General features: G+C 37.8%; 7 protein-coding genes and 1 pseudogene across 12 annotated transcripts in view; 5 read left to right on the top strand and 3 right to left on the bottom strand.

Moving 5' to 3' along the window:
* The window catches only part of LOC133709825 (isoamylase 1, chloroplastic), a 9,585-nt gene extending 8,789 nt beyond the window's left edge, over positions 1–796 (top strand). The window contains exon 18 of the mRNA XM_062135723.1: positions 91–796. Coding sequence (XP_061991707.1) covers positions 91–354 — 264 coding nt within the window. The 3' untranslated portion in view covers positions 355–796. The remainder of the gene's footprint in view (positions 1–90) is intronic.
* A 22,997-nt stretch (positions 797–23,793) lies between these two features.
* On the top strand, positions 23,794–25,178 carry LOC133713135 (uncharacterized). Its single transcript, XM_062139254.1, has 3 exons — positions 23,794–24,225; positions 24,309–24,510; positions 24,618–25,178. Exons 1-3 carry the CDS (start codon positions 24,085–24,087, stop codon positions 24,974–24,976), a joined length of 702 nt encoding a protein of 233 aa, XP_061995238.1. The 5' UTR covers positions 23,794–24,084; the 3' UTR covers positions 24,977–25,178.
* Positions 25,179–25,486: 308 nt separating this feature from the next.
* Positions 25,487–30,933, bottom strand: LOC133709809 (ethanolamine-phosphate cytidylyltransferase-like). 5 transcript variants are annotated; one of them, XM_062135696.1, is made up of 10 exons: positions 30,792–30,933; positions 29,818–30,214; positions 29,180–29,415; positions 28,744–28,883; positions 28,391–28,462; positions 27,687–27,754; positions 27,435–27,552; positions 26,503–26,568; positions 26,293–26,415; positions 25,487–25,920 (listed from the first exon to the last, which is right to left on the bottom strand). In XM_062135696.1, exons 2-10 carry the CDS (start codon positions 30,168–30,170, stop codon positions 25,849–25,851), a joined length of 1,248 nt encoding a protein of 415 aa, XP_061991680.1. In that variant the 5' UTR covers positions 30,171–30,214; positions 30,792–30,933; the 3' UTR covers positions 25,487–25,848. The 5 variants fall into 5 exon arrangements, with proteins under 5 accessions (XP_061991680.1, XP_061991681.1, XP_061991677.1 ...); XM_062135697.1 differs by having other exon boundaries at positions 29,818–30,229; positions 30,792–30,932; XM_062135693.1 differs by having other exon boundaries at positions 29,818–30,229; positions 30,673–30,928.
* Positions 30,934–31,774: 841 nt separating this feature from the next.
* On the bottom strand, positions 31,775–40,236 carry LOC133709424 (uncharacterized). The gene is made up of 11 exons (XM_062135157.1): positions 39,791–40,236; positions 37,349–37,659; positions 35,765–35,842; positions 35,505–35,607; positions 35,158–35,246; positions 34,226–34,337; positions 33,655–33,708; positions 33,526–33,574; positions 32,945–33,045; positions 32,449–32,564; positions 31,775–32,370 (listed from the first exon to the last, which is right to left on the bottom strand). Exons 1-11 carry the CDS (start codon positions 40,175–40,177, stop codon positions 32,028–32,030), a joined length of 1,743 nt encoding a protein of 580 aa, XP_061991141.1. The 5' UTR covers positions 40,178–40,236; the 3' UTR covers positions 31,775–32,027.
* A 1,298-nt stretch (positions 40,237–41,534) lies between these two features.
* Positions 41,535–45,874, top strand: LOC133710705 (serine carboxypeptidase-like 13). The gene is made up of 14 exons (XM_062136840.1): positions 41,535–41,817; positions 42,234–42,379; positions 42,928–43,004; positions 43,101–43,223; positions 43,330–43,432; positions 43,610–43,647; positions 43,815–43,916; positions 44,022–44,108; positions 44,200–44,331; positions 44,567–44,638; positions 44,728–44,846; positions 45,082–45,195; positions 45,270–45,324; positions 45,424–45,874. The coding sequence occupies exons 1-14, from the start codon at positions 41,645–41,647 to the stop codon at positions 45,508–45,510; spliced, it is 1,428 nt and encodes a 475-aa protein (XP_061992824.1). The 5' UTR covers positions 41,535–41,644; the 3' UTR covers positions 45,511–45,874.
* Positions 45,875–49,120: 3,246 nt separating this feature from the next.
* LOC133712683 (serine carboxypeptidase-like 13) lies at positions 49,121–54,363 on the top strand. Its single transcript, XM_062138789.1, has 14 exons — positions 49,121–49,455; positions 49,563–49,708; positions 50,732–50,808; positions 51,141–51,263; positions 51,501–51,603; positions 51,902–51,939; positions 52,055–52,156; positions 52,650–52,736; positions 52,826–52,981; positions 53,090–53,161; positions 53,257–53,378; positions 53,482–53,595; positions 53,744–53,798; positions 53,962–54,363. Exons 1-14 carry the CDS (start codon positions 49,301–49,303, stop codon positions 54,043–54,045), a joined length of 1,434 nt encoding a protein of 477 aa, XP_061994773.1. The 5' UTR covers positions 49,121–49,300; the 3' UTR covers positions 54,046–54,363.
* Positions 54,364–56,356: 1,993 nt separating this feature from the next.
* On the bottom strand, positions 56,357–57,502 carry LOC133711724 (fasciclin-like arabinogalactan protein 21; annotated as a pseudogene).
* A 5,906-nt stretch (positions 57,503–63,408) lies between these two features.
* Positions 63,409–67,190, top strand: LOC133711047 (serine carboxypeptidase-like 13). Of its 2 annotated transcripts, XM_062137219.1 has the most exons (15): positions 63,409–63,870; positions 64,346–64,491; positions 64,696–64,772; positions 64,885–65,007; positions 65,085–65,187; positions 65,340–65,377; positions 65,492–65,593; positions 65,701–65,787; positions 65,878–66,033; positions 66,137–66,208; positions 66,320–66,444; positions 66,549–66,662; positions 66,786–66,840; positions 66,961–67,062; positions 67,099–67,190. In XM_062137219.1, the coding sequence occupies exons 1-14, from the start codon at positions 63,719–63,721 to the stop codon at positions 67,042–67,044; spliced, it is 1,434 nt and encodes a 477-aa protein (XP_061993203.1). In that variant the 5' UTR covers positions 63,409–63,718; the 3' UTR covers positions 67,045–67,062; positions 67,099–67,190. The 2 variants fall into 2 exon arrangements, with proteins under 2 accessions (XP_061993203.1, XP_061993202.1); XM_062137218.1 differs by having other exon boundaries at positions 66,961–67,190.
* Positions 67,191–70,414: the final 3,224 nt, after the last annotated feature.

Genomic DNA, 70,414 nt, shown 5'->3' with positions numbered 1-70,414 from the left:
ACAGGAGTATGTGCATTATATAACAAAATGAGGTTTATTCACAAACTTGCTACTGTCCCAATTGGTTTGTGACTGTGCGTGTTAATCCAGGTTGACTCAGTGAAGAGAGAGATCTACATTGCCTTCAATGCCAGTCATTTACCAGTGAACATTTCACTGCCAGAGAGGCCTGGGTACAGATGGGAACCCTTGGTAGACACCAGCAAGGCTTCACCCTTTGACTTCCTATCTAGTGACCTCCCACAAAGAGATATTGCAGTTAAACAGTATGCTCACTTTCTTGACGCCAATTTATACCCGATGCTAAGTTATTCTTCAATCATCCTATTGCTCGCTCCAGTCGAAGATGGTTAGCTCAGCACAGGTACCACTGTCTGATATCACCGCAAAATAAATTACTCCACCCCCCTCTAAAAGAATTAGTGCGTCTTTGTATTTTTGACTCGGAGTCTGAATAAAATTACATTTTTGACTCGGAGTCTGAATAAAATTACAAAGAGGCGGTACATAATAGAGTTGCAGGTAACAGAGATTTTATGGAAATAGGTCAGACCATTGTTGAAAAAGGGAAACGGAAATCATCTTCAGGTTCTGCACTCTAGAACAATAAAGATGAATAAATCTTGTTCACATCTTGTAAATTCTCATGTAGAAGCTCAAGTAGCAAGACAATGTATACTCTTCTTACAATCCATCCTTATTCTAGTTGCCTCCACTATATATGTTCCAGTTTGTACTCTCCTTCATTTTACTTTCTGAATAAATATATTAGAAATTCGGCTGATATTTGCTGTTATGAGTGGATGTCTCAAGACATGAAAGTTAACGGAAATGCCAGATGCGTTTTTTCCCCATGTGATTGTAATCAGGCTGCGCATTTAATGGCCAACACATTCGCTTGGATTTCTAAGGATGTGTATTGTGGTTTGTTGATGTACTTTCTTCCCAGGGTTAACCTTTAGTATAAAAAGTTGAAAAGAAGTGTTCAGAGGGATGGAAGAGAGTGGGGATCAGCGGCATTTCTTCGTCTGATATCTCGAGATCTCCTATGCATCCCTACATTTTCTTATCATTTTGTTTCTTTAGCTCCCACAGACTGAAACTAGTAAAGACTAACGAGTATCTTTTATTTTGTTTGCGCTATTGGCCTCTGGGCTTGCTTCGGTCCGTTTTCTGTGCCATCCAAAAGCCCCTAGGCCCATAATACAAAACATGAACACTGAGACATGAGTTAATTTGTTTTTATTTTATTTATTTATTTATTTTTTATGGAAAAAGAAAATTATAAACGAAACTACTAAAGCCCTTGATACAACATACTCCTTGAAAATCAAAATTAAAGGCATTGAGAGCATGAAGAGGACGACCCTGATTCCAGCTTGCAATATCAATTGAGTGGCCCAAATTGGCTAGAACATCCGCCACAAAATTCGCTTATCTCTAGATGTGTTTGAACTCAATATCCTGGAACTGAAGAGCCAGATGTTTGATATCATGGACAAGAAAACATATACGCCAAGGAATATCAATCTTATTATTAATACAGTCAATAAGCAATTTTGAATCACCTTCCACTTTGATTCTAGAAAAACAATGAAGCACAACAGCTTGTAGTCTAGCTCTGAGAGCTAATGCCTCCAAAACTAAAACATTTGATTAGCCTAACCTTTTTGAGGAAGCTAAGATGGGTAGACCCTAGTCATTACGAAGAACAAAACTTGCAGCACCTTGATTATTTATATAAACTGAACCATCAAAATTCAATTTAATAAAATCTTGAGGGGGAATCCATTTAATCAGATTTGTTCGAATAGTTTTCCATTGCGTTATTAATTTGTTATTAATTAAGACGTTTTCCACTGCCTATTTAACTCTTTCCGAATCCCTTCTTAGGGTTTGCACCTATTGTGATCAAGGCTTGTACATACCTCCTCTAGTATTCCTATGTCACCAAGCATAAGTAACACCTTCTTAGTGGGCCCACAAGATATGGTAGGATCTGACCATAACATGCATCTCATAGACCGACACCTGAGCTACCTCATCATGGTTGAAGCTGGCCAAGACCTCGCCAGGACGCCACCCTCACCAATATGCTTCATAATATCCATTTCTAGAGAATAACCCTTTTGCATCCCACATTGGAAAACATGTTAAGAAAAAAGCTTCCCTTACCTATAAAAGGGAATTTATTCCCTCTTAGACATCATCCCATACCTTTGTAATCTATTTGGGCTGCAAGGCCCAAACCCATATAGTGAAAGATTAAAGTGGATGTAGTCTCCCAAAATGGGAGGTGAACTGCTATACATCGTGTGTCCGCACTCACTTGCTATTTACCACGCTTCTATCTAGATCCATCCCCCCCCCCCCCCAAAAAAAATCTAGGTAGAAAGAAGGCTCAAAGAATATGTTTCTCCCGTAGGAAGGTTTGCTGCAGTTAAATCCTTGTGCCGCTTCCGGTGCATATCAAAGTTATCATGGCACTCCCTTATCTCTGATAAAAATATGAGTCCAAGATAAACTTTGATACTCACTTGGATCGGCATAAGGATTAACTCCAACAAAAGTTATATAATTCCCAAAGACAAAGAGTCATATGTACAATAGGCCGATCTAGATGACCTGTTAAGATATAATATAAGCCTTGATGCTGATGCTGATGACGATGACGATGTTGCGGCCAATGAGCTAGACTATCTTTACAGCCACAATTTAGTATTTGTTTTTCCTTTGTCTGTTTCTGCAGTAGGTTTCAGAGTGGTAGCAAATTGCTATCCTAAATTCAAAATAGCTAATTTGTTATCCCACATGTTCTCATTTATTTGGATGAGGAATAGAATGAAAGTTAATTTTATAGAGTGGTAGCAAATTGACTAATTTTGAAAACTTGTGATAACAAATTGGCTAAAATAGAAAATTAGGTAGCAGATTGACCATTAAGCTTAAAATAGATATTTATATATTTGGTTAATCTCACAATTCAAAATTATGTACAGCTGCTATTTCCACTCTCTATGAATCACATCTAGCACTTCAATCTAAATTAAATTACTAACTAGGACTAAAAAATGACTTGTCTCCTCTCTCTCGTCTTTGCCCTAACCCTCATCTTTTCTTTGGATGGCGGCGGTGGGATTGGGCCCGGCCCGTGTAAAATTTATAGAGCCCGGACCCGGACCGGAATTTTCGGGCTTTTCGGGCCCAAAAGGCTAAAAAAAAAAAAACAGATCTTGCTCCAAACCCATTCCTCCGCCCTCCAAAGCCACAACTCAGATTTGTCCTCCAATCGGCATAGCTACAGAAAAAGTGAAAAACTAGAGAGAGACCGAGAGAGAGAGAAATTTTGGGGATGAGTAAAGACAATTATCTACAATTGATCTGATGGGGAAGGAGGACTAGGGACTAGGGAGAGAAGGGAAAAGAAAAGAAAAGAAAAAAGGACAATGGACTGAATGGAGGCGTTTGGGGAGAACAATAAGAAGATAAGAAGAGAGAAGACAAAAAAAATAGAGGGGAGGGAGGAACAAGAAGAGACGGGAAAAGAAAGAAGAAAGAAGAAAGAAGAGAAAGAAGAAGAGAGAGTCCAGATTCTAAGAGAGAAGAAATGAAGAATAGAAAACTAAAAAAACATGAGTAATTGAAGAGAAAGAAGAGAGAGAAGAAGAGAGTCTAGAAAAAGAGGAAGAGAGGAGAATAAAAAACTAAAGAGAAAGAAGAGAGAGAAGAGGAGAGTCCAGAAAAACTGAAAAAGAGGAAGAGAGGAGAATAAAAAACTAAAGAGAAAAAAGAGAGAGAAGAAGAGAGTCCAGAAAAAGAGGAAGAGAGAATAAAAACTAAACAAATATGAGTTAGTTATACATCAGTTCGGGCCTTCGGCCTTTTTTTTTTTTTTTTTTTTTTTGTTACTTTTAAGGACCGAGCCCGGCCCGTTATATAATATTTTAGGGCCGAGCCTTATAAAACTGTCAAATTTTTTTAAAGGGCCTGGACCGTTCGGGCCTGTCCCAAGCCGTGTTTCGGGTTTTCGGGCTAAATGCCCAGCCCTAGGTTTCAGAGTGGTAGCAAATTGCTATCCTAAATTCAAAATAGCTAATTTGTTATCCCACATGTTCTCGTTTGTTTGGATGAGGAATAGAATGAAAGTTAATTTGATAGAGTGGTAGAAAATTGACTAATTTTGAAAACTTGTGATAACAAATTGGCTAAAATAGAAAATTAGGTAGCAGATTGACCATTAAGCTTAAAATAGATATTTATATAGGGGGCGGATCCGTGGCATCATAAATTATAGTTAAAATTATACTTCAATTACCAATCATTAGATTAAAAGATTATCAATGGATGAGATTAGTCATAAAGAATATTTCATTACCTATTATTTTTCTTTATTATGATTTAATAAAAATCATTACCTATTATTTATTATGATTTAATAAAAATCAATAATTGATATTCTGATTTGGAATACAATTAAGGAATCAAATCTTTCAATTGTTTTCCTATTGAAACTCATCTACTCCTCAAAAAAGAAAAAGAAATCGATCAGATGAGGCCTTTGACGAACTAAATGAAAACTTTAACAATCTAAATGAACATGAAAGAATTTTACACAACGTCAACTAGATATCATGAGACCTGATGTTTATCATCAACAAATGGCATGAATAAAAGCAAACAGAAAGAAAAAGAAAAGAATTAAGGGTAACCTACTGGAGATATGCAATGAAAATATGATGAATCTTGATTTTGCTCTGTCATCTTGATGAGGAAAAGGTGAGAAAGAGGTAGAGAATTGAATCAGTTTTCATCATGCTTCGTCAAAGGCCTCATCTGATTGATTTCTTTTTCTTTTCTGAGCAGTAGATGAGTTTCAATAGGAAAACAATTGAAAGATTTGATTCCTTAATTGTATTCCAAATCAGAATAGCAATTATTGATTTTTATTAAGTCATAATAAATAGATTTGATTAATTAATTAAAAAGAAAAGAAAAGAAAAGAAAAATAATAGGTAATGATATATTCTTTATGACTAATCTCATCCATTGATAATCTTTTAATCTAATGGTTGGTAATTGAAGTATAATTTTAACTATAATTTGTGATGCCACGGATCCGCCCCCATTTATATATTTGGTTAATCTCACAATTCAAAATTATGTACAGCTAGGGCTGTCAATGGGTCGTGTCGGGTTGGGTTCGTGTCGGGTCAAGGTATTTGTCGTGTCGCAAGATACAAACCCAAACCCAACCCATTTAATAATTGTGTCAAAAATTTAAACCCAAACCCAACCTGTTTATTAAACGGGTTACCCGTTTGGCCGTTTCCAACCCGCTTAACCTATTTAACAAATAGGTCATGTCGTGTTAGACAAAATGACCCATTTAAGGGTTAACAATGCGGCCCATTTAACTAAAAAAAATGCAAAAATTGATTAAATTCACTAAAAACTCCACAAGACGAAGAATATAAATAATTATATATATTCATAAATAATTAAATCCAATAATTATAAAGCAAAATATTTCAAATTGTCTAATCCTATGATCAAATACTCCTAACGTCCAAAATTTCAAGAAGTACAACATAATCGGGTTATACGGGTTCACTTCGTGTTGGCGGGTTGACCCATGGCCGACCCATTTAGTAAATGGGTCATGGCGACCCACAGCCGACCCGCTTTTTAATCGTGCGGGTTCAACCCGCTTTATTTCGTGTGGGTTTCGAGTCGTGTCGGAATTGACAGCCCTATGTACAGCTAATATTTCCACTCTCTATGAATCACATCTAGCACTTCAATCTAAATTAAATTACTAACTAGGACTAAAAAATGACTTGTCTCCTCTCTCTCGTCTTTGCCCTAACCCTCATCTTTTCTTCGGATGACGGCAGTGGGTATTGGGATGGTGGCGGCGGTGGGCTTTGTGACGGCAGCCCCGGCTGGCTTCAAGCATCGGGGTGGCCGCGGCTAATCCCCTTTTCTCCTAGCGGTTCTGGAGGCGAGGATCGGTATACTATGGAATTGGAACTCTCGACTATTTATGCCGGTAGAGAGACGATTTGGATGTTTTTGCGGCTATGCTTTTGACTGGTTTGGTGAAGGGCTTGGTGGCATCGGATCAGGTGTGGTGTCCGGGACTACAGGTTGGAGAGGTTCAGACGATTCTTGGGGTGCAGTAGTGGTGGCTAGCAGAGCTGTCATGCCTTTTGTCGCTGACGAGGTGCAGCTAGGTGGCGCAACTGCCATTGGTGGCCTTGGCGCTGAGATTCGAGGCGTAGGCTCGGGTTTGAAGCAACAGAGGTGGTCTGGAGGCCTCGTGAGCTGCTCTAGGATTCCGGCGACGTCGAGAGGTACAGCCACTAACGTCAATTTGGCTTATGTGGGTCAAGGGCTGGATCTGGATCATGGGCTTGTTGTAGCTTGGGCTAGTAGATTAGTTCAGTATTGGTCTTTTGGGCCTCAAGTTTTTATTTTTATTTTTTACCTGTTCATTGAGCCTAGAGAAGCCCCCCCCCCCCTATGTGTAGGGTTTATCTTTGGGAACATGAATAAAATTAGGGAAGGATCTTGGCCGCGTTCGGAGTCTTCCCCGTAGTGTCAAGGTTACTTGAATCATTGGAGCTTAATCCTATGGTTACATTATGTTTGAGTATTCTAGGGCTTGCTTTAGATTATTCATTCATGGCTCTCTTCTATCGTTGGCCGGAGTCCGGGTGAGTCATATTTGTAATGTTTCCTACTTTACTGTTGGTATGCATATACCTCCTAGGCACAAGTATTGGAAGCACAAGACTCGTATCGCCAATACAGAAGTAAGGAAAGCCTCAGCTGAGGGTCCCGATACCCCTCGGGGCGATATCGGCAACCCGATCATCCCACACCGAAAGAAACGGAACCAAGCTCCTACAAATCTGCTACATTAAGGTCATCTCCATCAACCCAAAGAGGTAACTGTTTACTATCGCTTTCCATTATCATTATCTTATATCGATACTGACTTAGGCATCAGAGAGTTGAAGGCCGGCACATCCGGTCTTCCCTTTGACCTTCGTTTGTTTTACAGATAAGTGAGACCGATATCGATAGTGGCAGACCAGAGCTTCCCGTGATTCCCATTCTAGAAATGTATCATGCGTCTCAAACGAACATTCTAGCCAAAAGTTGATCCAATCTGATTCACAATCAAAGACCTGACTTTTTGCACGAGAAACCCGAAAAGTCCAAAACTAAATTTTCTGGAATATTGCAGCGGCTAGTAACTTCATTACGCGTGAATTGCCTATTTTCCAATCACTCTTCTTGATTCTACACCGTTTCTTTATTTTTCTAGTTTTCCGGCTAAACTAGACCCATTCTCGTCCGACATCATATTCTCTTATTAAACCACCAGCTCCAATAAACCTAGATTGGTTAGACCTTGTTTCATCAATTTCATAACACCAACAAGGGCTTCAACCAAGAAAACATATTAATGAATGAATATCTTTTCATCTCTGAAAAGTTGGATAACTTTTTGTTTTGTTTTGGTTTCGAACAAAAAAGTTCATAATCTAAAGAATGATTTTATTGGCTTATGAATTGCACTAAAACATTATTATTGTGTCAATTATAATTCTCAATATTTTAGTTTTATGTGCCAGTGAATTTTTTTTTAAAGTAGAAGTTGAATGCATTAGATCAACAGCCAAAAAGTTAGGGCTGATTAAGAACTTTGTGATATGACTTGGAGAGACAGATCTCTCTCTGTAGATAGATAAGTAAATAGTTTTAAGCTATACTAACAGAGGAATTTATTACTATCCCCCGAGAAAGCCCTTAGGGTGTTACACCACATATCCGATTTAACCTCTTTTACTGTGTGTATGTGAATTACGGTACGTTTTACCGTTCGCAGTTATCATTTTACAGTTTAGGGGGGGTTAGAATATGACTTTTTGTTCGGGTCAAAATCTGAGAAAATTTTCTTCACGAAAGTTGTAGAGGATGTTAAACCGAGCACGTGCATATGTGGTTCGTAAAAATCGGAGTTCGTATGCGAAAGTTATACGCGAAAATGTGAAGTTACTGTTCATGGTAAAAATTTTATATATATATGGAAAATTACCGAGGTAGGTTTCCATTTCCGGAAACTCACCCCAGCTCTCTCTCTTCCCCGCGCTCTCCCCCTTCCTCTTCGGGCAGCAGCTTCCTTGCTGCAATTCGACGCCGTCCGGCCGTCCCCCGGCGTGTTCCAAGCCACCACAAACTCACCTCCTTCCCACCTTCACGCTGGTGCCCTTGATTTTCAACGATTTGGCCGGAAAAGCTCAAATCGACGTGAAGTTCCTTCCGGGTCCGATTTCGATCCTTCCGGCGATTCCATCATTTCCGACCACCTCCGACCGCCAAAAGTGGACAGCAGGGACTCCTCGAGCTGGTGAACGTTTTCCCCAACCCCTCTTGCTGCAATTTCCGGTGTAGAGGTCGAATCGAAGAGGGGATCCGAAACCCATTTCTGGATTTTCTTCACGGGCTTAATCCGGACGTTTAAAGGTAAAATTGAGAGAAGTTGTAGTTGAGAATGTTGTTGGGTCTGTGGTTTTGCAGCTACTGTTGATTTCTGGTGGCCATCGGAGGTGGTGGCCGCCGGCGCGTGAGCCCCACGCGCCACCACTGCGGGTGGCGCATGGAGGTGTGTAGGGCAGTGTTTTAATTCCAGTTTTTAGGCCATTAAATTCTATAAATGTTGTAGAGCTTGTATGTGAAGTTTGGTGATTTTTGGAGAAACTTGGAATTAATTATGAATTTTTGAAGTTTAGGGTTTCGATTATCGAATTACGAGAATCCGACCGTCGTATATCTCTCGGTTCTGCCTTGGAACCTTTAAATTAACGAATTGGTATTAGTGGTATAATTTGGGTTGAATCCGAGAAGAATTAGATAGATGTTATATGAGGATTCGATTTTGAGAATCGTATTTAATTAGAATAGTTATTCACGAAATATAATTGTGTACAGGGCGACGTACCGAGCTATTGCTCGATGAAGGAACTCGTATGCGTGATCGTCGGAATAGTACTGTGAGTGGACTTTTATTTTTAAGTAAATGATGCATGCATTTATTTCCTTGAATATGCTCTATTTATTTATCAATTGACATTTCGAGTATGTGATTTAATCTCGGAGTTTGTTTTCGCTTTATCTCACATAATTACTTTCGATAATGATTCGTTTCCGAAGTTGCTTATGATTTATAATTTTAAGTGATGAATTATTTTTATTTCCGAGGTGATTTCCGGAATTATACTTTTAATTATATTCTATTTCGATTTGAGACTTTTAAAGGATTTTCGAAATGGGATTTCGATGGAGTTGTTTTTCCTCATTTATTTATCGACTTTCAGATTTGGCATTGGGAATGCCTTAATGATGATTTTGGAATTGGTTTTGTTTCGGTTTACGGATATCATGTTTTTTTTTATTATTATTTCTTCCTATTTATTTGAACTTGAGATTATCTTGGCGTGTGGGACACATCGTTAGAAATTCATTTGCGAGAGATGGGGAAGCCTTATGTATTTATGGATTTACTTGGTTTTCGGATTTCTTTTGCTATACTTTGGGTGACTATTATCATTGCTAGCATTGATCTTCCGCCTTTGTGGCAAGGTGATGGGATCACCGAAGCCCTCCGCCTTTGTGGCGCTGGTTACTGTCTCTGTGACAGTAATTCTCAAGCTCAGTATCCTGTCGCTACACATAGTGGCGTAAGGGTATATTACGGGAGTAATGGGAGTACTTTAGCCTGGGAGGCTATCACCCGAGCCTGTGAGGCTCACTCGTATGGCTATCATCTTCCCCTACTCATTATATTCTTGACTAGCGGGGCTAGTCCGATTTTCCGTTTAACCAGCGGGGCTGGTCTTATTTCCTGAGTATCGGAGTTTCAATATTTTCTTATCGTTGCTTGACTAGCGGGGCTAGTCCGATTTTCACTATAGCCAACGGGGCTAGTCTTATCTTCTTGAGAAATGAGATTTCGGTTTTACGATACATCTTTTCGAATGTTGTGACTAGCGAGGCTAGTCGGTTTATTGTTTGAAATCCTCGGATTTATAGCTAATTGTGTTTTCTAATTGTTGCATGCATCGGTTTTTAATGAAATAAATGTGGGAAAGTATGAAATTCTTTTCCTTTAAATTATTTATTTTTGTCCACTCACGCTAACGTTTTTATGTACTTTCCCCTGGGCCCTTCGGTTTCAAATGCCCAGTTTGCAGGCGAAATTAGTTAAGGTCGGGCATACATGGAGTTGAGGCATAGCCAACAGAATTGCTTCCGCGTACACATTCTATTTCTGTTTTCTTTGTTACCTAGTGGATTAGTATTGCTCTGATAATCTATGGGATTAATATTGTTTTTGGTTTGAGACTGATATTTGTGAAATTGGAGTTGTGATTTGGGGAGCAGATGGCTCCAGGAGATTAAGGATGGATGATTTAGAAGTGTAAATGTTTTCCTACAGGTTTTGGGTAGCCAACTTTTAGGGGAAGTTCCGCTAAATTTTTTTGATAGAATTTCTTCTAAAGAAGGCCCCGCAGGGCCACTTCGGATTTCGGGGTGAAATCCGGGGCGGGTCCTGTCATAGGGTTTCAGAGAACGCCTCCCATAGGTAGGCGATTCTGCACCTTCCTCCATCTCCGATGAAGTAAATTTCCAGCGCTTCCCCTGGTGTCGCAGTTGTCGAGTACGGCCCTAGCCGCCTCTTCCTTTTTTCCATCTTTCTCCAAGAAGTCGAGGTCCTTGACCCGTCTTGAGGCGATGGATTTCTCTTCTACCCAGACTGCTTCGCACTGGCGTTTGGAATTGTTTTCGGATTGGCGCCCAGGATTGGTGGCTGCGGGCGACTGGAAGGTTTGGGATCCAGGGACCCCGATGTCGTCTTGGAGGTCAGGATTCGGATTAGGAGTGGCTCCAGCAGGTCTGCAGTCGGATCGATGGTGACACTATGGTTTGGGGGACCCGAACCAAATCTGGGATCCCGGACCTACTGCTTGGTGGCTGAAGGTTGCGGCGTGCCAAGCGTTTGGACGGAAGATCCCATCTTGGGTTCAGGTTGTGTCGAGGATCAGGGTGCTACGGCTGGTGGTGTATTGGAATTCCTGCAAGTATACAGGGTGGATGTAGTATAGCAATGGAAGAAAAAGTGGTTGTCGTTCCCACGAGGATATTAGTTCAATTCACAATATGAAAACCTAAGTTAACTAAACTAAAAGAACACACAAAACAATAAGCACAAATCGACTAAGACACACACAATGACTCAAACTAAGACTTATGATTTTCACGGTTTTGAAAGAGTTTTTGATAATGAGAGAATTTCTTAAAAAACAGAAACTTAAAAAGTGAATCTAAATAAATTGAAATTGAAAAGAGTCTATAATGATTAAAAGTAAGAAAATGATGATGATGAGCCTAGGGTGTCGGAATCAACCACAAGCAATCTTATCTACTTTTTGAACCAACCAATGGATTCTTTCGTTTCTTTTAGATAACAATTCCCGTATCTAAGTTCAGGTACGACACTTAGACCATAGTTTTCCTTAAGTGTATGATTCTCTCCATGTATGGCAGAGGTCGTATATCCTAGCATGCAGTCTATCCAGGTACGGCATAAATTTAACATATAGGACTCATTACATTCTAGAAAACAAGGGAATCATGCAAACCATTACTTCCGGTACGACAATAATGTAATTCACAATCCTTTATCTCATGAAGCTAATTTGAATTATATTGCTGGTACGCCCCAAATTCATCTTCTGATAACTAGATGCAAAGCCCTAAAGGTCGCGAATCAATAGAACTTTAACATAAGCAACAATTCAAGTAGAGATTAAGAATTTATCAAAAAGAAACTATTAATCCATCAATTGAATATCAAAACATGTAAACAATCATGCTAGAGCCTCATCCTAGCCCTAGAAAAGAGGTTTAGCTATTCATGTTTGAAGAAAACATGGTAGAAATTCTTAAAAACATAAAAGAACTTATTAAATGGAGATGGAAGGTGAACAGGGCGATGGCAGCAGCTTTCTTTGATGAAAATCTGATATTGAATGGTACTTCTCTATCTTGACACATTCTCCTTTTATAGGATGTAACTTTTCCTTCTTGCTTTAGGCCTCTGGAATTCCTTAATCACTTAGCACCAAACAAAGGTGATGTGGAACTTCTAAAATTCCAAGGAAACATATTTTGGGCTCTTAGACGGTCCATAGTGCTATATCAATCTTCCCAGAATTTTGCTAAGTCATTCAAGCCTTGAAAACTCGAGCTCTTGGAAACACAACACAGATTCGCGTATCAACTGAACTGCTTGTACTTAAACTGCCATATCTCCCTCTAGAAATATCGAAATCACGAACCGTAAAATTCTCCAGAAACTAGACATTCGGGGATTTTCATGCATATTAGGCTCATTTTCTGATTATCTCTGGATCAGTACAGTTTAATCCTCAAAGTTAGCTGTTCTGCAGAGGCTGCTTCAGTTGTTAGGATTGCAAACCACCCTTCAATCCTTTTCCTCTCGTTTTTGCTTCTTTTTCTCATCCTTGCTCTTCATCCTATAAAACACTAAAATAAGTAAATGAACCATAAACAAGGAGAACTAGACATAAATATGAAGGCTAAGAGGCACAAAAATATAGGAAAATATGAGCACATCACGGTGGTGCTGGGTCCTCCCAGCGAGGGGTTTTCCTATCTGTGGCCTGGCGATACGACTGGACGAGGAGCGCTGAGGCTGGTTGTGATTGGTAAGGGTGGCGCCATGGGTTCTTCCACCGGTGACATTCGCCGGCTGTAGGTTGGGGTGCACAGACTTTCGGGTGTCCAGAGAGGAGCTAATCCTAGGGTGCCCTTGTGCTTGGGTGCCCAAATCAGATTCAAATGGGCTTGGGCTCTTGTCAAGTCTGCTTTGGCAGACTTGATTTGGCTCTCGGGCTAGATTTGGATCCGTATTTGGGATCCGGGTCGCTTACAAATTTGGATCTTGGATCCGAGACAGCTGCTCATATTGATCTGGTATTGGTTCTGGTTCTTAGGAGTTCGTTTGCTAATTTTCGAGTTTCTGACACCCTCGGTTACTTTCGGACTCCTGGTGAGTGAATCACCTCTTCTAGGTGATCATCTCACCGGTTACGGTTACGGTTACCATTATAATTACACTGCTCTCGTGACATATATATGCAGTGCAGTGATGTCGTTCGGCATCAAGTCGCATCTTGGTTACCTTTCATTCTAGATGCGTCTGTGCATCTTATTATCCTTTATTATTTTTTTCTTCATTATAGATGTGTTTGTGCATCTTTTTATTCTTTATTGTTTTCTTTCGATGTTTTTGCATCGCTCCATGTAACCCTTAGTTATCACTTAATATAGTTTGTCATCTCTCCTTTCAAAAAAAAAAAACAGCCAAAAAGTTAGAGACTACAAACACTTAAAAAATAGAAAAGTTGACGGGGAAACAATCAAATTCCTATCTAAGCATTGCACCTCATTACAAACCATTTGAGCTTGCTTTTAGAGTGAACCTATATACAAAGAACAACTCCGTGCCTTATAGGAAAACATCATAAACTAACCCTCCATTCGCCTTCACGCAATTGTGGTACAAACAAAAAGCTACTTCCCAACAAACAAATATGAGCCAATTCCTCATCCATAAGCCGCTTGAGATACACTAGTCCAACTCAAGATAATTAACCATTTCACCGGAATCATGATTTGAATTAAACTGGCACTTTAGAGACCATAAAAAGCTCAAACCATCGAAGTAGGTAACATTCTCAGGCCAGGCCAGCCCAAAACACTAAGTAATGGATGAGGGTGTCAAGGCACCCTCCAACCTGTCCCAATTCTGAATAGAATCAGACCTACTCAAATGGGCTCAGAAACTGAACCGGCATGGCCCAGGAGACCCAAAGGCCCAAACCCAAACAACAAGGCTGGTAGGAGCACCCTCACGCCGTCGTTGCCAACCTACTGTCAATGGCATCACCGTACCGTCATCTCTACTAGCCGCTCTTTCCAACACGACATGATTCAACAACCCAAGACGGAAACCAGGAACAGATTCACCCGGAAGGTCACCCTTACGGTCTGACCCGGATGCATTGACGAGAAACAACACCAATAAACTCCCCGATGACCCTACCCGCCTCTCCTCGCCTTTGCCTTCACTGCATATCGTTGCTCACTCAAGCCATCATCGCAGCCCGCCGACAAAAATCTGCTCAGCTCGTTTCTGCCACCACCGATCAACCCAACCAGCCGACTAGTGTTTTCCACGACGAGGTTCTTTGCCATACTAGGACATACAACAAATAGTAAAAAAAAATCTGTTACCGCACTGCTCTCAAAAACCTAGAGACCGGCTTTGCTCTTCTCCTACCTCATTTTTTATGTGCTCTCAATTGTTGTTTCTTCAGTAGTAATAATATGGAAAAAACTTCGCTAACCAGCCCTATTCAGCAAGGGCTGCCCATGATTCCCTAGTAACCAATCAGGACTTTACACATAGGATACCTCTTGTCTCTTCCTCTACCAAAAAATTCCCTATTACTTTCATATTTTACTTACAGTAAATTGAAAATTGACGGAGCGTAGTGGGCCCATATTTATGAATTTGTTTATTCATTACATATTATAACTATAAATCTATCATCTATACCCGAAGGTGAACAGTTAATTTTCACTATTCATAATTTCGATCATTTTCAGATTAGATTTAATTGCTATTTGTAAAAGAACTAGTGAAGAATTAGCAGAAGAAAGAGAAAAGTTGAGAAAATTAAAAGATTTTAGATCCAGACTTAAAAGAGAGACTCCCGACTACTGGGATATTATCTTTATAGTCCAGACAAGAATTTATAAAGTTGAGAAAAATAGTCGAGATATAAAATATACTCTTAAAGAGGAACAAAAACCTCTTGATTATTTGAGCATCGGTTAGATCCGCATTTCACTGTTATTAGAGCTTGCTAAAAAAGCTCAAAAGGGAATCCCCAATGGGGACAATGTCTGAATTGATATTAGAGAAGTTGAATTCTCTATTAAAATCCTCTGATGAGAAACATCAGAATCTGATAAAAGAATTATCTAAATGTCAAGATCATCTAGAAAAAGTACCAGATATAATCTTTCAATTGGAAAAATTGGAATACAAACTAAATTATATCAAAGAACTTCCAAAAATAGAAGAAGAATAGCTAACAAGTGTCATCAGAAAAATCAGTGAGCAGCAAGAAATGCTGGATTCTATGAAAAATTTACTGAAGGATAAGAAAAAGCCTCCAGTCAAACCCAAGAAATCTAGTGGATTTAAACCATTAGAAAAATCTGAGAAAAATCCTACTCCAAGCATGATTTTTCTAGAACCCTCTACTAGTCTGACTAGTATCATGTATGAAAAACCAAAACACTTGGTAGCAAGAGATGTCAAGATGATGAGCATCTTTGGGAAAAACAAAGGAGTACAACTCCTAAATGTTGAAGAATTTGAATACAATGAAATAGAACAGGAGGTAAAAAACTTCTCAATTCCAAAATTAGATTTCAAAGAAATCTATAAAAGAGGAAAGTTTGAATTGATGGACAGCCATCATTTCAAATTATTGGAATTTACAACTCCATCTACAACAGGAGAAACAGATCTCTTAATGATCACTCCTTAAGAAGTTGCCGGAGCAAAGACAAAAAATTATCAATTTATGCACATTGGAGCAATCCAAGTAGGCATAAAACTTCTTGCCCGAGAAGACATAAACTGTTCAGTTCTATGTGTCCTACAAGACAATAGACTAACAGATTTTCAAGCTAGTCTGTTGGGAACACTTGAAGCATCTTTATGTAATCAAGTGGCATATTTCAACTGTTTCCCAAACTTCTCAACAAGCTTGAAAGATGCAGCTCACTGTCTGAGACTGAGAGTCAAAACATATGGCATAACCATGAAAGAATATTTTCTAACTTGCAATTGTATACAGAATATACTATAAACTGATGAGTACCACAGTAGAACCTAAGACAAACATATCAAATATCTCAGGTCTTACTACTGGATTTCTCACCAGTCAGAAGAACCATTCACAACAAATTCACAAAGTTACGTGGAACAAAGTAACTTTTCCTATTAAATGGAAATTATCTGGTCCAAAGAAACCACCAGAAAGTGCTAAAGCGGCAATTTATGAAAGTAGAAAGACTGGAGATATCAGTATAAAATTCGATGATCACAAAAAAAGTGATGTCGGTCCTGAGAATATCAGGATAAACAGAAATTTCAGAAGAGGCAACAGTACTATAGAAGCAAGTACTAGTGGTATTAAATTTGTTGAAGAAGAACCAACAGATCCCATCACTGAAGAAGAAGTAGAAGCTGATCAAAATAGACCAGTAAACATGCTTAGAACAAAAAAAGCTCTATGAACTCTATGATGAAGCAGAATCCTGCAAATATACTGAACGATTAGAACAACTAATCGAAAAAATGAAAAATTTCAAAATAGGAAAGGCAAGAAAAGTCCTTCCTTATCATGATATAGAAATGGAAGACGGAGAAAGTTCTAAATCCAAAACTTTTATCATAAGAGAAAATGGAAAACTGAAACTCCCTGTACAGAAAGCCCTTACAGGCAAAAAGGAAGAAAGAAATTCTCAAAGATTTGTCTCAGAGGACAATATGCCTAGGGTGCCAATCACAAATTATGGTATATGGCTAAATCTAGATAAAGCTCTAGATAAAAGAAAAGCTATTGACCAATGGGTAGATAGCCTCATGATGGCTGCTACTCTCACCCTTGGAAAATTTGAAGCACCAGATCTTTAAGTATATTTTGAAACTACCCTCACTGGAGTAGCCAAGAAATATTACTTGTCTTTCAAAGAAACTGCCAGAGGAAGAGACTGGTCAGAAGAAATAAAAAACTTGAAATCACCATATGATTTTGCAGTACCCTTGTACGATCAATTCTGTGGAGATCTCTCAAATCTGAGTGAAAAGGCCAAAGAAGAGGCCAAATCAAATATTTATGCTCTCAAAATCTGTGACATCAGATATTTTGAAGAATATCTAAATGAATTCCAAGAATACAATATGTGAACTAGAAAACACTAATCTAGTAACCCTGGTACATTCATTTGTGACTACTGCCTATGTCATGAAAGGGATGGACTTCCTATGTTCTGTGAAGAATCGAAAAAGACTTATCACAAAGAATGCTTTATAGCTGAAGCAAGAAGAAAAACAAAAGATGGCAATATAAGCCAACTAGTGGAACAAGAATATGAAGAATACTTCTGTGAACAAAAAGAGAAAAAAGTAGAAGCTTTGTTTCAAGAAATTACTAAATCTTCCTCAGAAATAAAGGAAGAAAAAATCGATGAAAATATAGAACTGGTTGAACCAAAAAACATTCCAGAAGAATGAAAACCATTTGTACCACAAGAACAAGCTCAAGACGAGCATCAACAATCGAAAGTCATCTCTACTAGTAGATATAGCAACTACATAGAGATTGGATTGAAATTCCCTTATCACAGAAAGTATCATCTACATGCATTTGTAGATAATAGATCAGGATTCACAGTTGCAAAAAGATTTGCAATTCCAGAAGCACTCTGGAAAGAAGATAATAAAAGAATAGCTACTGGTGTCTAGTTTGATGGAAGCCATTTAACCATGAAAAATGTAGCTAGAGATGTTCATATCACCATTGGTGGAGGAGCATTTATCATCAACACTTTTTGGCAATCAGAAGGCCAAGGGTCAGATTTCTTGTTGGGAAATGATTTCCTTCTCCAACAGAGATTTGTTCAAGATGAACAAGCTATGGGCTTCAGAAAAGGATACAGAATGTTTTGGGCCGATAGACTTACCCAAGCCAAAAGTGTAGTAGGTCCAAACTTTACTACTCAATATCAGAAATCGCAACAAAATAGTGGTGATCACAAGCCATATAAGCCCAAATTTGAACCTGTGCATCAAATTAAGCAACAAAAAGAATTGCTTATAGAAGATTCTTTTGAAGAAGAAGAAGAAGAAGAAGAAGAAACTAGCGAAAATGAAGAAGCTAGCTTCATCCATGAGCATAACCTCAAGCATTTTCAAAATAAGCTTGAATCTCAGAAAATCCTTACTCTTGATAAAATCAAGAAAATGCTCGAACAGAATATAGATTGACACCCTCAGAAATTTTGGGAAAAAGACCCAGTGGTCTGTGAATTAAGATTACATGATATGAATGCTATATGTCATGTCAAAGCCATTCCTCAATACAAAGAAGAAGATCAAAAAGAATTCAGAAAAGATATAGAAGATCTCCTAAAAAAGAGATTAGTTCGACCATCTACTAGCCCTCATCATGCTCCAGCTTTCTACATGAGAAACCATGCATAAAATGTTAGAGGAAAAGTGATACGCTCAAAGCAAGCGCATAATTTAACCCTGAAAACATCGTTAGTAGTATAAGCAAATAGGGATCGTTCTATTCCGGGGATTGAGGGTACACCTGTCATTGTCAAAAACAAATAAAGAATTAAAATAATAAAGTAAAAAGTATTATGTACAAAAATAAAATAAAGAATAAAAATATATACAAGTTAATATAAAAAGGGGGGTTTTGAGATTATAGAATTGGAATTAAAATTAAATGAAATAAAGAAAGTGTAAAAACACATATACAAGGGTGGAACACAAGAAACAAAGATCAAAACTACAATCATATGAATGAAATCCAATTACAATTCCTATAGTTGATTATCTATGTCATGAGAAATAAGTTGACCATGTGAAACATTCGAAGCAAATGATTTCCCATATTTTACTTTCCTTGAATATTTAATCTAAGTGAAAGCACCTAAATTAAACCTATTGAACATGCAATCATAGTCTAGAAAACTAGCTAATCAAGAACACATTCAATGCATGAAGAACAAAGAAAGGATGTCAACCAAAGTGCACAACCTAGTATGAAAAAGTCCATCTATTTGCAATCCTCCTTAATTGATTTCGACTTTTGTCCAAAGCCTTTACTACTTAAATCTAGCACCAATTACATGCATATATCCTAAGTTGGCCATCAAAGAACACATACATATAAAAGTTTTCCATAATCCAAAATCAATTAAGCAATCTCACATAAGCAACATAAAAATCAACATAAAGAAATCACAATTTTTATTCAAACATAGAAATTGGGCTTAAACTTTGCCCTTAATGTTATTGTTAACTAGAAACAAATTCCTACGAAATTAAATAAGGAAAAAGAATGAATTACACCGTGAGTTGGAGATGGAGATGGAGTGCTTGAAACGTTGAAATCTTGAATCTTGGAAGCAAGCCTTCAAGGTGGACGATGGAGGATATGATATTCCCGGCTCCTTCTTCTTCTTATTCTTCTTACTTGAAAACGCAGAATTTTGCAACTAGAGAATGGAGAGAAAAATGGAATGGAAATGGAGAGACAAAGAAGATGAAATGGATGAAGGAGTGTACTTAGAGTGAGAGGAGAAGGTGTTTATATAGGGAAGAAAAAGAAGAGTGAAATGATAAATGGAAGAAAAATAATGAAAGTGGTTTGTAAAATATGGAAAAGATGGAGTAATGATGAAATGAAAGCAAGGCATGAAGGTGCAGAAGTATGGAAGTGATGATGATCTATTGGAGCAGAAAAATATATCCAAGGAAAAAGAGAAAAGCATCTAGCTTTCTTCATGTGGGTAGGAAACTTGAACATGTGGTGTTGAGCTGTTTTAGGTCAGTTTCTGCCCTTTTATTCCTTCAATTATTTCTCAAACAGGAATTCAGTTTTGGCTCGTGACTTCTTCATATGAAATGATCTACCATGAGTGTAGATCATTTTGGTAAAATTTCAGAATTTATTTCCATGCCTTTGGGCTGGAAATGCTGCTGGACCTCTTACAGGTCCAGTTTTCCAGTTTTGCTTCTGCAGGAAATTGGGCTGACTGTTTGAAGGCCTTCCACTCAATTATAGCTCTGGCACTCTTCATAAGAAATGATCCTTAGGATGTGTAGAATGGATCTGGAAAGTTTCAGCTCATTTGAAGTTCATTTGGTCCGGCGGCCGCTCCTTCTTCCTTGCTTGGCTTGGTTTCTCCTAGCCGGAGTAGGAAAATGTGTAAAATTGACATTTTAGTACATTTCCATTTTTCTCCACCATTTATAGGTAAGTGTGGACCTAATGCTCATTTCACCATCATTTACTCCAATGTACCTAAGAAAATAGAAATTGAGTTAAAAATCGATTCGTTAAGGAATTAACTAAGCAAAATGTGAGGAATTAACTATTAAAATACCACTTTAAAATGCTCCTATCAAAAAGCTAGATTGGTGATTGACTACAGAGATGTCAATAAAAAGACCGTTAAAGACGGTTATCAAATAGCTCAAGCAAGAGTCTTGATCAATCAACTCAAAGGAGCTAAAGTCTTTTCAAAATTCAATGCAAAGTCGGGTTTTTGGCAAGTTAAGATGCATCCAGAAAGTGTTCCTCTCACTGCATTTGGAACACCGCAAGGTCATTACGAATGGTTAGTAATGCCCTTTGGCCTAAAACAAGCCCCTTCAATATTCCAGAGAAAGATGGATGACATCTTCAAACATGTTGCTGAATTCTGTTTATATCGATGACATTCTTGTCTTCTCCAAAAACAGAGAAAAACACATAAAACACCTTTACGAGGTTGTTAAGTTGATAATTCAGCATGGAATCATCCTAGGAGAAAAGAAGGTTTTTTTTATCCTAGATGAAGTTGATTTTCTTGGTATAAATATCAAGAATGGAGTAATGAAGCTTCAACCTCACATCCTTGAGAAAATCTGGAAATTCTCAGATAAAATACATGATGCTAAGAGTCTAGAAAGATTCTTAGGAGTCATCAACTATGAAAGGGATTTTATTCCCAAAATCTCAGGTCTAACATCAATGTTATCTCCTAAAACAAGTTCCAAAAGAAAATGGAACTTCACAGAAGATGATAAAAAAATTGTGAAGCAGATAAAATCCCTCTGCAAGAATCTCCCTCCTCTACAACAACCAGAAGAGAATGATGAAATCATACTCCAAACTGATGCAAGTGATAATTACTGGTCCGGTGTTGTTCTGGTAAAACACCTGGAATTAACATTGAAAATATCTGTAAATTTTGTAGTGGCAAGTTCAGCCCTGCAGAACAAAATTATCCTACAGGAGAAAAAGAAATCTTGGCTGTCGAGAAAACAATATTAAATTTTCCAGCTTTTCTAGGAAAACCCTTTACTGTACGCACCGATTGTGCTAGAGTAAAAAATTTTAAAAATTTTAAACTTGATAAAGTTGCTGATAAAGGAAGATTAGCAAATTGGCAATTATTTCTTAACCAATATGATTATAATGTTGAATTAATTGCAAGAAACAATAACTATATTCCAGACGCTCTAACCAGAGAAATGGCGATGTTCAGCCGAAGAGAAGGTGATGAAGGTCGCAATCCTAGAAACAGAAGAACAGGAAAAGAGCCTGAAAATGCTGAGGAATCCAAAGAAAAAATCCTCAAAAGATTTTTGGTAAGTCGAAAAGGACTAGCCACAATTGATCAATCCCAAGGTAAATGATTGGCTAGCCCGTCTCAAACGGCAGACGGTAAAAGCTCATCAAGAACGTATAAGGTTGTTGCTTTGCCAAAAAGCAAAATAGCTCCATCTGGAGTTATAAATGTCTTTAATTATGAATTAAAAACCTTTGAATAACTTGTGTTTAGAACTGGCAGAAGATTAGCATACTACCAAAAGACTATTTTAGATAATCTTTTATATGCCTTTCAGGAAGAAACAGTGGACTCATGTTCCCAGCTTTGTTTGCCCTAGCTGAAAAACTCCATGAAAATGTCAGACCACAGTTTGAAGAACTTTATGAAAATACACAGCAGAGTGCTGTCCATAACGAAAAAAATCCAGTATCTTGAAGATCCTGAAAGTGCTAAAGTTCCTGTTTTAGCACTAAAAGAATCAGATTGGTTCGACTTTCATAATCTTATTAGAAGTCATAATTCAGATTCCTGTCTTCCTCCAACCATCTTCATTGTCCCTGGACCTTATGTTGGAAGATATGTGGTCAATGTTCAGAGTGAACATCCTCAAGAACACAAGCTTTGGCTTGTTGAAAATGGTTTCGTCCATAACCTCTGGACTAAAACCAATGATGATCTCAAAGGACTACCACCCATCATTGTCAACACAGTCAAGAATGTTAGAAAAAATGACTGCATTCTTAGGTTGAAGCTCAGATCCACTCCACCAGAATGGATTCAAAAGAAAAATGGTGAGGTTGAGTACATTTCTCCATATCATTATGTGAGGATTATTCAAGGAAGATATCTTCAGCCTGCATGTGTAGGATATAATGGCCAACCAAATTCCAGCATTCCTTGGATGAAGGCTATGTCCTTAGAATATATCAAAAAGATCATCGAATAAGACCCTGGAAATACATTCCTGGCAGCAGGAGAGAAAATCATAATCATTGCCTATGATCACCCTGAAGTTGTAAGTAGTGACCTTTTTTTATCCCTCAAAAGAAAGGAAATCAACTCCACGTTGGCATGTTTACAGTGGATCGAGAAGCTTGAAACTGACAACCACTATAAAATGTATGCAGATACAAATGTAAAGGAAAATGGAATCAAAGCCAGGATGGAAAGCAACTCTTTTGTCCTTGGCCATAATTCTGAAACAGATGAAAACATGTGAAGCAGCAGGTGTAGAAAGCACCGAAAGCAACTTTGGCTTTTTCTAAAGATGCTTTTGCTTTTCAAAAAAAAACAGACGAAAGTGAAAAATATTTCACCTAAAGGAATCAGCTTTTCGTCAATCGACCTCAATCATCAAGAGCACTCACGAGAGCAGAAAATAATAGAGTTGTTCTGTACATTTTGATGTTTTGAATTCCAGTTTGAGTTCCGCTCTCTATATAAAGAGCCTTAGTTTCAGTTTGTAAGACATCAGAAAATGGAGAAGAAGAATTTTCTCTCAAGAAGTAAGACAGCCATAGTAGCAGTGTGTTCTTTCTTTCTGGAAAATCTATGTGGGTAGTGGTGTATCCAAGTAAGTACCTGTATTTCAGTTATGAGTAACTAAAACAGCTTTTAGCTATTTACCTGAGAGTGAGGCTCTGGGTTTTTAGTTTGTATTCATGTTTGCATAAATAAATTCTATTGTGAGCCTAGTACACTGTCACAAAAAATTGTTTGTTTTAAATTTCTGCTAAAATATCTGTTTATCCTACCCTTTATCAAGCTAAGATTAACATCCTAAGCTTAGAACAGCAGTGATTCCGCTCTTTTAAGTAACCATTTAGACAGTATGTCGTTAGGTGAATTTGTGGCATGTTGAAGGCTAGATCTTTGTTATAGGAAATTAATGTTTGCTTGATATCGAAATAAAGATAAAAGTAGAAAAAGAAGAAGGGACACGTGTAAACTTTCTAGAGGAACATCCCAAAACCTGGTCAGGAAGTGCTAACCACATCAGCCAAGTACTATCCTAATAATATTTATTTATGTGAGTATAATTCTCAACCTGTATTATTTATGCGAGTATGATTCTTAGCCTGTCTTTCCTTTCCGACCAAAAAATTAATAATTTCTATATACAAAGCAAAAGAATTGGGAGATGAGTTCCCTCTTTTTTGGAAGGAAAAAACTAGGCAAAAGAACTATAAAATCTCATTGAACAATGAACCCCCCCCCCTAATTATGGGCCAAGTATTTCATCCTAGCCCACAGACTAATACCTAAAGTAGAAATTCCTGCACATGGATTCTGGTTTGCCTTCTTGAGACGTCTAGAGGCACACAGAAACCTCTTTCTTTCTTTCTTTCTTTCCCAATTTGCCTCTTCCTTATTACACAGACTCTCACACCCACCAGCTATTAACCCCTCCCCAGTTTCACTCTGAAGTCTTGTCTCCACCACCACCCAACCTTCACAAACTGTCAACACCCCCATCTGAAGTTCTTCACAGTTTGAGCAACTCAGTCAACAATGGCAGGCTACTTCGTCTCCGAAGCAATGCAAAGGAACATGACCACCAAGAAGCGTAAGGAAGTGGGGCAGCTCGACCAAGTCAACGACCACTTCTCCGACTTCTCCCTCTCTTCTCCGGCCAGAAAGATTCGCCGTCTGGTATGTAACCCCCCATCATCCTTTGCTTTCTCTTTGGATTTCAGCTCATTGTTCTCATCCAATGTCGGAAATTAAACTTACAGGATGCGCAATTACCACCCATCTTGGAGGAAGAGGAGGTTGAATTCGACCCGGGTCAGATGAACTGTAATGGTCTAGTGATTGAGGAGCTCGAAAATCAAGAAAGGGCCATTGTGCCCTTCAACCCTGTAAATAACCCAATTCTCCATAACCCTTCTAATGTCTCCGTCTCTCTTAGTCCTGACTTAATCTCTGGATTCAAGGGTAAGTGTTCAAACCCAAATACCCTTTTGGATTTTCTTATGATTTTTTGGGTGTTTGGTTTTATTGAGAATTTTTGGTGTTTTGTGTTTGTGTTGTGTTTTTGACAGACCAATTTGTTCGGTCCAGCTATCATTATGGCATGAAATCCGACAAGAGTGAGGAGGAAGAGCAAGTGAACAAGGACCAATGTAAAGCGGTTGTTCCGTGGGTGCCATCTCAGCAGCTCCCACCTATGCCAGCTGTGGAGGTTTCGCAATCCGAGGATCGAGGAGAGCCAATGGAGGATGAGGAGATGGGCGCAGCGGCAATGGAGATCGAAGAGAGCAGCACATCAGGAGCAGCAGGAGGAGCACAAGGAACAAGCAATGGCTATGGTGGAGGGATTTGGGCGCAGTGGCAGCAACAGCACTGTATGATACCACAGCCTCCACAGAACACATCTACTCCTATCACATGGCTTCAATGAGACCCAACAAGTGCGTGATAGGGTTTACTAGGTTTCGCATTTGAAGAAATGAGACCTCCATCTCTTACTAGGAGTCTGTGTTGCTAACACTAGTCTTTTAAGAAATGTAGTTAGTATGTAAAGTTAATAGCGGTGTATGAATTTTCCCCAAGAATGATTTGCTTGTTTGGTATGGCTATAATGAACAAGTCTTAATCTGAACTACTCCCAAAAGGTTGGGATGCAGATTCTCTGCAGTGCTATATTTTCGCCAGAATGGTATTTGATGCCAACCAACTGACATCGCACTAAATTTATTTGATGTAGACTGTATCGCACTAAATTTATTTGATGTATTAGTACATTGAAACTTCCGGTGGAACTTGAGCAAACCAAGGAGCTTTAAAAGTCAACAAAGAATCCGGAAAAGGTTTTGGCTTTTCTTTGGTAGAGCCGTAGAGGCATCATTTTCCTCTTTAGGCTTTCAATGGTCCAATAAAGGACGTGGACAAGTTTTGGCTTTTAGTATAGTTGAGAGAGCAAAGAGGAACAAAATTTTGATTAATCCAAACCATGAAAATTGACAATAATTGGGAGAAGTGTAAGCACCCAAATACTTTTGATTACAAAAATATGCACAGGGAGCCTGACTGAGGTTAATACATTATTAAGATTCTCATCTATAGATACTGTTACAGAGAGACCGCAACGGGAAAAAGAAGAGCTACATAGAAGTCTAATGAGCAATCTTCCATGCCGTTCCTTCTATACTCTTCCAGACCTTTTAGCAAACACAAATGGCATTTTCAATAGCCTCAACAATGTGCACCTCTTCTATGGGTGCTGTGGATGGACGAACTTCACTATTTTAACCCATGAGAACTATACAAAAGCTAGTCCCCTGAAACATATTTCTTCTGTTCGTAGTATTTCTTTTCACTTGCTGTTTTCCTGGCGTTGCGTTTCTGCATCAAAGGGAAACGGGATCAATACTCCCCAAAGAAGAAATGCAGAGGTCATACATATGCAATGATCATGAGAAGATAACGAACCACCAGAGGGTGAAATGAAATTAAGACATGAGAAGACAGATCAAATTGAAAAAGACAACCATACCTAAAAGCAATTTTAAAATAAGCTATTCAGGTGTAACTACTCGGTCTAAATAAATATTATGCCAGAACTAAATTTCTACAAACAATCATGGTATAGTATATTCCAGATGAAAAGAAAAAGATATCCAAATTTTCATCTATAAAAGTCATTAGACTTGATTTTGTATCCATTCGCATTTGTAGTGCATCAATTAAACAGACAGACAAGGACTTGATGGATACCAAGTAAGCATCATGATTTGCAATTATCCTCTGAGATACTGATGTTGTTGTTATATCTTTTGGGCTTTCAAGTACTTGGAAAATCCCCATGCTCTTGGGAACAGAATAAGGATCACTTTCACCCTGCACAACATGAATCATCACATTAATTTACCCACTCCTCAGCTGTATACAATTAGTGATCAACTCTGATGAAATCCATCAACTTACAGTAAACGAGGAGTTGTACTCAGAAACTGTCCCACGCACTACCAATGAAATGTTGAAAGTTGTTATCTGTACATGCAAGAACACAGATCTCAGACGCAATGATTAACAGATCTAAATCAGACAGCACATTCAGAATGATTATCCTTATTCCTACCAAGATGCAATGAATGAAATATGTGCAAGACAATCGAGCAAGGGAGGGAGTGAAGGTAAAGTTAGAGAGAGGGGTACCTGGATGCAATGAATGACACCATTAGCAATTGAAACAAATAACAATTTGTATGGTTAAGTTCCTTACTCTATCAAGGACTCATCACAAGAATAACATTATTTCTGATTAGACACCTATTGACTGGTGCATTATGCCTATATCATTAATCCACCAACTCCGACATTGGATTCAAACCAACTAGGCCACTTTCCTCAATATCTGTGTGAAGTTAAGTGTTCTAATGCAAATAGAAATAATATTCTGGTTCAGAAATTGGCATACATGTGAGATTGTCTGAATCGTGTATATCTAGAACAATATTTGGTTGGTTGCTGTTCCAATTACTCGGCTTGTGCAAGTATGGAAGAGGAAATCCTTGCGTATAACATATGTCATACACATGCTTAGTGGAGAAAATCCAGTATTCCATCACACTTCTTAGGTATGCTTATCTAAGGGAAACAAGTAGAGTGGAAAGCATGTGATGAGGTGTAGCAGCAATACTAGACATGTATGGTTCAAGATAGAATCACCATTAAGCTATCATGAAACGACATGGGAAAAAAACTTGCAAAATATGTGAATGAAGAAATAGTAGCTCAAAATGAAGACGAAGACAAGCACTACTATGAATAGTGCAAAACAGGTAGCTAATGGTTGTACATGCAATGAAATGATGAGACACAAAATACAATAAAAACATATATTGATAATCTCTCACCATATCCATGGTAATTTCCCAAGGAGCACCAATGATGACCTCATCAACATAGCGGCAACCCAACACACCAAGACTACGTTCATGTAAATGCATTATTGGATGCTTGCCTCTGTGTTCACTGCAAGTAACAACATGTTAATACTTTTGGTCTGTCTACCTTCAAAGTTCACAATTAGAAAGAGTAGGAAACGCTTTAAGGGGTAAACACAACAATGCTTTATTAATGATGTCAACTCAAGAAAACTAAAATACCTCACAGTGTGATCATTGTGGATGCCAACTAGTAAAAAGTCTCCAAGCTGCCTAGCATTCTTCAGAATCTAGCAAGCACCCACAGAAACAAAAAGGCCATCAGATATGAGTCTAATACAATAAAGTAATGAAAAAGCAGAGTAGACATGTCCTACAAAAAGGGGAGATGCTGCAAAAAATCTCCCCAGTATGGATTACCAAAAAGCAGTGGTCATGCAGGCCACCTGACAACATGCACCTGTTTGCATTCAGCATGGCTCTGTTGTGTTGCCCAAAAGGCCAATCTTGAGTTAAAAAGGGTACCCATAGAAGGGGTACCCTTTTCTCAACAAATTGTCAGCAGACCTTTTTTTATCATTAACAGTCACAGGCTCACACTTCATATATTTATGAAGCGGTTGGAATATATGTCTCTTAAAACGATAGACTAAGTCATGAAAGACTGTGGGTACGAGAGCAATACTGTATTGAGAATAAGACTGTTTCATGTTGACATGCACCATGACAAAAGACCATCATGAAGGTTAACTAGGAAGTAGATCAAGTTGACAGGTAGAAAATTGCCACCTCTTTATATAGAACAAAACTGGAATATGGACTACAACAATCCAATTTTAATTAGATGGTCTAGAAGACAAATTTTAGGCAGAGAATCAGTTAAAGAAATAATAGGTTTGCAGGAGTACTCAGAGTTATAGTTGTACCTCAACATGTCCAGCATGGAAGAGATCAAATGCCCCATCAATGTACACAATACGAGCATTTGGTCCAGGAGCCTAAAAAAAAAAATTGTTACTTTGTTAGGAAGGACTGTGATATCTATGAAATGCGAATTACTTCTCTTTCCCTGATTTTTCCTTGTCAGTGTTTCATTATAGTATGAAAATTTCCACAGTATCTGTTAGGAAGTGATATATATTCATTTCAAAGAAACTATTCTCTTATCTCACTGATGATTTAGGAGTTAAAGTTGGTCTAAATTAAGCAAGACATGACTGCAAAAAAAGTGTTATTCGAGTCTCCCCTAACAATATTGAGAACATAAAAGAAGACATACCTTTCCATTGGAGAATTGCACAATTCGTCGGGATGTTGGCAGAAATTGAGATAATTGGGCGCTCTTGGATTGACTTTCTTCACAAGGGTCTCCATGTGAAGATGTATTATTTGTCTCCTTTAAAGAAGAAAGTATCCTCCCTACATTAATATGATTATTATTATTAGAGCAATTAAAACAAAAGATATTTTAGTAATCACATTTAGCTATGTAGCTTTTATCAAAAAAGCTCACGTCTTCCAAGCTTCACAAAGTCACAAGATCAGCATACAACAGAATCAGTTTTGGTTGGGGGGAAATCTAAATACAAAATGAATCTTACTTTTACCTGTCCTAATACTTGCATAACTTTAAACTAAATTTATCGATTGCATAAAAGTACTTAGAAATTTTAACGAAGCAAGAACTCTGAGGTAGATCAAGAGAATTATAGTACCTACAATATCGGTGCTGGAGACACCTTCAGTGCGTTTGATCTGTTTGTAGCGGCCAGCTTTCTTTGCCAAGGCATAGGCATCAGTTCCATCTGGAAGCAGGCAAGGATCATCGCCATGTATGATATAGTCAATTCTATGCTCATTGAAGAGTCTGTTCATGAATTGTTCAGTGATTTCATAAGGAGCGCTGGCTATGACTTCATCCACCCACTTCAACCCGCTAACAAGAGCCAGTCTGGAAAGAACTTCAAATTAGATGATAATAATAATAAATAATAATCAATAAAAAAAACTATTTGCACATACTGCAAAATAATCTGAACACCTATTGAAGACCAGCTAAACCATACAACAAGACATTATAGAACAGCTGCAAGAGCTTCTGACTTAAACAATAAAGGTGGCAAAATACCACAATCCATTCCCAAATATTGCTGAATACCTACTGGGAAACGTAACTCTACAAGCTCTGTGCATAGGAATTTTATATGAATGTATATCATGATACTATTTATGATAGTAAAGGAATATCAAATGATTAAACCGAAAATCATATAGGCATGTTTTGGCATTAGAACAGAAACCTTCTTGAGAAAGGAATGTTTGTATGTCTGCATGAACATTAAGTGACACTAACCTCTCTTCCATGGATAAAACAGGGGGACCTTTATTGGCAATGATCTCTTCGTCACTAACAACCCCAACCACTAACTCATCCCCCAGAGCCTTGGCTTGCCTCAGAGCATTGGCATGGCCGTAGTGCATGAGATCAAAGCACCCATCCATGTACACCCGAATGCGCTTCTTCTCAGATTTCTTCTTATGGAAAATCCCCGAATCAGACCATAGGTAAGGCAACTGAGGAACCGAAATTCCACCAAAATAGCTCGTGGACAAGCCGAGCAAGGCAGCCGTGAGCATTAGACCACCAAAGACATGTGGGTGGTTATACACTCCATCCCAAATCCAGTTGTTAGTCTCATACTCCATGTTGCCTACTTTATCAAATAACTTACTCAGAGGAGACACAAAACCTGAAAATATAAAGGCTGAAATCAAATCAGTAACAACATAACACAAGAACATATTTTCTACTGCTTCTTCCTTCAGATTGAGATTCAAGCATTATAGACACAACAACAGAATAAAAATACAAAAACGAATCAAGAGCTTGAAAAAAAAAAAAAAAAAAAAAAAACCAAAAAAATTACAAAACATACACAACAAACAAGATTTCCAACCATTGAAAATTGACTTGACTTCATTCAACAACAAAGCACAATCCTTTGAAATCAACACAATTTCAAATCCCATCTACAATTCCAAAGTTGTTTGTTCAACAAATTCAAAATGCAAAATTCAACCTTGAATCCAGAAACCAAAAACCCACCTGCAATTCACAACCAAAAACGCAATTCCAAACAGAAAGGAACAATTGTGCAATGAAAAAAAAAAAAACACAAGATGGGGGGGGGGGGGGGGGGAAGAAAACCTGGGCAAAATGGAATCAAAATCAGAAAGATTTTTGAGGATGGAATGAATGAATGAATGTGGTGAGCCAGATCTAAGAAAGATTTGATTTTTGAGATGATAACAATAAAAAGGTTATACCTTTGTGTAATAGAAGCTTTGTGCCTCCTCTTCTCTCTTCTCTCTTCTCTCCTCTTTTTGTGGTGTGTGAAACAACCCGAAGGTTCTTGCAAAGCTTTGCTTCGTCCTCTAATACATCTCATATTTTTTGTTTATTAATGAATTTCATGCTACATAGTGGGCCCTGGGCCTACGCTCTTCTGCTATTTCGTCCTACCATGTGTACACCCAGAGACGAAGGTGCTGAAGTGTGTGTGCGCTTGGCCACCAATTCTTGGAGAGTTGTATTTCTCTATTTCTTTTTTTTTTTTTGGGTTTTATGTCACTATTAGATGTTGCTGTCTTCCAAGATTTTTGGTTCCTCTTTTGTTTCAAAGTTTCAGATACCTTGGTTCATTTGTTGTTTTAAATTTCAGATACTTACTCATAAAAAATATATATTAAAAGAATATTAATCTCTTAACGCATGCTCACCCACGAGCGCGAATAATTATTACTTCATATCATTTTATTTGATGACTTTTAGCGTTGAATATGAATTAAATAATTTTTGTAATACTCAAGCTTTCCTTTCATGAAACACGTTATGTGGTGTTTGTTGACATTTCTATAGGCCTTGAGAATGCTCTCATCACTTTTAGAAAGTTGTATCGCATCTTTTAAATTTAAGCATCTAGGCATTTCCTTATTCACCTAAGGTCCAACCACCAATTGGGAGAGGATCAATAGATTCATTCTAAAGAGTTCTACAATCTTCAATCTCCATCCTAATGAGGAGAAAATATTGGCTTAAATTTTTAGTTATAAAGAATTATTAAATTTTTGGTTTTACATTCCCAATTGCTTCATTTCTTTGAGCGTTCTGGGTAGCTCTCTCTTCACCTTCAAAGCATCATTCCATTCCCACAACAGCATCAAATTGCAATGGAATCAGAGTTATATTTTATCGAGAACAAAAGTCTTTTCTTTTGAGATAGATGTTGTACGCATTTTGTACTCAAAAGTTTCAACAGAGGACCAATATACCTGCACAGGCACAGTTAAATCGAATTACTGGTTTACATATGCTCATCATTTTTTCTCTACCCAAAACTCATCACCCTGTTGTGGAGGGAACTAAAGTTCTCTAATTGTGCGTTAACAAGAAAATTTACACAAGAATACAAATATACAATCATGCATGTACAATACAACTCAAGGTATTCATGTATAAAGAAAGTTTTGATATGCCCGGAAGAGCCCTAGATTCATTCATGGCTAAAGGAAGTTTCTCTGAAAGGAGCCCGCAGAAAACCGAGACGTTAAACCTTGAGCCATGTTTTCTGAATCCAATTTTACACTTTGCCTACCGCCTGTCAAATCCTTTTCACGGTCCCAAGGCTTCCAAGGATGTTTTCCCACCCATTCTTCCTTCTTCTCCTTCTCCAACGGTTGCTTGGATTTTCTCTTCGGGCGGCTTGCAGTCTCTTGGTGTTTTTGTACCAATGATTTTGATCGTTTTTCTTTGTTGTATCTGTCCACCAAATCTGCATCTGAACTATTCATTTTCTTCTCCTCATTTGAAGCAAGTGATGCAGCCTCATTATATGCTTCTAAGTAACTGCCATGGGAATAAAATGGATTAGAAATCATATATCGAGAAATGTACAATAAAAGAAATCATATTACGAGTGCATACTCCATCTTAGCTTTCTGGGCTCTGTCAGAAGGGGTATCAGTCCATGCACTAGTATCACCACGTCCTTCTTTAACGGTGCTGCTAAACTTTGTTGACTGTGTAGGCATACCACCAGGCTGAGAAAAATTAAAGGATAACCATTATTTTGTTTTGTTTTTACAGCATTTATTGATAGAAAAAAGTACAAAGTTTGTAATTCAAAGTACAGCACAACAGGCAGTTCGAACCACAGATAATATATCATCTATGATTTAACTCGAGTACTTCGTTTAAAATGAGCATCTCAGGTGTTAAAATGGTACACTTTAAAATCCCCTCATACTTGCCATATTGGTAGGTCAAAGGATAGATTAGCCCAGAGGTAGCTATCAACCTAGAGTAGCCACAAATATCATCAAGAACATGTGTAATAGACAGACAATAGATTTTATCATAAGGTTAGCTCCAATCCAGAGGTCAAAGAATTATAACAAAACCAAAAAAATGAAGGACTTACTCTCCTCTCAGGAGGAAGCGTTGTCATCCACTCATCTCTTTGTGGTGCCACTTTAACATCCATGTCTGCCAATAGCTCATCATCACCCTCCATGGATATTCCTGCCAACAAGCTTTCTCAATTAAAGAAAATAAACTCCAGATACATGAGAAGATTCAAAGATGTAGAATTCATGTTAAACCACTAATCTGCATAAATCAAAGAGTTAATTACCAAAAAGGCCAACACAGGATGCTCAAAACAAAAAAGCTACAGGCAGATTTGCGAAAAGCTACTGCCAACATTTGAAAGCTACTCTAAATCAACCAATAATTTTAATTAGATAGACAAAGTCATGGTAATATAACTGACTTCATTTGGCAGAGACATACAGTTGTTCGAGAAGTCAAAGTAATAGGAGCTATGCTAAGTGCACAAACAAGTGGTAGAAACATTCTGGGTGCTGATAGAAGAAGAAAAGAGAAGGCAATCACAAATCTTAAACCACATAACAGAACGCTACTTTCACCCACTTTTATAAAGTCATGATTGAGAGACAGAGCAGTTTGAGACAAAAACCAAAGCAGCAAAAATTAGCTAACCTTGTAACTTTCTCCATTGTGCAGCCTCCCGCATTGCTCGCAACTCCACCTGCAGAAGCAAAATGAAATCAAGTTTTGAACTGCATTATTCATTATAAGGAAGATTCAACTGAAAGTCAAAATACATACCTTAAATTTCTCATGCTCCTCCTTGAGTTTAATCTTCTCATCTAGCACTTTCCGCTGCAACAAACAAACAAGGCAGAGTAAGCCAACCGGGATCAAAGAGTGAACTGAAACCTACAGCAAGACTCAATATACTACACTTCCAGCTTCAGAGGAATTGCACCTTGTACTACCTAGAAACCACCTAATGAGGCAGCTGATAATGCTTTGCCACATTATTTGATGATTGTTTCTTATTTTCTGATTGTTAAAGTGGGTATGCTACGTTAGCTGCCACATAAGGTGGTTTCTAAGTGGTGCCTAAATTGGCGATTCACCTAGCATTACTCATGCATTCAATATAACGATAACTTATCCAAGAAGAGTTTCTATGTGGTTCAGGAGTAGATGTATAATAAAGCATGGATGCGCCAACAGACTTTGCATGCTGTATCAGCGCTATATATATTAGATACAGCTTGGATAAGGCACGGATACATGTCAGATACACAAAATGGAGTATCGATCAACTTATCAGTAACTCTCATTGATGTCATGCCACTGTTAATTCAAAAAATAAAGAATAAACCCTTACCTTTTCTGGATCTTGTAAATCTTTAAAAGCTTTGTTCAACTTGACAAATGCTTGTTGAGCTTGAGGATGTGAGCATTTATCAGGGTGCACCAAAAGAGACATCTTCCAGTACCTGAGGGAAGGATAAGATGAGATCGTTTATTAGACAAAGAAGAATCACAGACGAAAGAATCTAGTATAAACTCAACTATACACAATCATGTAAATAGCTCAGCACCAACTTGGAGATCATATTTATGTATTTTCTCCCTCTGACCAGCTTTGGAAAAAAATTAATAAATAAATTGTATTCCCATCTCCATCTCTTGCAAATTCAGTTTTCATCCTTTGTAGTTTGTACCGATATACTTGCCTTCTCCTTTCTGCCCTCCTCCAACAGCCTCACTCCTACATTCCCCACTACACCACCTTAGGCCAGAAAGACCATATTAACCCACCAATTCTTCCCAATCCTCTCCCTGGGCCTATTCAGCCTATATACTCCTGACATCCACCAATGCATACATAGCCCCAAATTTTTTGTCGAAGATGAAATCACTCAAAACTGATTCTACTATTGTAAAACATTTTGTGTCTGATTCCTCTAGATCTCAGACACCAAATCCTTAGCTTAGGTTTCAGACTTAACATATGCAAGTGCAACTTCCAGGTTCTTTCTCATCTATATCTTCACTATGACAAGAACAAACCTGGAAGGGGAACAGATTTGACCTGCTCTATTGTGAATGACAATTGATGCTAAACAAATATACTCCTAGTCTTAGTTTCCTCAGACTATTTCGTCTCATTTTGTTTACAAGATGCCAAACATATGAAAGTCACATGTAGACCAAGTTCTGGATAAGTTGTTCAGAACATGGTTCAGTGTAGTATCTTGAAACATAATTTACTAGTCATTACATCCACATATACACAAGCACTATCAATCATACCTTTTCTTTATGTTCTCAGGAGCCATATTTTGGTTTGCTCCTAGAACATCATATGGACTATTCTCCTCAGCATCTATGATCCTCGTGACCTGTGACGCATGTCAGTGAGTGAGTAACAAAACATGAAAAGAGAATCACCCACAAGGCCACAATACGTATGCCTCTCATTCATAATCAATATATGCATGATGTGTTATGAATTTGTGAGTAAAAGCACAAGAAATGAAGAACAACGAAGGAAGAGAAATGACATTTGATGATTGAACAAGAACTCTCACTCAACCAAAAGCTAATACAAGCTCAATATTTTTGATTCATACAAGTAAATGATAAGAAAAGCACAATACCTCTTCAAACCGTTCAGCTTCATTAGCTGATTCAACTTCAGCAACAACAGCAGGTGGTGGAGGCCCTATAAACATTCCAGCATCCTCTTCCAACTCCACTTCCCTATAATAAATGTATTAAAAATTAACACATTTTCAGGTCATTTCTATCAGCAAATCCATAATTCATAGTCATGTCAACATGTACCACAATATTATAAGTGCAAATAAACAAGACTTGAATGAACAAAGCATCTACTCAATAAATTGTTTAAGCTAACCTGAGCTCGGCATGTGCCTCTGTCAGTTTGGCTGCAGCAGCAAGTAGCTCGGCCGATGGCATTGCAGGGCCAATTACCCTGCAATGCAAACAATAAATAAATCTAATCACACCTCTTTGCATGTCTTAAGAATTTGGACTTCTGAAGGGGAAAAAATAAATCTAAATCCAATGAGAACTGTATCACTGATGTATGGACTAAAGCAATACTCCTTGAACCTTGGAGACTCTAAACTTATTACAATCAGAACTCAAGTAAATATAATAAACAAAACATATCATGCAGGAGACCAGATAAAAATTTGTTTTGAAAATTGTCCAAATGTGTGATCTCTTCTACACAGATTTCCCTTCAGCACGATATCATTGAAAATATTATGGGGTGCAAGACAATGCATGACACTCCAATATTGTGGTTTTAAGTCAATAGTCATGGAACTATATCTCTCAAGGCCTGATTTGTTTGCTTGATATTGCCAGTTTGGTGTGGAAAATGAGGAAAGGGTGAGGATTTGAGAAGAGGGCAAGCAGCTTTTTGCTCTCTTATCCTCGTTTGTTTATCACAGTACCACAGTAACCCTTCTTTTCCAGAGTGTTTGGATTATGGGTTACAATGAAATATAAATGATCATGAAGTGGGAGAGCTGAAAGTATTGTAATGTGGACAATGTAATTCTTGATTCACCTAGGATATATAGGACAATTTGGAAGTTCGAACCATCCCAGGTTATCTCTTGTAAATCCTACTCAAGGCATCTATGTAGTAAGTGAGCTTTGACTTATACATTTCAAATATGAGAGAACTGAATTTCTATATAATTGTACAATTAATTTTTTTTTTGAGAGAAATTGTACAATTAATTGAACACCAGAAGATCTTCAATGTAGTTATGGACCATCTTTCTCTTTCTCCTTTCATTCCCCTCATGCCATATGAAATGCTCAACTAAAGAGAATGGCACGAGTATTGCTGAATAACTGCCCCATGAGGGTAGATACTTGTAATATGTGTATAATGTGCTATAAAGACTAAGTGTGGAACTTGTGCTGCTTCGCATTTCTATTGTCAATACAAAATAAAAGATACACAAAGCACCTCTTTTTTGTTCATTATGAGATAAATAGATCGCCTCACTAAAGATTTCCAGAGGAACAGATGTCAAAACACAGTGAGTTTAATAGGAACAAACTATTCACAAGTGACAGGAAATTTGGGCACTTCATACAAAATGTTTACTTCATATAATTTATCACAAAATCTACACACACAAAAAAATAAAAATAAAAACAAAAGGGAATGACAGAAAGAACGAATACTAACTATTGATGAACATCATGTAAAATCTTTTATGAAGTTATCAGTAAGAGAACCCGTATTCATTTGAGGCATTCAAAAGTACTAGCAGAAAGTAGAAATTAGTTCAAAACTTGGTTTTCTATGATGCTTCCAATTCATAAGCAAACAAAGATAAAGAGAGTATGAGTTGGTTACTACTGATTAGCAGGGAAAGGGAAAATGAATCACTTGCCAAATTCAACGAGCAAGAAACTATAGAGCTGGGTAAAGTGAAAACAGAGTTATTACCTTCTGTTAGGACCAGCAACATTATCCTCCGGACATGGCGATGCCATATTATCATCACCAACCACTTGTTTGTATTCCTGATCCCATTGTTCTGAATGCATCTCATTTAATGAAGATTTAAGATCTACAGACACTGGAATCATGACCCCAACAACCTCCAAGGTGGGACGAACATTTGAAGGCAGTACAAAAACTCCATCACTTTCCTTGAGTTCTAATGAAAGGAATAACTTCTTTAGATGCTTAATCAAAGATCTTTCAGATATTCCCTTTATATCAACTGCTTGCCCACTATCAATCATTTGCAAAAGCTACACCAAATAAATGGTAACAAGTATCAATAATGCATCGCAAAAAGAAGACGTGAAGAGAATCAAATGAGTGCTTCACATGTACTGTTCAAGGTAAGCTTACAAAGATTTTAAAAAAAAAAAAATAACAAAAAAACCAACATATAAGAATTTGTCAAGTAACCATATGCTAACGAGACTAATAGGAAATAAACAAACACAAAATAGGTTCATATGTCAAACTGGTCATAAGTCCAATAAAGTAAAAACAAACAATAGTGACAAGATTATATGCATACCATATCACTGGTCAAGGTTTGTGATTAGCAGTGATACAGTGTCCTCTAATGTATGTTGATGAAATTAGAATACGTTTTTCTAAAAAATATTACCGAAAGACTATGTTAAAAGACCAACTGATAAACATAAACTAGTTTTGAATAACAGTTAAGGTAGTGAAGATAAGTAAACACCAACTTAATTTCATGGCTGCATAATATTGGTAGTTTCAATTTTTTTTTTCTTTATGTGAAGCGCAACTTTCACTAATAAAGAGATAGGATACAACAAGAGTGGACGAAGAGTCCACCAAAAGCGAGCGACAAACAAAAACAGAGACAAAGTAGTTCAGCATAACAAGTAACCAATACAAAAGTAAAATGACAAAACAGATGCTACAGACACCAAAAAACTATAGCAGCTGGCCCCATAAGGAAGCCCACATACTAACCGGTCTCATATAAATAATATACAAGTTAATGTACGCACAAAGCTCATAAGGTTATTCTCTAATTAATATTCCAAAGAGATTACAATACCCTAATTTCTATAAAGAACAAGATAATGGTCCGGTTTTGCAAGCAAGTTGCAACCACCAACCATCTCAAACTAGTAGGTTATGATTTGGCATACCCCAAACCACTCAATTAGTGAGGTTTATAACCGGTGCGTCTGAAATTCCGAGAAAATAGTTCATAAAATTTCCGACTAACCCCAAAATTACAATTTATATGCCCAGACATTTACAAGGCCCACAGAATCACGCCACCTGAAGAAGCAGAAATCCTTTAGAGCTTCAAGGCCAAGAATGCACTTTTAGAAGAGAAAGATACTTGTGCAATTGTTGGTATTGTAAAAACAAAAGTATAATAAACATTTTTTGCAAGAATCTATTTTTGGACAACTATACCCAAAACCTTAAGCTTTTCTGGAAATGTCTAACAATATAAGCTTACATACTCCTCAAATACAAATCTATCATGCACATGAGGCAAAAAATTGGAGGGTATTGAAACATCCCAACCCTGCACCTTGCAAAACAAAAATGAAGTGTGAAATTGGGAATTGGAGGATTCGGACCAATACGAAAGACACTTTTATTAAGAGCATTCAAAAAGTACGATGCAGGGGACAAGAAGTCCACTATATTTGCTAACTGTTTGCTATAATCTTCATTTTGAACAGCAAAAGACATTGAAACAATAAACAATCAATCCAAGACATAGAAGCATTCCAATGGTAAAAATAATTAACCATTTTGATCTCGGAAGCAACCGATGCCAATCAATCAAGACACCCAAAATGACACTAAAGGAAAGAGATTTCAATCAACCGAATTGTGTCTATATCCTTAACTCAAGTGAACATAATAACACCCCCTCCGACAAGAAAACCCACTTAACACCCTAATCTACCTTTCCAGACTCTTACTATGCTGCATGTCATTACGCTGATATTAGCAAGTATGTAGCCGAATTACCTTCAGTTGTATCAATCATAACAAACGCCAAATCTTCCTATACACCATTAGCACATTCGCAACACCTAATGTCAATGTTCCTAGATTCCAATTCTCAGAAACAATGCCTTCCAATTCATTTCCATTTTCTACTATTTCCAACTCTCACAGTTGGGCACGTCGGAATCATACAGCTCACTAACCTAACCCACCTCCCAAGCAAATAACATGAAACTAAAATAAATCAATAACACTATATTAAATCATGCTTAAACAATCTTAAGATTTCCTAATGAGAATTATCAAGCCATTGATGTCAAATTCATTAGCCAAATCCTACTAGTTTCAACCATAATATCTACTCCCAAATTTTCAACACCAAAATTCTAAGTAAAAAAAAAAAAAAAACTTTACCTGCTTCAAATCGTCGCCAACATTAGGAAATTCACTGAACAAGTCTCGCAAAACCTCTTGCGGCTCAATCCGGCTCCTCTCCGGCTCAGAATCACCGCCACCACTCGAAGACCCCGAACCGGAGTCATAGTCCCTCTTCTTCTTCTTCTTCGTCTTCGTCTTGGTCTTCGATTTGCTCCGCCTCGCCTCTCTCTTACTTCGCCGTTTCTCTCTCTTCTCCCTTCTCCTTTCTTTCTCTCTTCTGGAGCCGTCGTCGCTTCTGTGACGGTGGCGACGACGCCGTTTCGAGGAGCGGTCGGAATCGTCAGAGCTTGAAGGAGACGACGACGGTGAATCATCGTCGCTCGATTCCGGCAATTGCTTCTTCCTCTTGCTTTTACTCCCCATTTTACAATCAAATTCAGAGCACCGTTGAAACCACACCTCTAATAAATCCAAGTTTTGGGTTTTGGTACACCCCCAACATCATGAATATAGGACAATTTGAGGCCCACTTCTAGGGTCCAACCAGCCCATTCACATTTCATGATCTGAGGCCCAATATCGTCATTTTCATAGGATTCCGAAAATTAGGTCAAATTTTCATACGCGCCGCAAAAAACCAAACACTGCCTTAAAGTTGCCGAAAGCTGACTGAGGTAGTCAGGGCAAACCTACGACCTCAACCCAACATGACTTACGAAACTGGTCAGTGTCCCAGCCCAGCCCATTGGTATGGAATTATGCAGGACATTTTCTAGATTGCCCACCAAATGAGAGATTGTTAATTAGTAGCGGGGATCGAACTTGTGTGGGTTTACACCTCAAGTCCACCCTTGCCAACTGAACCAACTCTCATTGGCCCAATATCGTCATTTTCATACGATTTCGAAAATTAGGTCAAATTTTCATACACGACCCAAAAAACCAAACTCTGCCTTAAAGTTGCCGAAAGCTGACTGCTGCACAAGTGTACAGACGGCTGCTAATCACATTGAATAGTAGCAAAACCTTGGAAAGCGTGTATGGAGGCTAAGTGCACAGACGGCTGCTAAGAACATTGTACAGTAGCAAACGTTGGAAAACGTGTATCAGTTCATATCTTTCTAATTATTTGGAGGCTAGGTCTTACCTAAGTGTCATACGCATTTCTAAAGTTGTGGATAGTGGATACAACTAATTTTTTTTATTTTTTTTTTGGTAATAAGATACAACTAATTTCTTAGATATGTAGAGAGTAACCAATTATCTCAGGTTTGCACAAAAAGGGCTAGACCTCATCTCTAAGTCTAGCTCAAAGAGACCAAAAAATAAAAACTATAGGTGTTGTTCAACAGGCATTTGATGTCTATCCTATTATAGGTAATCACCGTATAAAATATTGTATGAGAATCTAAGTCTTAAGCTTAATTAAAACAAGTTCTGAAATGTGTCTAGATACCTATCCTTGAAGAATTGAAGAGATGAATTAGATTATGGTGATCATGAAATCATATATATGATATATATAATTGGAGGGCAGCAGTCTGCAGGTGGAGGGAAGCGGCGGTTTGAAGCAGTCTGTATTTATATTTTGACTTACAGCTATTATCAGTGACCCTCGTTTGTTTTTGACTTGATACCTACTCACAGCTACTATTTCATCCAAATCTCCTTGTTGACTTACTGGTACCAACCTAGGAAAGTTTGCTGACAATTTATCTCTCGGCTACTGTGCTCTAAATGGCAATTTATGCACTAGCTCCCATGAATTCAAGCAAAGTTATGTATAACAAAACACCTCTGGCTCTTTATATATGAACGTGATTAATTAAAGTACAAAGAATTTGGTGACATATATGTCTCTTCTGCAGCTATAAATAAACCGATGTATAGATGGATTTTGTTCTTCATTTGGTACCCACAATGAAAATGATGGATTTTCTTCTATTGTTAATGTTGGCTTTCACTTCGATACTCACTTCAACTTCAGCTGCCAGCATTACTACAACCAACATTACGATTCTACCGGGTTATTCCGGTGACCTTCCTTTTGCCCTGGAATCCGGGTATGTTTTTTTCACTCTTACATTTGGTTTTTGAGGTTCCCAGAACCTGTTTGATAAATGCCTGAGAGTTAAGTTATCATATGAATGGATTATGAAGTTTCTAGTGATGGAACCATGAGCCAAGGAGGTTTTGCATACAATGGGATTGAATGAGTTCTCCTTCTTTACCAATTACTTGTCATAATTTTAAATAACAGCATGACTAGTGTTGTATAATGTATACTAGATGAAGCCATAATTAAAGAGTTTTTTCATCTATTTTCATGGCTACTGTTGTTTTGCTGATTGATGTTTTAAAGTTTTTCATCTTTTTACGTCGAATTCCGATCCTTACACCACTGTTTATATCTGTGCATATATTATGCTTGATAGATGGTATTGTATGCATGCGAGTTCTGATTATCTTTTGCACATAGATATATCGGTGTAGGTGACAATGAAGAAGTGCAGCTATTTTACGTTTTCGTTGAGTCTGAGAGAGCTCCTGCAGACGATCCTCTGTTGCTATGGTTCAATGGAGGCCCAGGTTGTTCTGGTCTTGCTGGATTATTTTTTGAGAGTGGTATTTTCTCGTCCTTTAGTACATCAGTTTCTGAAAGCATGCAGTACTTAAAGCCTTTTCTTTTTCATTCTCCCAAAGAAAATAGTCCTGGACAAGGCATTTGGAGTGGGTTGCGTCATCTTCTTTTATCTATGTCATGCCCTCTCCTACTTTCACATTCACAAATCACAAGACCATAAATCCTTACAGGGTGGCACAAAATGTCTGTTATTAATATTCTTGGCTAAATGCATATCTGTTATGCAGATATGGTTGTCTGTGGAATGGTTTTGGTCAAATTGTGGAAATTGGGTCCCCAATTTGCTTGTTTTAGACCTATGCGCACGGATTTTAAGTCATTTTTCAATACCTGTCAAACCAATTGCAAGACAAAAATAAAGCACTAAGGCTAGGAATTTATTTTCATAAATGATTTGTTAGTGTTTTCATGAACTGGGTTTACAGTCGTTTCTGAGTTTCACGTTTTTGATGCAACACTCTCATTAGGACTTAAGAAAATAGCCTTGGTTTTGCCATTGGGATTTTCTTTGACTAGATAATTTGGACAGGTCCAGTAACTTTTAAATTTGGAAATTACAATGGGAGCCTACCAGCAGTTCTTGACAATCCATTTCGATGGACAAAGGTACTGTATTGTAAAAGCTTGTCAACTTTATCTTATTTTAAGAAGTTTCCTCCATACATACCTCTTTGTTACATCCAGACGATTATTTGTTTTCAGGACGTCAGCATGATATACATAGATGCACCTGTTGGTGCTGGATTCTCCTACTCAAAAACTCAAAGCGGTTATGTTATGGATGACTATAAATATGTTGCACAAAGCTATGAATTTCTGCAGAAGGTATGCATGTTATACATTAATCTATTTGTAAGAAAACAAGTGGCATTTATGCCACAGATTCAATGAGTAGTCTGCTTTGAATTTAACAATTCGTGTTGTCATGCAGTGGCTGGAGGCACACCCTGCATATTTGGAAAATATGCTCTACATTGGTGGTGATTCCTTCTCTGGCATAATTGTGCCAATGATTGTACAACAAATATTGGATGGTATGCTACTGTCAGCCAATAACTATTCTTCTTCCTCTCTTGCTTTGCATTCGTTTCATCTATTCATTTTTGTTAATCATAATAGTTTACCCTAATTTAATCACCAAATGATAGACCTTATTGAAATTGAAAAGAGTAGTAGCTTATGGCTAGTCCTACTTCCTCATGATGTTGCAGGTAATGAAAATGGAACTTTGCCTCTAATGAATCTCAAGGTATGTGGATCTAACTACAGAAAATTGGATTAATTAAGATGGTATCGTCTTCCTTTAGTTTATCAATGCCTTATACCTGAAACCAGTCATAGATTATTGTTTCGAGCATTGTAAATTCTCAGTTTTTGTAAATTGTTATCTATATTTTGCTCTTGAACTCTTATTAGGGATATGTAATTGGGAACCCAGTAACGGATTCATTCATTGATGCGAATGCAAGAATTCCTTATGCCCATCGGCTAACTCTTATATCAGATCAACTGTATCAGGTAATATTTTCTTTACTTGTACCTTGTAGAATTTATTTGGAATGGCCAAAAATATTTTCTTTACCTATATTCCACTTGTTTTCCATGGCTATACATTATTTCAAGGCGGCGAAAACAAGTTGCAGTGGAGATTACGTAAACGTAGATTCAAGCAATGACGCATGCATTTCAGACATCGATGCTATTGATGCAGTAAGAAATCATCTATTGGCTTGATTATCTAAATTTTTTATGATCACTAAATTTCATAAGCATTGAGAGTAATGGACATGTCAATTTGCAGCTCATAAATGACGTAAATACCTTACACGTCTTGGAACCAGTGTGTAGTGAAGGCACTGCCCGAAGATATCTCAAAGATTTGTCCGAAGGTTTACTAAGTTCAGCAACTACTGGTCCTGCATATTGGTGTAGGGTAAGCCTCTTTCTGCTAGAGCATTCTTTTTTTTTTTTTTTTTTTTTTTTGAAAGGGCTAGAGCATTCTTTTGTACAAACAGATGTGTACAATGCTCCTCTCCCTATAACTACTCATGCAATCAACAGGTGAGTAGGTGACTGTGAGAGGGATGTTGTAAACACCCGTCTTTTCCCTATGCTGTTTAAATTAACTTCTTCTGATATAAGCATGCACCTAATTGACCTTCTTTCAGAGTTATAATCATATGCTCGCCTACAATTGGGCAAACCACCAAAGTGTTCAAGATGCTCTTGGCGTCCGAAGGGTATGTTTAATGTGTAATCTATGTCATGATATCCTGTAGTAAAAATATAAGAGAACATTTCCCTAAAACATTTTTCTGATGCCAATCAGGGCACAAAAAGATTTTGGCAATACTGTAATTCAACCCTGGCGTACACTCAAGAAGTCACTAGTGTTGTTAGTCTTCATCAAAGTTTCACGGAGGTTGGCCTACGTGCTCTGATCTACAGGTACAGTACCACCTTATTACAACCCATATTCTTCTCATATATGATCTCCTGCACACAATTGACGATTGTATATCATGAGAGGAAGTCATTTATGAGATATTCAAACAGATGTCCTCCTTGCAAAGACAAAATGAGAAAAAGAAAAAAAGAGCCATGTTCATGGACTTCTTTTCAGAAGCAAATTAAAAATGAGCAACATTACTAATCATGTAGCTTAAATTCTTAACATGTACAGTGGTGATCACGACATGACAATTCCTCACATTGCTACACAAAAATGGATAAACTTTCTCAATATGACTCTGAATGAGACCTGGAGGGCATGGTCAGTTGATAACCAAACTGCAGGGTAAGTGGGAAAACTTGCTGATTTCTTTACTTTTCCTTATATTTATTGTAAAATGAAGTTTGAAGCTAATGCAGGTACACAAAGAAGTTTGTAAATGAAGCTTTCAATTTGACGTTTGCGACTATAAAGGCAAGCATAACTTTTTACTTAATTTGCTCTCCCTCTGGTAGGAAGCCATTTATAACAGCAAGCAAAAGATTTCAACTAAATTTTTCGTGTTGTATACAGGGAGGAGGCCACATTGCTGCAGAGTACAAGGTCAAAGAATGCTCTGCAATGATTGATAGATGGATGGCTCAGTACCCTCCTCTCTAATTAATACATTTCACCCTCTTTAAACGACCTAATGGTCCAGGAAAGATATGAAGTTTTTTTTCCTGGTGAGAATGCAGTCTTTTTTAGTACAAGGAAAGTGAGAGTAAAATAAAATACACTGTTCTATTTAAATCTGGCTGTTGAGGATCTCCAATAGGCAGATACAGATCTTAAAACTAATTCTGCTTTGTGCTTAGAAGAGATCAAAAGCTTTAATATGTATAAACTACTTGGAAGTTAGAACAGAAAAAGGGAAAGAAGGCATTCTTGAACAGTGAGACTCCCCCATGGCCATCCTGAAGTGTCTCGAGCGTGCAAACACACACACACACACTCACACTCACTTGACTATGCCCATAAGGTCTTATTTATTGCGCACAGCTATTCCAATATTGAAACCAACCAAAAGTAAATTTGTGATGAGCGGCAAATCTAAATAAAATAGTTAGCTCTCGCTCTTGAGCACGTCAGCTGGTTGATATTTGACTTACAGTTACAACCGAGTTATTTGCAAATCGATTGGTAGCAAAGATCAAGTCAAATAATGTCCTGTACTAGAAGCATAACTTGTCAATGAAAATTAAGATTAGATAATATGTTCCACCCGCTTCTTTTTTTTTAAATCTTGATCGTATTAAAAAATTTAGCATCAATGAAAATTGCAATAAATATCAAAAAATATTGGTCCGCATTCAACAAAATCTCGTTTCAGAGATATCTTAGATGTCAATTAAGTATCAGTAAGATCAAATTATGAAAATGTCGAGAATTTCGATAATTTTGAAGAAATTCAAACTTTTGTTTGGAGGGCTGAGGGGGTATTGGCGGCTCATACTAGCTAGGCCCTATGTTGGGCTTCATCTAACATGCCTTGTGCCAGCAGAGGCGTATCGGCTGCAACTCGGCCCAAAGTTAGCAATCTGTCCTTGTTAGGTCCGATTCCGCAACCAATTGCTCGTCCCGAGACCCGAGTTGTTGACTAAGTAAAGATTTTGGTCACAAATAAATGAGAATTGTCAAACTTTTGAATTGTCAAACAGTTTAGTCCCTCGTCTTTCAAATTAAACTGGATAGTCATTATTCTCTCTAATTCTCACACTGGAAACAGGTCTAAAATGACTATTCTACCCCCAAGATCATTTTTTTATTTTTTTCTCTCTATTTTTTTTTTAATTTCTCTCTTTTTTTTTTCTCTTTTTTTTTTTCTGCTTTTTTCTGGCTGGTTCTCTCTCTCTCTCTCTCTCTCTCTCTCTCTCTCTCTCTCTCTTTCTCTCTCTCTCTCTCTCTCCAAGTTCACCTCCCGACCTCGAGTTTATCCATATCGACGACGACCCATTTTCTGGTCAGGCTAGATCGTTGATAGGATGCCCCACCTCCCTAACCCGAAAATCATGGCTGCCATGACCGGATTCCGATCAACATCATCAACCACCTAAACCTCCCACAACTCCCTGCTCCAGTTCCCCAACCCCTATTCTAGCTCTGACCAACCCAACTCCAATCCAATTTCCGACCAACCCAACTCCGATCCAATTTCCAACCAACCCAACTCCGATCCAATTTCCAACCAACCTGGCTCCACTGAGCTCCACTCCCAACCCGCCTACCCAAAATTCTCAGGCTCTTTGCCTTTCCCAACCCACCCTCCCAACCAGGACCCACCGGAGGAGCTTTCTTCAGACCCAACAGCGCCGGGAGGCCCACCCATATCATCCACTCTGAACATCATCCCATTTCCGGTGAAAGCCCCAAATTCATCAGTAGAATTCGATTCAGTGGTTTCACTCTCGCAATCGGACTCCGAATCTCTATCGTTCTATGCACTGGAGTTGGAATAGGATTCGATATTAGAGGGATTCGATTTGGGGCGACCTGACCCGGAATCTTGATCCTCAATGATCACAGGATCCTCCTCCTATTTCTCAATTCAAATCACATAAAGATGAAGCAAGCTCAATAACACCAACACCTATGAGAATCTGCTAAGACCTTTGTGGCTATGAGTGTTCTATGCACAGCGCAAAGCTCGTTGATGGTAAGCAGTTTGCCCAAAATGGCAGCATTTACGATCTCCGATACGTCCTCGATGGAGTGGAGATCGGACAACGGAGACCCGATAGGTGCGATGGCAGAGACTACAACGGTGGTTTGATGTAGAAGCTTCTGGCTCTCGGATTTAGACTTTATGAATGGAATTTGGGCCTTTTGCGCGGTGGAGAATCCCATGGAGGTGGAGGCGAGAGTGGAGATGTGGTTGCAGATGGAGGCCCATTCGAGCCATTCGAGGATTTTGAGGGTTTCAAATTGGAGGGAATGGGCAAGGAAGAGTTAGTGACGGCGGCGGTGGCGGTGGCAGTGGGTTTGGGGAAGAGAGGGCTGCAGAGCTATACTGTTGGACAAGGATAGGAACCCAACCATTCAAAAAAAAAAAAGGATAGGAACCCAAAGGGGGAGGAATCGGAAGAAGAAGAAAAAAATAGAGAGAAATGGATGATATGAAGGTCTGGAGAGAGAGAGAGAGAGAGAGAACCAGCCAGAAAAAAGCAGAAAAAATAAAAAGAGAAAAAAAATAGAGAGAAAAAAATAAAAAAAGGATCTTGGGGGTAAGCAGTTTGCCCAAAATGGCAGCATTTACGATCTCCGATACGTCCTCGATGGAGTGGAGATCGGACAACGGAGACCCGATAGGTGCGATGGCAGAGACTACAACGGTGGTTTGATGTAGAAGCTTCTGGCTCTCGGATTTAGACTTTATGAATGGAATTTGGGCCTTTTGCGCGGTGGAGAATCCCATGGAGGTGAAGGCGAGAGTGGAGATGTGGTTGCAGATGGAGGCCCATTCGAGCCATTCGAGGATTTTGAGGGTTTCAAATTGGAGGGAATGGGCAAGGAAGAGTTAGTGACGGCGGCGGTGGCGGTGGCAGTGGGTTTGGGGAAGAGAGGGCTGCAGAGCTATACTGTTGGACAAGGATAGGAACCCAACCATTCAAAAAAAAAAAAGGATAGGAACCCAAAGGGGGAGGAATCGGAAGAAGAAGAAAAAAATAGAGAGAAATGGATGATATGAAGGTCTGGAGAGAGAGAGAGAGAGAGAGAACCAGCCAGAAAAAAGCAGAAAAAATAAAAAGAGAAAAAAAATAGAGAGAAAAAAATAAAAAAATGATTTTGGGGGTAGAATAGTCATTTTAGACCTGTTTTGGACCTGTTGTGTGAGAATTAGAGAGAATAAGGACTATCCAGTTTAATTTGAAAGACGAGGGACTAAACTGTTTTTCAGGCAAAAGTTTGAGGAGTAACAAGTATTTAATCCTTAAGTTTAATTATCGCTTCGTTGTAGCGACCATTTTTTTTTTTTGGCTTCACTTTCTTGTTCGTTGGCAAATGAAAGGTGTGTGCAAGTTTGAGAATGCAAACCAGCAAATCTGGCATCTGTTAATTATTCACAGGTTTGTTTTATGTCTTATTTGAAATATGCATGTTGGACGTTCGGATATATCTTACTGCATTCTACAGATCTAGTACACACCGACGGATGAGTTTTTAGTTGTGTGGCTTTTGACTTGCTGGTACCAAATTTTTGCCCGCTGTTGCCTGAAGACATGACTACTTTAATTTCTGCCATCCGGGATACATACTACTACTATATACACGCCATGAGCTTCAGGGATCCATACATTTCAATCTGCAGCTCAAAGGTCCCTTTCAATCTGCGGCAATCTGCAGGTTTTAGCGTTTGATCAACCAGGTTGATCGCTATCTAGTCAGGGAATTTTACTTACAGGGTACAACCATGCCCACCATGACGAAATTGATGGGTATGCGACTACTTATTGCATTTGTTTTCACTCTCATACTTGCTTCAACTTCTTCGGCCAATGTCACTACCACCACAATTACCACACTACCTGGTTACTCAGGCGACCTCCCTTTCTCTTTCGAAACTGGGTACGTAAGCTAGCTTCCACAAGCAAGCCTCATTTTTCCTATTTTTCATATACAGTAGTGCTGATGATATGAGTTCGTTTTGGTTGTGCGTGTATATGGATATATAGGTACGTTGGTGTAGGTGACAATGAAGAAGTGCAGCTATTTTACTACTTTGTCGAGTCTCAGAGGACTCCAGCACAGGACCCTCTGCTGTTGTGGATCCCTGCAGGACCTGGTTGCTCTGGTCAGATTGTACTCTTCTTTGAGAGTGGTACTTTTCTCATCCTAGCTTGATCTCTTGTTCGTCTTGATCAAGGTTACACCAACCAGATCTATGTCCCCAACACACACACACAAACACCCGCACGCATAATGACACATACATACGTTTGAGCTTCCTCTTAGGTTGTTAGTATGATTTTTTTTTGTATGGTATTGGGTTTCGAGCTTAAATTTAGCTTAATAAGCTCATATTTAGAAAAACTTTGAAGCAAACACACATAGAGACACACGTACAAATACATACTTTTGAGCTTCCTCTTGGATTATTAGTATGATGTTTGTTTGTATGATATGCAGTTTCGAGCTTAACTTTTGACATGACTAAGCTCACATTTAGAAAAACTTTGAAGAGGAGAATGTAATTCTTTCAAGCAAACACACACAGAGACACACGTACACATACATACTTTTGAGCTTCCTCTTAGATTATTAATATGGTGTTTGTTTGTATGATATGCAGTTTCGAGCTTAACTTTTGACATGACTAAGCTCACATTTATAAAAACTTTGAAGAGAGAGAGCGTGATTCTTTCAAGCAAACATATATCAAACTCGAAAATGGCATAAAAAAAATGACTTGAAACTTTCATGATATCAATGCATATATTTAGATAAGCGAATTTCGTTGCAGATGCAATATCAAATTTAGGCCATAATATATCTACTGGTATAAATTGCACCAGTAGTGTCTCTACTGAAGCTTCTCCGGATTAATTGTTTGACACTGTAAACTTTAATTGCTTCAGATGATTTAATATTTGATAGTTATTTTATTTTTAAAAAAAAAATTCATGATGTTAACGTTTGAACGAAAGAGGAAAACTCGTGCCTAATTTGAGTTGTCTCATAAAAACCGTGAGCGGGTCACGAGCTTCAATATTTGAGTTCTATGGAGCCAAGCTATAGCCCCATTATCTATTTTGTTTCATATAATTATTGTTTTCTAACTTATCCAAATTATGGAATTGTGTTGAAATGGGCTGCTTATATATATATATAATATATTGCATAGGTCCACTACTTTTCGATTATGGTGAATACGATGGGAGCCTACCAACACTTCACGACAACCCTTTCACATGGACAGAGGTATATATTGTTTTTAGCTAAATGAAGATGGATATCCCCTTCAAAAAAAAAAAAAAAAATGAAGATGGATGTAAAATTACCAAGTTGTCTATTCATCGGCGATTACATTTTTATAATAGTATCACCTTAAAAATTACTTTATGTGTTGGATCATTAAATGAAATTTTTTTATAAGTCTGATTTGGATTTAGTTCAAAAAAAAAAAAAAAAAAAATATCAACTGTGACACAAAATAATTTTTAAGTGATACATATAAAAGATTGTCCAGTAATATTCTTTTATTTATATGCAAGTATATACGATTTCGAATTAATGATGTTATTTCTTTTTAGAGCCTCAACCTCTTATACGTGGATGCACCTGTTGGTGCTGGATACTCCTACTCAACAACCCAAAGTGGTTATGTAATGGACGACTATAAACATGTGGCACAACTATATGAATTTCTCCAGAAGGTTAGTTACATTTGAAATCTCTGAAATTTGGTAGCTAAACCCTAAATGCATATCACATATGAACTAGTTGATGTGACAATTGAACATTGAATGATGCTAGTAGACCGGTCGTTAACTGCCCCATCAAATCATGTCATGTTGTCTAAAACTAGTTCGATCAGATAACATTATTCTTTCGAGACCTGCACAAATATATACAGAGTCCGTTTTGAATTTGACAGTTTTGTGGTTATGCAGTGGTTAGATGCACACCCTACGTACCTGAAAAACATACTCTACATTGGTGGTGACTCCTACTCTGGAATGCCTGTTCCCATGCTTGCACAAACAATAGTCAATGGTACACATTTATAAATTTTCCTCTTTTTATGTCGAAAATAAACTTTCTTGAAAGTAAGATTTGTTGCTTCCCCATATTCTAAATATCATGCATAACCTTTAGAATCTATAAGTCCTTGCAGATATTACTAAATGATGCAATTGTACGCTTTAAATCCTAAATTGACAAGATCATCAACCACCATGTTAACTCTACAAACTTGCAAGTGCTTGAGAAGAAACAAGAACTCTACTTTTTCCTTGATGCTTTTCTTTTCATTTATGGTTCTTACTTCCCCTTGATCATCGATGTATTGCAGGTAATGAAAATGGAAGTATCCCCATGATGAATTTCAGAGTAAGTGAATCTCAACATAAAAGCTACATTACTAATTTAGTGGCTTTCCTCTTAATTGCTCTAGCATTATAGTTTCTGACTTTCTGCATGTGGGCGATTCTTTCAACTTAATCAGGGATATGTGATTGGGAACCCAGTAACTGATACAGCAGTTGATGGTAATGCACAAATTCCTATTGCTCACCGGCTGTCTCTTATATCGGATCAACTATATAAGGTAAATAAATTGCTCCCTGACATGCATAAGTACTTAATTGCGAATTCTACAATATATGTTAGCATATGACATACATAATTATTATTTTTAGGACTTAATTACTCAAACGAGAACCTATTTTACTCTAATGAGGACCTTATTATCTTAACGAGATTTTTTTTTCCTAATTACCACATGAATTGTCGAAGTGGGTAACATAAATCTTCAAATTAGTAAATATTACATGAAGTAGGATAAGTATGAGAAATGTTAAGATAATATAGTCTTACCCACACTTAAGTACCTAGCTAGTATAGTTTAATTGGCTCTGTATACTACTAAGAGGTTGTTTAACGGAGTCGATCAGACACTGACCGATAAGATACTAAAGCCTCGAGAGAAGAAGTTGGTTCTACATGCTCAAAGTATTGCTTAATGATCTAACATCTTGCAATTCATATGTTATATATAAGGACTTGCTTCTAATTGAGATTGTCATTTCCATACTTTGCAGTCACTTAAAACAAGTTGCCACGGCGAATATGTAACTGTAAATTCCAGCAATCATGCATGCATTGCAGATCTTGATGCCTTTGATGCAGTAAGAGGACGTACTTCAGATTATTCACTTCATTCCTTAAACTGAAATTATTGTGGTTACTGAGTTTTATTATGTGCTCAAATTTGCAGCTAACTAGTGACATAAATACATTACATGTCTTGGAACCATTATGTAGTAATGGTTTACCTACACAAAAGGAAATGGTTTTGACCCGGAGATATCTCAAGGAAACATCTAGCGGTTTACAAAGATCACGACCTAACGGCCCTGCACTTTGGTGTCGGGTAAGCATCTCTGTTTCTCTCGATATTTAAACAAATGTATACAATGTTCCTCTCATAAGTCATAACCGGCCACTAACTGCGCGCAACCAATTTTTTCTCTTCTTCAAGAGTTATCGTAGCATGCTGAACACCGTTTGGGCTAACAACAAAGGTGTTCAAGATGCTCTTGGTGTCCGAAGGGTATGTTTGTTCATTGTCTAATATGCAAATTTACGAGTCATTATCAACATAGAACTCACTGGACTGAATCATTTTTTCCCTTCTTTGTGAACCAGGGCACGAAAAGGCTTTGGCAACACTGTAATACGACATTGGACTACACTGAAGATGTCACCAGCGTAATCATTTATCACCAAAGTCTTTCAAAAATGGCTGATCTACGTGTTCTGATATACAGGTATAATTCGAAACAAACATATACACACACATTTTTTTATGGTCGACTTTGAACAATCAGATGTGAGAAACATTGCTAAGTAGGACAGTGTATTCCTATACAGTGGTGATCATGACATGCAAGTTCCTCATATTGGTACACAAAGATGGATAAGCACACTGAATTTGACTGAGGATGAATCCTGGAGGACATGGTCAGTTGATGGCCAAACTGCAGGGTGAGTTAATTTTCAAAGTTTCCTCGTACTTTAATTTTCTTTTATTTTAACTGATATATCTAACTCTCCGATGAGCTAAAGCTGCTCTCTTTTCATTTTCGTCTACCTGTAATTAGTTCTCACAGCAATAAACAAATTTTCAATGCAGATACACGAAGAAGTTGATCAATGAATATATCACTTTGACATATGCGACTGTAAAGGCAAGTATAATCTGAATCAATATGATGTGACATGAAAGAACATAGTCCAATTGGAAAAATCCAACTCTCTTGGCAACGAGTGGAGAGACCTAAAATCAAAAATATTGCGTAAACCTTTTGATTTTATTCTCCAACAGATGATAAATTTTTGTGTTGTGTGCAGGGAGGAGGCCACATTGCTGCAGAGACAAAGGTCAAGGAATGCGCTGCCATGGTTAATAGATGGATGGCTTACTTCCCTCTCTAATTATTATGTCTTGAAGTATGAGAACGAAAATAATAACCACAATTTACCTTCTCTTATTTTCATCTTCTCCATCTCAACAACAATCAGAAATCAGCCTAAAGTAATTAAAAAATAAATAATATGTTATGAATCAGGTGTTGAAGAATGTTGAATATTAGTGTGCCTTGTCAAACTAGGATTAGTTCTATAGTTGTAATAGTAGAGATTTCCTACTCCAAATTAGAATAGAAATCATTGTGCTCTAAGGAATTGTACCTTTGTAAACCCTATATATAGGGCTCCTATTATCAATAAATACAGACATAATTCTCTCATCAATCTTTGTTGCATTCTAGTATCCTAAAACACGTTATCAACACGAGCCCTAACAACAAATAGTCAAAATCCTAAATCCGAATACAAAATCTTGAGACTTTTTCAGCCCTTGCCACACACCTTGAAGCTCTCAACACTAGGAGTCCAGAACCGGCAGCAGAACCACCAGAACTGGCTGGAAACACACCGAACCGGGCACCGGAAGCTAAAAACCATCCGCAACAAACTTTCCACCGGTTCACCAACTTCCAGACCTCAGATTGCCGCTAAATTTTGCTAGCAGCAGCGTCTCGATCTAAGAGCGTTCGTGAGCATCGAAATATTATGAACTAAGAGCGTTCGTAAGCTACAGACTAAGAGCGTTCGTAAGCATCAAAATTTGACCATTTAAATGTCATTGTTTCGATCTAAATCCAAACGTTGGAAACTATTGTCAACAAAGACATTGGTTATATAACTCTTTCGCAACTAGGTTCATCCAATAAAGTGTGATGTCTAGGAAAATAGTTGAGATAAGTGGTACTTAAGCGAGTTTTGCTTCAGCGACATCTCCTCTTACTTTCCTGGTCATTCTTAATTTGAGTTACCGAAACGATTGAGTAATTACTACTTGTCTAAAGCTTGATTTCGATTAAAATTTTGATCTAGAAACTTTGACATAATCATTGTCTTTGATTGAAATAAAGTATCGATTTTGATTCAAACTTTATTCATACAAGTATGTTTCTTGGAGAGCTAGAATGCCTGGTGGATAGTGCTACTACGCACACCATACTTCGAAATAGGCAGTTATTTCTTGAGATGACGCCTACTCGATCTTCAGTGACTACGATGAAAGGGTCATCTAAATTAATTCATGGTCGAGGACCAGCTCAATTCTTGTTGCCAAATGGCACAATCATAAATGTCACTGAAGCTCTCTACGCTCATAGGGCCAGAAGAACCCTTTTGAGCTTTAAAGATATAAGAGCCAATGATTTTCATGCGGAAACACATTGTGAGAATGGACAAGAGTTCCTTTGCATTACCTCTAATGACTACGGACATAAACGAGTCTTAGAGAAACTTATGTGTCGTTCTAGTGGGTTGTATGCAACCACTATTCGAATTATTGAATCTAACCATGTCATGAGAGATGATTTATGGGATTCCGACACATATTGGCTAGCTTTGGCACGACCGTTTAAGTCACCCAGGTCGTGATATAATGATTCGAATACTAAAGACTTCACACGGACATCCATTCTTCAGAATGAAGAGAAGTAAGAACCAAAAATTGGTTCAAGGAGCTGCACCTGTGCCTCACTTGCCATGACTGTGCAAGACCGGCCACATATGGCTGGCGCCGCCTACACCCTGCGGCTATAACATGGCAATGACGCCATGCACTCTAATTCGTCTCCTTCTTTTACTTCTAAAGTCAATTGTGACTTCATGGCTAAACCAAAATCATCATTGGTTGATTCTAAAGCCCATATTTCGTTCTGCAAAGCCTGCTCTTTAGCAAAATTAGGATCGAGACCATCCTATGCAAAGGAAAAAAAAGAAAACATTTCATTCTTGCAAAGAATCCAAGGTGATATTTGTGGACCTATTCAACCACCTTGCGGACCATTTAGATACTTTATGGTGTTGGTTGATGCATCGACACGCTGGTCACATATTATGCTTTTGTCCACGAGGAACGCTGCATTTGCTAAACTCCTAGCACAAATTATTAAATGGGCAAATTACTGGTCACACCCTATACTTTGGGTGTGTCGACAGTTTAGTCCATAACATTCCAATTTTAACAAATAACTCCCCATACATTCAAATTTCACATTATTTAATCCAAAATGACCATTTTACCCCTCACTTCCTCTTTTTAATTTTTTTTTTTAATTCTTCTATCTTTTTTTTTTTGTTATTTTTTCTGCTTCCCTCTCACTCTTCTCTCTCTCGGCTCAGAAAGACGGTGCCGCCTTTCCTCTCTCCTCTCTCTCTCTCCCACCAACATTTTCAAAACAGCAAATCTAACATGCTCAACACCCTAATACTACTCCAGAAGTACATCTACTCTTTATTGGGTATTAGGCAGATCATTCACCTCGAAAGCTCGGGAAATCCCATGGACAACCAAGTTGTTCAAAGAATAGATGTTGGGCGCCACGATCCTCACTCCATTGATGACCAATTCTGGCATGAAACTCATAAACCCAGTGACTTCCAGAGGCTGATCACCATGAACCATAGTCCTGAGCAGAGTCCTCGCAGGCAAAGCTGGAAGCTCCCTGTGTGTAAGCCTTTGAGGCACAATGTGAAACCTCACAATCTTCTCAAGCAAAGATTGAGGATGATGATGAGCTCCAAGCTCGAATCTTGGTGGCACAAAAATCGTCACAAAGCTCACATTTCTCTCATCTTCAAGAATCCCATCAAGAACAGAATGCAGCCCAATTGCAAACGACACAAACCCCTTTGAGCTCAGCAACCGAACAATCCGACCCCATTCCACATTGCTCTTCTTCTTCTTCAATCCACCAGAACCAGAAACGACATTCGAATTGAAGTCGCACACAGGCGCATGAATGACGTCATAATCGGGATCCACAGCTGCGAAGGGGCCAAGAACGCCGTGAATCGAAACGGATCCTTCCACAAACAGATTCGGGTGCGAGACCCAAACGCGATTGATCTGGACTGTCCGATTCTTCCGATCAATTCTCGTGATCGCGAGGCTCTTTTTCCGGTACAAAGTCGGCAAGCAAGAACCTTGAGGCTTCTTCATCAGGTCTTCGATTGGAACCCTAACTGGAGAGGTGTGGTATTTGAGGAGGTCTCTGAGGAGGTGAGGAGGGAGAGAGGCGTTGGAGATGTGAGAGTCGGCAATTGCGAAGATGGTGGAGTTCGGCAAGGAGAGGAAGAGCTCCGGCGAGATTTGGAGGAGTGCCGCCTTGACGGTGAAGCCGGAGGCCCAGAGAGTTCTTGAGGTGCTGAGACAGATGATGTGGCTGATAGGTGTGGCGGATTAGGGGGTTTGGGCGGTGGGGTCAGAGCTGAGAGTCATGGAGATTGCGATGGCGGCGAGGATGATGGCTATGGTGGAGTAGAGTATGGCGTGCCAGCGGGTGTAGTAGGAAGAAGAAGAAGAAAACGCCATTGTTGGTTCAGTGAAGGTTCTGGTGTGGTTGTTGAGAGAGAGAGAGAGAGAGAGGAGAGAGGAAGACGACACCGTCTTTCTGAGTCGAGAGAGAGAGTGAGAGGGAAGCAAAAAAAATAACAAAAAAAAAAGATAGAAGAATTATATATATATATATAAATAAAAAATAAAAAAAATAAAAAGAGGAGGTGAGGGGTAAAATGGTCATTTTGGACTAAATTGTGTAAAATTTGAATGTCTGGAGAGTTATTTGTTAAAATTGGAATGTTAGGGACTAAACTGTCGACGCACCCAAAGTACAGGGTGTGAATAGTAATTTGTCCTTATTAAATTAAGGGCTCACCACCTTGATTATTCTATTAAGTCAATACATCTTGACAATGCTGGAGAGTATACATCAAAAGCTTTTGATGACTATTGCATGTCTATTGGAATTGAAGTTGAACATCCAGTTCCTCATGTTCACACTCAAAATGGTCTCGCAGAAGCCACCATTAACCGACTACAAATGGTTGCTAAAGCATTGGTAATGGGCACCAATCTCCCTATTTTAATTCTGCTTGCAGCTATGCAATATTACATGCAGTTGTGCTTATTAGTTTGATGCCCACTGCCACTCAACTCTTTTCTGCGTCCCAGATGGTTACTGGGTATGAGCTTGATGTTCACACTTACGCATATTTGAGTGTGCAGTTTATGTGCCAATTGCGCTGCCACAGCGCACCAAAATGGGACCTCAAAGACGATTAGGCATTTATATTGGATATGATTCTCCAATTATTATCTGCTATTTAGAACCCTTGATAGGCGATCTCTTTACCGCTAAATTTGCGGATTGTCACTTTGATGAGACAGTCTTCCCATCGTTCGGGGGAGATAAGAACACTAATGTTCAACAGGAACGACATGAATTGTTGTGGTCTGTCCCAGCTTTGTCTCATCTTGATCCCTGAACCGCACAGTCAGAAATTGAAGTGCGGAGAATTCTCGATCTTCAGAACATAGCAGAATCGATGCCTGATGCGTTTTCTGATATCGCTAAAGTGACGAGATCACACATACCTGCTGCAAACGTGCCTGCAAGGATAGATGTCCCTAAAAATACAGGACATGGCGCCGTCCCTAGTGTTATTGGGCATGGCGCTGCCACCCACAATGATGGTGGCGTCGTGGCTCAGGCCGGGCTCCTTACAAGGAAGCGTGGGAGGCCCAAAGGTTCGATGGATTCTCTCCCAGGAAAGAAAGCGAGTTTGACACAAAATAATCTATTAATCATCGATATAAATAATTCCGTCTCATGAGAATATTCCGGATTATGGTTATGTCCAAGAGACATCATTGAGGGACACTCCAATGTCAGAACCAATTCCAGAGAATAGAGAGATCTCCATGAATTACACTAGTGTACATGAGAAGTTGAATAGAGACGCTACTACTATTGATGATGCCTTTGCATATTTTAATGCAAAAGGAATGATAGAGTATGATGATATCGAACATCGCTCAGTTGAAGAATGTCAACGAAGAGCAGATTGGCCTAAATGGAAAGATGTGATCCAAGCTGAATTAGATTCATTACCAAAGAGACAGGTTTTTGGGCCAGTAACCTAGACACCCCCAAGTGTAAAGCCTGTTGGCCATAAATGGATCTTTGTTAGAAAGCGTAATGAGAAAAAAGAGGTTGTTAGATATAAAGCCCGCCTTGTGGTGCAAGGTTTCTCATAACGCCCTGGAATCAACTACGAAGAGACATATTCTTCCGTAATGGACGTAATAACGTTCTGCTACCTTGTCAGTGTGGTAGTTTCTGAAAAACTTGACATGCAGCTTATGGATGTGGTTACAACATATTTCTATGGGGATCTAAATTCAGAGATATATATGAAGATTCCAGATGGACTTCAATTACCCAAATCAAGTGGCTCTAAACCACGGAGCGCGTTTTCTATTAGATTAAAACGTTCACTATATGGATTGAAACAATCTGGACAGATGTGTTATAACCATCTAAGTGACTACTTGATTGGGAAGGGATATATCAACAATGAAATATGTCCATGCGTGTTCATTAAAAGAACAAGTTCCGGATTTGCAATTGTAGCAGTTTATGTTGATGACATGAACCTAATTGGAACTCTAGATGAGTTAAAGGAAACTGCTAAATACTTGAAATCAGAATTTGAGATGAAAGATCTTGGGAAAACACGGTTTTGTCTCGGATTAGAACTCGAGCACCGTAGTGATGGGATTTTGATCCATCAGTCTGCATATACTTAAATTCTAAGGCGCTTTAATGAAGATAAAGTAAAGCCTGTGAGTACTCCCATGATTGGCCGTAGTCTTGAGCCCGAAAAAGATATGTTTCTTCCAAAGGATGAGGATGAAGAATTACTAAAGGCCGAAGTGCCCTATCTAAGTGCAATAAGCCCATTATTGTACTTAGCTCAATGCACAAGACCCGACATCTCATTCGCAGTGAACTTGTTAGCTAGACATAGCTTTGTGCCAACACGCCCCATTAAACTGGTGTAGAGACAATCTTTCGATACTTAAAAGGTACTATTGATATAGGCTTGTTTTATCTCTACAGAGAGAAAAGGAATGACAAAAGAATGAGATCGGACCACATTGGCCCAAGTGCCATTGTCCAAAATTCCATGGCCGGCAACATTGCCGCCGCCGCTACCAAGGGTGGCCAGCCTCACCCTCCTCCATTACATCAAAATGATGGTGATGTTTTGATGGATTTTGCTGATGCAGGGTATCTTTCTGACCCTCACAAAAGTCGCTCCCAAACGGGTTATGTATTTACTATGGGAAGCACTGCGATATCTTGGAGGTCTACAAAACAAACCCTTGTTGATACTTCCTTAAATCATGCGGAGATTATTGCTCTACATGAAGCTGTGCGTGAATGCATATGGCTAAGGTCTGTAATTAGACATATTCGAGGAACTTGTGATTTAAAGTCTACCACAGATGAACCTACATGCATTTATGAGGATAATGCAGCTTGTATTGAGCAAATGAAATTAGGTTTCATAAAAGGAGACAACACCAAGCATATATCGCCTAAGTTCTTTTATAATCAGCAACAACAATCACTTCTAAAGATTGAAGTAAATCAAATCCGATCAAAGGATAATGTAGCGGACTTATTTACTAAGTCATTACCTAAATCCACTTTCAAGAAAAATGTGAAGAGCATCGGATTGAGAAAGTTATCTGAACTCCCATGATTATGGCAATCGGGGGAAAGATATCGACATTAGGGGGAGACATGATATCCACATGTTTGATTTCAAAAAGTGAAGGACGTGTTGTACTCTTTTTCTCCTCCTCGAGGTTGTTTTTGTCTCACAAGGTTTTTATTACTCGAGCAAGGTTTTTAACGAGGCAACGTTTGAAGTGTCATCACCAAGTTTGAGCGGCACAAGGGAGAGTGTTGAAGAATGTTGAATATTAGTGTGCCTTGTCAAACTAGGATTAGTTATATAGTTGTAATAGTAGAGATTTCCTACTCCGAATTAGAATAGGAATCATTGTGCTCTAAGGAATTGTACCTTTATAATCCCTATATATAGGGCTCCTATTATCTATAAATACACACATAATTCTCTCATCAATCTCTCTTGCATTCTAGTATCCTAAAACATCAGGTTAATTTTCATTTTACCTCTTATACTGTCAGACATGAAATTATTGGTATTCTTACACTTCAAATTTCATCACATGTGTCAATTAATGTACTCACTAATTTAAATATTTTTTTTTATAAATATATTTACTTGTGGCCGATTTCCCCTCTTTTCAATAAATTTCTTTAAGATCGATCAGATATAGAAAATAGTCTAGTTTAAACAAAAGTATATATTCTACAGTCAGCATTTATCATTTGGACATATTACACTATTTGAATCATATATTTTGGCAAAAATTAGTTCTGACAAAATATTGATAGATGTCACAAATTTAAATCTCACTTGTGTTGCCTAGTACCATTTGGTCTAGTGGCATAGTCTCCCACTCTCCCCTTCGTAAGTGGGAGGTTGTGAGTTCGACTCACGAATGATTGATTATAGTATTTGAGTTGTTTATCTGATAAAAAAAAAAATCTCACTTGTGTTAGCTCATGTGGCATCATAAGATAATAAATGACATTCTTGACATATGATTGGTAGCTCTGAGTTTAGGCTGTTGATCACTTTGCCAAAACTTGACTTGCAGCTACCACCATATATAGTATGATAAATATGAAAATAATGACTGTCAGGATATCTATAATTCTCTATCAACCAAAAGTGATGAAGATAATTCATATAATAATTCCATAAATAGAGCTCAACCACGTTTTCTATATTTTGGTTAAACTGCCACATAATCTTCTCGTCTTCTGGATAGTACATTATTATTGGTCTCGGTTAAACTAACAAGAAGATTTGATGGGGAAACATATATACGTTATTCAAACAATATATAAACCATGTGATGAGCTTCAAATATCAATATGAAAATTGTTATCGGCTTACTCCGACGAGTCGGATCTTCCTTTCACACTAGAAACTAGAAAGTGGTCGGTTAAGCTTTCGTCTCTGTTCTTTCTATGTTTTTGCTTACAAATATCCAATGTCTACTTGTAACCTTGGTGTGTAAATATAGCCTCCCAGTGAAATAAATAATATATCACGTATTATCTCAATTGCATTCTCCTATTCTCATGTTAGGATCAGAGCGAAGATTTATATTGTACTTTGTCTCTTTGTTCTCTTGTTTCAATCCTCCTCTCAAATCTTTTTGCCCAATATGGATTGTTTCATTATTCTCATTTCAAAATTGTTCTTTATTCAAACCTAGGGTTACAAGTATAGAATGGGTAAGTACTAAATAAAGTAAGTGGTAGGATATTTAGACTAATTACATTCCTAATAGAAAATAATAACTATATTAGAAATAGTGTTGACTCACTCCAACACGTAGCATTGAAAGTTAAATAAAAAGTACCAAATTTGGCTATCCAAGTACAGAAAGCACCTTGTTGGCAAAGAGTTCCTAATTTGTATAACCCATCGATCAAAATGCTTTATTTCGAAAGGTCTTCGATACACGGCGTTTAAATTCACGTATAGCTGAGATTGGACGGTTTTGAGTGATAAATAACTGACCCCACATATGTACGGCTGAGATTGCATATTTGTTGTATGTCGACTTACACCACCGTGTATAGAAGAATTTTCGGCTTTATCCTTTGTCTTTACTCTGATATATATCAATTATCAAGCCCCTGCCGACAGTTTTAGATGCATATCGATCAATGCTCCACTTCCTTGCTAATTAGCTTGGCCTTTCGGTTTCTGTTTACTTCATCTGGAAAGAGAGAAATAATCGCATCTTTAGGAGTGAAAGATGTGTTCCCTCTGTGGTTTTCAAGCATATTATCACCACGATTAGATGCAGGCTCATTTCCATCAAGTTTAAGTCTACAAGTACTAATAGAACCATTGCTGAAAAGTGGAACTTAGCTACTACTTAGCTTTTGTCCTTGTTTTGATTCCTTTTTTGGTTTGTTTTGCTTTCTTTTTGGATGGCTTGTTTCCCTTGCTTTTGTAAGTTTTTTGCCTCTGGCTTTGGTTGTACTGGGCATTGCCCTCCCCTCTTTGGTTTAATATACTCGTTTATTTACCAAAAAAAAAAAAAAAACACTTTACGTGCTGTGACTCTGACGATGAGCTAGCTGCTTCCTCGATCAGCGGCTCGATGGGAATGAGACGTCCACTTTCCCTTCTAACACTTTCCTCTGTAGATTTTTTTTGTTTGCTAGCTGATGTGGCTAGATTTGTCGGGGGTGGATATAATGCAAATGTAATGTATAACATGGCAGGGTCTGTGAACTTGACCACATAGTCAATATTTGACTTGCAGCTACAACCATGCTTGGCGTTCTTCTAATATATGAAATACGAGTTTCTGGGTATTGTAAATTACAAGTATATCAACCAAAAGTCATACTGACAATTTATATACTAATGAGTTTCAGGCACGTTTTCTACAAGATCTTCTCTTCTTCTGGATATTGATTTTGATAAAAATAAAAAGAAGATTTGGTGGGAAAACATAGTTTATTCAAAATATATAAACCATGTAGTGTTGGAGTTTGATCAAATTTACAGCGCAGCAGCTTCTGGAGATAGTGAGAGAGAGAGAGAGAGAGCTTTTTGAATGTTGCCCAAAATGAATATGTTCATGGGTTTGCGTCTACTTGTGACATTATTGGGTTTAATCACTTCAGCTTCAGCTTCAAATATCACTACGAAAATCGTTACCACACTACCCGGTTATTCGGGAGATCTTCCTTTCACATTAGAAACCGGGTAAGCTTTCGTCTCTGTTTTCACTCTGTTCTTACGTTTTGATGTTTGTTTTGGGGTGAGCACAACCTGTTCGATGAAATGACGTCTCAGAGGAGTTTCATCAAGCTTTAGGCAATACCATGTCACAAGTTGTTTAGTATATGACATGCTACTTTTTAGATGAATGGATTATGGAGTCTCTGTTGATGAAAACCTGTTTGTTGTTGGTGTAATGTATAAGTCTATATTAGGTGAAAGCCATAAAGATTGAAGGGATGAATTCGAGTGTTATTGACATACAGTTTTTATTATTACTGTAAGTGTAAATAGCAGCAATTACATTATGTAAAAGTGTTCTTTGTGTGTGTATCTCTCTTAAGATGAAACTGTGGTTAATTGATGAGAAATGTACTTTCTGATTCCGGTGTATATATCTATGTAATGCATGAGAAATCTACTGTGTTTATAGGAATTTTGATAATCTTTTGTGCATTAGATATATCGGCGTAGGTGACAATGAAGAAGTGCAGCTATTTTACGTTTTTGTCGAGTCTGAGAGAAACCCTGCACAAGATCCACTTGTGTTACGATTTGGTGCAGGTCCGGGTTGCTCTGGTCTCCACGGCTTTTTCTTTGAGAGTGGTACTTTTCTCATCCTCAGTATTGTTTATTCCTTTTTCACATAGCAAGGAAAACCAAATTTTACTATTTCCTATTCTCATCTTAGACTGTAATATGGTTAGGTGACCTTAAGACTAAGGAGGCAATGTATCTCTGCACTAAAATTGGACTTGATTTTGTTTTGATTAAAATGTTCTTGACATAAGTACTGCTTTGGATATATAGGTCCATTATCTTTCAATTCTGCACATTACAACGGGAGCCTACCAACACTTGAGGACAACCCCTATTCATGGACAAAGGTGATCCGCGTCATATATGTTTTTTGTGCTCTATGTCCTTTTGTATTGGTTTGAAAAACGTGTGTGTGTGTGTACATACCCTTTCGAAAGTTCTGATTGTAATTTTTCTCAGGGACTCAACATCATATTCTTGGATGCACCAGTTGGTACTGGATTCTCCTATTCAACAACCCAAGATGGTTACTATGTGGATGAATATAAATATGCGGCACAAGGCTATGAATTCCTCCAGAAGGTATATGTATTAAAACTTATCTTTTAACAGAAAGTCACATGTAGTGGCTGAATTTGACAAATTTTGTTGCTGCACAGTGGCTGGAGGCACACCCTACATATGTGGAAAATCTACTCTACATTAGTGGTGAATCCTTCAGTGGCTTAATAGTTCCGATGGTTGTACAAAAGATTGTAGATGGTATATTTACATGTTTCAGCCAATTATAACTAGTCTTTTCTCTTTCTTTCTCTATATTTACTCACCAAAATGAGAAGCATTGACGTTAAAAGCCATTGTCATTGTTAAAGTTATTAACTTATGGTTAATCCTACTTCCTCATGATATTGCAGGTAATGAAAATGGAAGTGTGCCTCTAATGAATATCAAGGTAGGTAAATCTAACTAATCAAGCTGGTTATTTCTTGCTCTAGTTGTTCAACACATTGTAGCTTTCAGTTTTTGTGAATACTTGTTCATTCTTGTGCACTTGTACTGTTATCAGGGATATCTGCTTCAGAACCCAGTAACGGATTCAGTTATTGATGGTAATGCAGTAATCCCTTATGCCCACCGGCTGACTCTTGTATCTGATCAACTTTATAAGGTAAATTGCCATTGAAATTAACTAGTATCCTTTACTCGGATTTAGTCATGTTTCTTGATCTGGTGGTTCTTTTGTCATATTTCATAATCTCTATACATTAACTGAAGGCGGCTAAAACAAGTTGCAATGGTGAATACGTGAATGTAAATTCAAGCAATGCCGCATGCATTGCTGATATCGATGTTATTGATCAGGTAATAACCCATCTATTTGCTTCATCGTCTAAATAGTTTTTGTTACTAGAATCATGGGCATTGAGAATGAGAAAACATGTCTATTTGCAGCTCATCAAGGATATAAATAAGAACAATATCTTGGAACCAGACTGTAGTACTTCATTGCCAAGATCAAAGAAGATAAGCACAGCTCGAAGATATCTCAAAGAGTTGTCCAAAGGTTTACTGAGTTCACCAACCAACGGTCCCGCAGTTTGGTGTCGGGTATGTGTTGTATACCAATATTATTAAGTTTTATGCAGTTACTTTTCCCTTCTATGTTCAGTAAACTTCTGCAATTAGCACCTAATTGGTTTTCATTTTGTAGGAGTATAATTACATGCTCCTATACATCTGGGCAAACACTAAAGCTGTCCGAGATGCTCTTGGTGTCCGAATGGTATGTTTGATATGCAATTTATCAGTCATTATATCGTACACCCACAATTAATAAGAAAAAAAGCATGAAGTAATGCACTAATTAATAAATCATTTTTCTGATTCTAATCAGGGCACAAAATTGTTATGGAAACCATGTAATACCACATTGACGGGTTACACTCATGAAGTCACCAGTTCTCTCAGTTATCATCTCAATCTCACAAAAAGGGCTGACCTACGTGCTTTGATATACAGGTAAAAATCCACCTTTCCACACAGGGACGCATTTATTGTCATTTTGCACATACTAGCAGATATGAGAAGCATTACTGAATAGCACAATGTTTTACCTTGTACAGTGGTGACCATGACATGTCTGTTCCTCATATTGGTACACAAGCATGGATAAATATACTGAATTTGACTGTGGATGAGTACTGGAGGACATGGTCCCTTGATGGACAAACTAAAGGGTGTGTTTCAAAGCTCTCTCTTATTTCTCTGCTAATCCAAATCCGAGATTACCTAAAGTTGCTCCTTTTCTTCTTGCTCCTTTAAATCAATTCTCATGGCAACTAAAATTTTGTTTGATGCAGATACACGAAGAAGTTAATAAATGATTTTTTCACCTTGGTATTTGCTACTGTGAAGGCAAGTATAATTTGAGTCATTCAGTTAATCGATGATGTGATGGAAGAACCGGTCCGGATCGTTTTATTCGTATCATAAGAGGTTATAAGTTTAACCTTTTTTTGTGTTGAATGTGTACAGGGAGCAGGCCACCTTGCCGCAGAGTACCAGCCAAAGGAAGTTGCTAGCTTGATTGATAGATGGATGGCTTACTACCCTCTTTAACTACAATGAATTGTAGAAGTTGTAATTTTGGTGATTCGACCTCGTATATGCAAGTTTGTATTAATTGACGACTTTATGGTCTTGTTCTTATATATGTAGCAGAAATAAAGGAACTTCAAAATCGAAAATTTGGAAAGTTTCAATTTCATGAACCCAGCACAAAGCAACATAACAAGTCATGCAGCGTGGTCCATGCTGGCATAAGGTGTTGCTAAAAAAAAAAAAAATGCTAGCAGCTAATCTTTCTCCTCTCCAAGATGAAGAAAATTGAAATTTTGCATGCATTCATTCCAAAATTCTTTTTATTTTGCATTCATTTGTTTTAAAGGATTGCTCGTGGGTTTCGCTTTTCAATTAGATCTTGGCAAATCAACCATTTAGTTTTCAAGTCACCATGAGTATATCACTTCTGCAGATTTTCAACAAATTTGTAATTGTTTAGTGGTATTAAACTAGATCAAATTAATAGACAAATGAAATCTGTCTAACCTAAACTGGTCATAATGATAATCAGTTTATTGATTTATAATCTGACTGAAAAATTACAAGGAGTGATGCTTTTCAATTCATAAGCCCATGCTGAGGCCCAGAGGAGAGCCCAAAATATGTCACGACCTTCATCCTCAATTCATATCGTGGACACAGTGCTTTCCAATTCATAAGCCCATGCTCATTTAGTTCGCAGAGTGAGATTCAAGAGAAAGTTACTCCATAGCTATTCCTAATTTCCTATGGGAAGGAAAATGAAGATGATTTTTTTTTTTTTTTGGGGTCAAAACTAGGGCTGCCACTTGGTTTGGTAATTACCAAACCGACCGAATACCAACCGATGTTTTAAGTTTGATAAACTGATTTTTTTGTAATCGAGACCGATAAAACCGAAATCGAAAATTACCGAAAAAGTTGGTTTAGTTTTGGTAAATACCGAATCTACCGATTATCTAAATATTAGCTTTATATACTATGGTTTTCAATACACATACTTGTATATTAAGAAATAAACATAAAATCTTTCATAATTGTATGAACATTACTACATATATTACATTAATAGTACATGTATTTTAAGTAACCTAGTCAAAGATGGTTAAATAACCTAGTTTTATTGAAAATGGCCAAAACTTGATGTAATATATACAAAAGAAAGCTATAATTAGTAGATGAATACAAAGTGTATGACTATAAAATTGAAAAACATAGTTTTGTTCATTCTAATTTTTATTACAAATAATTAGTTGCTCTAAAGTTGGTAATACCGAAAACCGAAATACCGAATTTGGTAGATATGATTAAAAATCAAAAATTTTGGTTGGTAATTGGTAGCTCAATTTTAAAACCGAAAGTTTTGGTTTTGAAGCTGGTAATACCTATAACCGATTCGAACCGACCGAGTGACAGCCCTAGTCAAAACTGAAGATGAAGATGAATTTGGTAACACCAATTAAGTTAATATATATGAAACAAAATTGATATTTATAATTCACAAATGGATAATTTAGTCACAAAATTAGTAATACAATTAATCTCAATCATGTGCTATTAATATTGGAAAATGAACCCCAACAAGAATTTTTCCCTCTATTTTCCTTGTACGAGGAATTATTTTCCCAACAAACATGAAAAGTGCAACCCTTTCCCGAACCTAAGCCTCAGATCTGTGAAACAAAGAAGACCAGTGTTGCACGAGGAAACTTTCCTACGAATTCCAAACAATAATAGAGTTGGGTATGTGCCCACTCAACCCATAATGAGATCGATGCCCGAAAGCCTAATCCCTAAGGCTTAGAGTGACCCCGACAAAACTCCTTGCCTCTCGTTCCAAGTTCCAACCTGCCACAGTCGATGGCAAGACCAATGATGAAACCTCCGGAGACCAGCCAATACTCACTGGCAGCATTAAAATTGAATCCAATGGCATGTGGGGAACGTATAATGACCAGCCTTAATATGTCTCAAAGGGAAAATCAGATCTGCAACCAATAGGTCCATTGAAATGGATGTAAAATATTATTTGGACCTAATATTATCTACATTAAATAAATAACAAACTGATTAAACTTATTACAATAAATGGGAAATATATGAATTATCTACCTAGACACCTAATGAGCTTTGGTATGTCACTCATATGGTTAGGAATCCATTTTGATAAATATTAATATCTAATTAGTTGATATGATAATTATAGCATCTTTCAGAAATAACTCATTGGCTAGAATCAAGGATTCTTTTATGGGAAGACCTATCTAGCTTGTATATATAGGTGCTTGAAGTCCCTATTCACTGTGTGACAAAACATTCAGTCCTGCCCCATAAAGAGGAGTTAAACACATAGTTGAGTAGAAGATTTCTTGCGTGTGGCTGCTTGAAGTTTTGGAGCTCGGATTATTTGTGTTGAATAGCTGTGTTGCTGCTACTGCTTTTGAAGGAATGGCTGTTGTGCATGAAGCAGGTGATGCATCTCCTCTTGTTGTATTCTAGTTCATATTGTATTGATCATTTGGTTGTGTTTATGCATTTTGTGAAACGATCTTAGTTTGCTCATTAAGTTAACAAATGGTATCAGAGCAAAATTTCACAATTCATAAATCATTTTTTGAAGATCAATTCATTGTATTTTGAACTAGAGTTTTGTGTTATGTTGAATTGCAAAACGTTTTGGGAAATTAGGGTTTTGGTTAACAGGCCAAGAAAAAAAAAATTAAAATCGGATAAAGATCGTTCTTGGGGAATACAAGTATTGAGAATTATTGCTTCCGCTAAAATTGTTGCAGAATTGCAATCGCAAAGGTTAGGCCTTCCGAGAACCATGTTTCGATTCAAAGCTTTAATTCGTTTTCTGTTGAATTACAAGAACACTAGAAGCATTCCCGGCGTGCACCTAGGCTAGAGTAGATGGTGACCGGATGAAATTTAAGTTTTGGTGTGCTTGTGTTTCTGAATTGAATTGAGTTGAATTGAAACGATTTTGTGCTTTCTCTGTGATTGCTTATGGATGGTTGTGCTTAATATTTTACATTTTGCTAACGTATATCTGTGATTGAACAACGATTATATGATAAATTGATGAATGTTTGAGTTAAGAAGTTCATGCTGTCTCCCTATAAATATTATCATATTTTCATTGAGAAAATTGCAGATTGAGTAAAGTTTCTTTTCAAGTGTTTTTGATGTCTTGAATTGAATTTTGTTAAACTTTACTTAGGTCACAGGTTGTTGCAAGTAAGAATAGGCATATTGCACAAAGCAATTTCTGTTGTTATTTGTATATAATCATTGAGATAAAAATGACCTGGAAACTTGTGTTAATTATTTTCAAACTGTGCTTACTCGTGTCTTCCAAAGAAGTGTTAATATAGCATAGTTTGGT

This window comes from Rosa rugosa, chromosome 5 (assembly GCF_958449725.1).
Source record: "Rosa rugosa chromosome 5, drRosRugo1.1, whole genome shotgun sequence".
NCBI lineage: Eukaryota > Viridiplantae > Streptophyta > Magnoliopsida > Rosales > Rosaceae > Rosa > Rosa rugosa.
This window is presented reverse-complemented; position numbering and strand designations above follow the sequence as displayed.

Coding starts and splice junctions, on each gene's coding strand:
- LOC133713135 (XM_062139254.1), top strand. CDS start 24,085: ATGGCAGGCTACTTCGTCTCCGAAGCAATGCAAAGGAACATGACCACC. Junction 24,226..24,308: donor CCAGAAAGATTCGCCGTCTG/GTATGTAACCCC, acceptor TTAAACTTACAG/GATGCGCAATTACCACCCAT. Junction 24,511..24,617: donor CTTAATCTCTGGATTCAAGG/GTAAGTGTTCAA, acceptor TGTTTTTGACAG/ACCAATTTGTTCGGTCCAGC.
- LOC133709809 (XM_062135693.1), bottom strand. CDS start 30,913: ATGAGATGTATTAGAGGACGAAGCAAAGCTTTGCAAGAACCTTCGGGT. Junction 30,230..30,672: donor TTTGATTCCATTTTGCCCAG/GTTTTCTTCCCC, acceptor ATTTGATTTCAG/CCTTTATATTTTCAGGTTTT. Junction 26,416..26,502: donor AGTACAACTCCTCGTTTACT/GTAAGTTGATGG, acceptor CATGTTGTGCAG/GGTGAAAGTGATCCTTATTC.
- LOC133709424 (XM_062135157.1), bottom strand. CDS start 40,177: ATGGGGAGTAAAAGCAAGAGGAAGAAGCAATTGCCGGAATCGAGCGAC. Junction 35,608..35,764: donor GAGGCACATGCCGAGCTCAG/GTTAGCTTAAAC, acceptor CATTTATTATAG/GGAAGTGGAGTTGGAAGAGG. Junction 32,371..32,448: donor GCCCAGAAAGCTAAGATGGA/GTATGCACTCGT, acceptor TTCCCATGGCAG/TTACTTAGAAGCATATAATG.
- LOC133710705 (XM_062136840.1), top strand. CDS start 41,645: ATGGATTTTGTTCTTCATTTGGTACCCACAATGAAAATGATGGATTTT. Junction 43,648..43,814: donor TGCCTCTAATGAATCTCAAG/GTATGTGGATCT, acceptor AACTCTTATTAG/GGATATGTAATTGGGAACCC. Junction 45,196..45,269: donor GTTGATAACCAAACTGCAGG/GTAAGTGGGAAA, acceptor AAGCTAATGCAG/GTACACAAAGAAGTTTGTAA.
- LOC133712683 (XM_062138789.1), top strand. CDS start 49,301: ATGCCCACCATGACGAAATTGATGGGTATGCGACTACTTATTGCATTT. Junction 49,456..49,562: donor CCTTTCTCTTTCGAAACTGG/GTACGTAAGCTA, acceptor ATGGATATATAG/GTACGTTGGTGTAGGTGACA. Junction 51,604..51,901: donor TGCACAAACAATAGTCAATG/GTACACATTTAT, acceptor GATGTATTGCAG/GTAATGAAAATGGAAGTATC.
- LOC133711047 (XM_062137219.1), top strand. CDS start 63,719: ATGTTGCCCAAAATGAATATGTTCATGGGTTTGCGTCTACTTGTGACA. Junction 64,773..64,884: donor ACCCCTATTCATGGACAAAG/GTGATCCGCGTC, acceptor AATTTTTCTCAG/GGACTCAACATCATATTCTT. Junction 66,663..66,785: donor CTTGATGGACAAACTAAAGG/GTGTGTTTCAAA, acceptor TGTTTGATGCAG/ATACACGAAGAAGTTAATAA.